This window comes from Typopeltis vanoorti, chromosome 9 (genome assembly GCF_054136105.1).
Source record: "Typopeltis vanoorti isolate ZY-2024b chromosome 9, IOZ_Tvanoo_1.0, whole genome shotgun sequence".
NCBI classification, from domain to species: Eukaryota; Metazoa; Arthropoda; class Arachnida; order Uropygi; family Thelyphonidae; genus Typopeltis; species Typopeltis vanoorti.
In genome coordinates, this window is record NC_143557.1 from 131560424 (window position 1) to 131632512 (window position 72089).

At 34.9% G+C, this 72089-nt stretch overlaps 1 protein-coding gene and 1 long non-coding RNA gene across 3 annotated transcripts; one reads left to right on the forward strand and one right to left on the reverse strand.

Annotated features, from left to right (window-relative positions):
* Positions 1-26334: 26334 nt before the first annotated feature.
* Positions 26335-31049, reverse strand: LOC150103567 (uncharacterized). Its single transcript, XR_016548782.1, has 2 exons — positions 30916-31049; positions 26335-26806 (listed from the first exon to the last, which is right to left on the reverse strand). It is a non-coding gene; the product is annotated as an uncharacterized LOC150103567 (long non-coding RNA).
* A 2-nt stretch (positions 31050-31051) lies between these two features.
* On the forward strand, positions 31052-43353 carry LOC150103568 (uncharacterized). Of its 2 annotated transcripts, none has more exons than XM_090397602.1 (3): positions 31052-31119; positions 41288-41366; positions 42345-43353. In XM_090397602.1, exons 2-3 carry the CDS (start codon positions 41288-41290, stop codon positions 42596-42598), a joined length of 333 nt encoding a protein of 110 aa, XP_090253728.1. In that variant the 5' UTR covers positions 31052-31119; the 3' UTR covers positions 42599-43353. The 2 variants fall into 2 exon arrangements, with proteins under 2 accessions (XP_090253728.1, XP_090253727.1); XM_090397601.1 differs by lacking the exon at positions 31052-31119 and adding an exon at positions 31464-33341.
* The last annotated feature ends 28736 nt before the right edge of the window (positions 43354-72089 follow it).

Below are 72089 nucleotides of genomic sequence, written 5' to 3' on the forward strand. Positions count from 1 at the left end.
TTTTTTTTTGAAAATCCACTCAGTGAAACTGTGTCGACTCTTGGAAGCAAAAGGAAATGGGTATTAAACTAATAGGCAGAATTTTAGTGGAGAATTTTTCACCTGATAAGGTAAAAAAAATAAAAAGTGTGCAGATAAAATCATGTGAATCAACATACATATATCAAATAATACTCGTCATTGGAAGAGAAAATAAAAAAATAAATTAACGAACTTAATAGCCATACCCGTCTTCATTTAAATGATACCAAATGAGGAAAACAATATTTGCATGAATTTCAGAACTTTGAAAAAGCTGATGAATTTCTTGTTTGCTGGGATCATAAATATTAATTTGAGGGTAAACTTTTTTTTCCTTTCTTTTTTCTGAGCTAGTTTTCAATTGAAATAAGAATAAATAATTATTTGTTTGTATTGGAAAGAATATCTAATATAATAATTGTGTAAAAATATATATATAAATATCCCTACTGTGAAATAAATGTCGGGCTGAGAGGACAACAGTCAATTGAGACTAATGGAAATGAGTTTTACATATTTGAACTATGTAAAAACTATAGTTCAACTTGTTTTGAAATGTCAGATGGAGAAAAACCACGTGAATTATACGTGAGAAAAGTGGGAAATCATACACTATGAACATCAGCGCAAATGTGAAATCAGAAGAATAAGAAAAAAAAATACTGTCTTTTTCACTTTATTTAATTTCTGTATGTTAGATTCAGTAAATACAATTTGTTAACAATATTACAGTCAAATAAAATGTAACATAGAAATTAACAAAGTATATATATATATTACAGAGCTAATATTCATTTGAAATAAATTCCAGTTTCCTAGCTACACAAAATGTAAACAAACAAACAAGACATCTACTTGAAAACAATAAGTGTGTAAAATCCTTAATCAGGAATGAATAATTTTAGGATATGTGTCGTATGAATTTTACACTAGAAAAACAGTCATACTTCCCCGAACTGATAATGCTGCTCAAAACATCAAAGGGAGAATATGAGTCATGAAAAAGGTGATGTTCGGATTCTCATGTGGGAAGTATTATCAAACCCTCAAGTAAGACCAGGAGAATTCCAATATCCCCAGTCAGAAACGTTTACAAGTAGAGACAACAATTACCGATCGCTGGCGGATATATTAGTCAGGGAGAGACAGTTTGAGGTTACACTCGCCACCTTGGGAATAACAACATACTATGACCCAATGCATAGGAATTAACAGTGTACCAAACGGACAGAAAATCTAAGGAAAAAAAGTCAAATTGCTTTTCAGGTTATTAAAGAAATTTCATTCTTTCAAGATTGTGTTTTTGTGTGTTGTGGTGTGGATAAAAATTCAGCTATTTTGGAATATCTATTTGCATTAAGAAGAATCATTCTGGAAAGACAGTAAGTAAATTTAAATTATCACTAGAATTTCTAGACTACATACAAAAAATTTATTGTAAGCTTTTAAGTCACCGTTTATTTTTTATTTATTTTTTAAATACCATGTTTTTCTCTTCATGTAAACTAAAAAAAACACCATTACACAAACATTAGTAAACAAGATGACGTTAATTCAAAAATAGGATCGTGTTTTGAAATATTTGTACGGAACCCAAGAGGAGACTAGCAAACCAAAATTTCAAGTAGGTGATGGTGTGGTTTTAAGTGATGATACCCACAAATTTAGAAAAGGATATTGCAGTAACTGGACACGAGAATTGTTCACTATTGCTCAGGTTATTAATAGAAACCCTGTTGTATGTAGAGTTCGCGATCGGGACGGAGATAGTGGAGGGAACTTTCTATGAACGTGAACTGCAAAAGGCTGATATACCCAATGAATTTCCACAAAACGTGTATCTAATCGAACAGCTACTTAAACATTTGCCAATAATCTTTTAGTGATGTCACCTCCAACTGGTAGTGATAACATCAGAGCAAAAAAAACAAAGTGTATGTTTGAGGGACACAGCATATAATTAAATTATTCAGAAAATCCTAAACATAGCCACCATCACGTATCTACTCTAAGAATTCTCACCCTTTAACAAAAAAGAAATACCCCAAAATGTATTGGAAATTTTTTTACACTTAAACATAACAATTGATAATTGTAATTTGAATAATCACTATTTTGGTAAGCGTAATTCTAATACTGAATAGTTTTTTACATAAGAATAATCATAGGGTACATATTAGAGTATCAACATGGATACATTAGTGACTTTTCATGTCCAATGTGTGTGTGTGTGTGTGTGTGTGTGTGTGTGTGTGTGTGTGTGTGTGTGTGTGTGTGTGTGTGTGTGTGTGTGTGTGTGTGTGTGTGTGTGTGTGTGTGTGTGAGAGTGTGTGTGCATCTGTGTGTGTGTGTGTGTGTGTGTGTGTGTGTGTGTGTGTGTGTGTGTGTGTGTGTGTGTGTGTGTGTGTGTGTGTGTGTGTGTGTGTGTGTGTGTGTGTGTGTGTGTGTGTGTGTGTGTGTGTGTGTGTGTGTGTGGTGTGTGTGTGTGTGTGTGTGTGTGTGTGTGTGAGGGACACCAGCATATAATTAAATTATTCAGAAAATCATAAGCACTGCCGCCATCACGACTTACTCTAAGAATTCCCACACTTTAACAGGAAAGAAATACCCCAAAATGTCTTGGAAAATTAGTACACCTATCTATAGACAACTAAAGACAAAACATAGTGACAATGACGGATGTGTCTCATCCTGGGAAAATTCCGAGATCTCTTATCTCAAAAACATCGCTCACAATTCCATAGGTAAACCAAAACACCATGTGATATCACAGAGAAAGACATATGTTCACCAGAAATTTCCAAACACATAACGTCACGATTCTTATCTCTAAATAAACCCACAATCCGTAAGCGAACCAAACACACTACATGACGTCCCTGACAGACGAGGGTCCCAGCGAAATTCCAAACACTCCAAACTCTATAATAACACACATCCACATCACGATTCCTTATCTTATCTTGATCTCGATCTGGTTAAAAGTGTCCTACTAATCACGACACGATTCCATATCCACTAATATATCTTCCTTTCCATTCAAAACAATAACGTCACTTACTTACAACTAACAAATGACGTCACTTATCTACATCTCATAAAATCACACACACGACACGATTCCTTATCTTATCTTGTTCTTGATCTGGTCAGAAGTGCCCCACCACTCACAACATGAATCCTTATGTCTACCAAAACCCATAATTCCACATAAATGAACCAAAACGCAAGAACTGACGTCACTGACACATGTGCCGCCAGGGAAATTCCAAACATTACAAACTCATGACGTCACACACAATGACGTCATCAAAATAAACAACCAATCACGTCACAATTCCTTATCTTGATCTTGACCTGGTCAGAAGTGCCTACCATACTACTAATCATCAGACGCTGTTGTTAATTCTTTCGAGTCTATTTTTAAATAAGAAGCGCCATATTACATAAACACCGATCAAGGAAAAGAGTTTTGCAACAAGAAAGTTTTTGCATTGTTTAACACCATAATATTCATTTCTACATGACCAGGAGTGAAATGAAAGCACCCATTGCAGAAAGATTTATCAGAATATGGAAAACAAAGATCTACAAATGGATGTCCTATACTACTAAAAGTAAAAGTTATACGAACGTTTTGCCGACCTTTGTACATACTTATAACCTCACACCACACTGCACTATCGGTACGGCTCCTTCGGAACGAGGATCGTGTTTTGAAATATTTGTACAGAACCCAAGAGGAGACTACCAAACCAAAATTTCAAGTAGGTGATAGTGTGGTTTTAAGTGATGATACCCACAAATTTAGAAGAGGGTATTGGGGTAACTGGACACGAGAATTGTTCACTATTGCTCAGGTTATTAATAGAAACCCTGTTGTATGTAGAGTTCGCGATCGGGACGGAGATAGTGGAAGGAACTTTCTATGAACGTGAACTGAAAAAGGCTGATATACCCAATGAATTTCCACAAAACGTGTATCTAATCGAACAGCTACTTAAACAGCGCAAGCAGAAAGGAAAGCTTCAGCATTTTGTTAAGTGGCTCGGTTAACCCTCATCGTATAATTCTTGGGTTCATAGCGAAGATGTTTTACTTAACCCTTCCCAGTTATACCAGTATGAAAATGTTTCCTACAAACATTCAAACGAAATTTCAAGTGGAATTACCACACGAGATCAGACTTAAAGGTAAATGGGAAGTTGCTCTTGCCGAAATTCATCTTCCGGGAGAATTTAATGACATCGATTCCGGTTACGATGAGTTTCATATGATACGTGCAGTTGGAGGAGGAGGAGTCAACACTATCGACAACAACAACATCACAGGAAATAAAGTTTTCGAAAAGTCTAAAGAAGGATTTTACGAAGTGTACAAGATTCCCCATTGCAGAGTTACAATTCGCCCTCTGAACTTCTTCAAGCAGGGTTTGATGTGAGTTCTGTGATTACTGGAAAAAAAATCCAAACAGCACCATTTCTCTTACAGTCCCAAAAGATTACAACCTGTTGTTTCCCAAGGAGGCCTCGGGTTTGGGCCTTCTATTGGGTTTTAATCAGATTGGTGTTAAACTGAAAGGTACCATCACTGGGAAATATCCAGTTGACATAAAGAGGGGTGTAGCCGCATATTTTGTTTATTCTGATTTAATCCAAGAACAGATAGTTGGTGATACATGTGCCCCATTGTTGCGAGTTGTTCAGTGTAACACCAAGTGTTCCTTCGTTTTTGCTCAACCTGATTATTATCCGTTAAGAAAATAAAAAATAAACATTTCAGTCAATTAGCATTGAAATTCGTTCTGACAGCGGCGAGATGTTTCACTTTCGTGGCGGTAAGACAATAGTTAAAGTACAATTCCGACAAGTGAAGGATGACTGATTATCTCAGATATTACACAATGCAGACAGGTGGGGCTCAAATGTTTACGGGGCCCCCAATACAGCGTGGTTACGGATTAGGTAACATTTTCAGAAGTGCCTTCTCCTTTTTAAATCCAGCTGACGGTATTCAATATCCCTCAGAACCTTTGACTCTGAACTTCAAAGAAAGGCATTACAGCAGATGTTATATGTCAATGTTCACATCACTAGGCAAATGGAACAGAGACTGTGGTAATGACATTTCTTATGAGGAATACGTAAAGGGAAACGTTCTCTATGGATTTGACTTATCGCCAGATCAAACTGCCATTGCCTCCCCCATGTCAGCCTGTTAAGAAGAGGAAGTGTGCGACTCGAAGTTAAATTTGCTCAACCTCTTCCTGAAAACATCACAGTGGTTCTTTATGCAGAATTTGAGTGTACGTTATCCGTAACAAAGGATCGTTCGGTGTTACTGGACTATGAACACTGAACAATTAGTAAGCATACTAGAGTTAGAACGCACCACAAGAAGAGTAGGTTTAGGAGTTTGTGCTCGGAATGAATTGCCACAACATCCGATCAGACAACAACAGTCGCTGTTCGTCGTGAACACAGATCCGACCTGATTGCCAGGACAACATTGGCAAGCTATCTATATTAAAGACAAACACGGCGATTTGTTCGATAGCTTCGGTCGTCCACCCGAAAACGATATTGTTAACTTTCTGAATATCAACACTCATAAATGGCATTATAATTCTGTAGCCGTACAAGCTAAGGAATCTGTCGCGTGTGGTGTGCATTGTGTATATTTTTTAATATTGAGATGTCGTGGTCTTTCTATACAAAATATTATTAGCAAATGTTATTCTAAGGATTTGTGGTTAAATGATATTGTAGTACCTTATGCTGTTACAGATCATTTACTGAAAATAAAAAATAATTTAAAAAAAAAAGTTTTTTTCACTTACCATTTTTTTCCACACCAGATTCTTATTCCCACACAGCTTTCGGGGAGATAAAAAGACGAACTTGGTATTGGTTCTTCGAGCTCTCCTGAGGGCAGGGAGTGGACTGGAAGCATTTTCCTCACTGGGATTGGCTGACGTCGATGGTTGAAGGGAATGGTTCTGGGTATTCGGTTGGTTTGTTCAGTGTAGGTTCTGGATGTGGCAGTCTGTGTTCCTGTTGCTCTCCTTCTGTGTGAGTCAATTGGTTTTTCAAACCTAAATACTTTTGCAGAACATTTAAATATGTTTTTAATTTTTCATCTGCATGTTTATTTCTTATTTTTAAAATGGCACTCATTTCATCATCTAATGTGTACTGTTCACGCTCCTCTGGTGATTGGAGTAACGTAATTTTTTTTAAAATATTCATTTTCTAATAAGTGAACTCAATGATACTGCCTAATAATGGGAACAGTGCTCCCCCGTGCTGTACAACCAGTTTTCTTCTAGTAATAAAGGGAAGCGATTTGTTACTTAGTGCTCTTATATTTTTTTTTCCTTCGTAGGCGTGACTTCTGGTTATGTTTTAGTGGAATATTTCCAGATAAAACATTTTTGCAGATTTCACAGAGTGTAGTGATTTGGCTGGAAGTGCAGTGTTTTAAAGCATCATTTTCTTGTTTGGGAGAGGAATGAGATACGTACTTGATGAGATATTCTCAGCATTTGAGTCTATCAGCCATTCAGGTATAAACACTGTGTTGGGTTCTTCTCCTGGCAAAATCCGTGACTTTAAGCGTAAAATATCAGGTGTTTCCTGTCAAAAGTCTAAAACTAAATATAAGTGGGGGTTCCTGTGTTGCATCTTTATTAATCTGAACTAATACGTACGTTTTTCCAGGAAATACTTGGGAAGCTAAATGAGAAAACTGTACAGAGTCTCGGGGATTTTTAAATCAATAACATAATGGCTATTGAGAGAAATTGTCCGAAAATATATAACTTTACAGAATAAATTTTGTGTCAGTAGAATGACACCGAGGTTATGGTGATGTGAACCTTTTATGAAAACATCAGCTATTTTCGTGCTGTCCTTAGCCTGGTGAACCAAATTATGAGTGAATTTCTCACATTAAAATCAAATTTAGGTAACTTCAAACCATTCAAGAATTCTATGTTGGTAAATGTTTTAAATTTAACCTGATTTTCACTGTAACAGTCAGAGCCGACGCTAGGGTCTTTGCCGCCCGCAATTTTATCTTTGAAGAAACTGCGATACGTCTATGAAATAATCACTATGAAAGTGATTATTTATTACAAATGTCTAACTAATGTTCCCAAGCTCTGAACGAGATCTGACCGGATATGAGTCACTCAATTATCTACAAACAAGTCTAATGAAAATTAACAGTGTGGAAAAATAATTCACACAAAGTTTATTTATTTATTTTACTCAGTTATACTGGTTATAATATGTAGCTAACTGAATTTTAAAAGTAAAATAGAAAAGAACCAATCATTTGAAAAAAAAGAACCATATAAAAAAAAATATGTATGTGCATTGAGAGATGGGAAATTACAGATCGCTGGCAGATATATTAGTCAGGAAAAGACAGTTTGAGGTTACACTCACCACCTTGGGAATAAAAACATAGTATAACCCAATGGTAAGGAACTAACGGTGTACCAAATGGACAGAAAATCGAAAATGAACAAAAGTCAAATAGCGTTTCGGATTATTACAGAAATTTCGTTCTTTCAAGATTGTGTTTTTCTGTGTTGTGGCATGGATAAAAATTCAACAATTTTGAAATATCTATTTGCACTAAGAAGAATCATTCTGGAAAACTGTAAGTAAATTTAAATTATCATTAGAATTTCTAGACTACATACAAAAAAATTATTGTAAGCTTTTAAGTCTCAGTTTATTTTTAATTTATTTTTTTAAAATGCAGTTTGTTTTTTTCTCTTCATGTAAACTGGAAAAAAACACCATTATACAAACATTAGTAAACAAGATAACGTTAATTCGAAAAGAGGTTGTCATTGGCCAATTATCTTTTAGTGGTGTCACCTCCAACTGATAGTGATAACTTCTGAGCAAAAAAGTGTATGTTTGAGGGACACCAGCATATAATTAAATTATTCAGAAAAGCCTAAACACTGTGCCATCATGACTCTACTCTAAGAATTCTCAGGAAACAGGAAACTAATATCCCAAAATATATTGGAAAATTAGTACACCCATCTATAGACAACCAAAGACAAAACATGATGACCATGATGGACATGTGTCACCCTGGGAAAATTCCAAGATATCTTATCTCAAAAGCATCGCCCACAATTCCATAGGCAAACCAAAACACCATGTGATATCACAGAGAGACATATGTTCTCCAGAAATTTCCAAACACATAACGTCATGATTGCGTACCTCTAAATTTCATCCACAATGCCTTACGTGAACCCAACATACCACGTCATGTCCCTGACAGAAGGGAGGTCCAGCAAAATTCTAAACATTCCAAAATTTATCTTATCACTATCCATCACCCATAATGCCATATGCAAACCATTGACTTATCTACAACTCATAACACACATTCAGGACACTGGTGTTGCTTCCCCTTTCACCCTACCCCTATTTGGTTCATAGTGTCCCACTAATCATGACTCGAATGCTTATCCACTAATATATCTCCCTTTTCCATTCAAAATAATAATGTCACTTATTTAGAACTAATAATTATGTCAATTATTTACAACTAACAAATTACGTCACTTATTTACATCTGATAATAACAAACATTCATGTCATGATTCCTTATCTTATCTTGATCTTGATGTGGTCAGTAGTGTCCCACCAATCATAACACGATTCCTTATCCACTAATATATCTTCCATTCCATTCAAAACAATAATGTCACTTATTTACAACTGAAAAATTACGTCACTTATTGACAACTAACAAATTACATCACTTATCTACATCTCATAACAACACACCCACATCACGATTCCTTATATTACCTTGATCTTGATCTTGTCAGAAGTGCACCACCAATCATGACACGAATCCTTATCTCTAATCATTACCCATAATTCCATATGCGAACAAAACAAATAACGTGACATCACACACACAGATGCTCCCCAGAAAAATTCCTAACATTCCAAGTTCATGGCGTCACACATACAATGACGTCATCATCTCAACAACCAATCACGTCGCGATTCCTTATCTTATCTTGATCTTGATCTTATCAGAAGTGACTACAATACTACTAACGAGTAAGTGTGTTATGTTGCAGATATTACAACTTTATAAAGAATTGAGAAAACAGTTATAAAATCTTTAGAAAGGCTGGTTGAAATTTTTGCAAATTTTTAATATTATTTCATTTCTAAGTTTTTCAGTCGAATAAATTAAACAACCAACATTCATACTTCTCCTTCTACATGAAATTCTAACTAGCGTGATATTTGATAATGTTTTCATTTAGTACTTGATGAATTTGCCAGACCTGTGTGAGAATACTGCACTATCCTTTGAATTCTAGAGTAGAATTTATGTCAGAATAGCTACCATGTTTGCATGCTATAGTACTAATAATAGAAAACAACAACATCCTACAGTATTAAATTGCTATATTAATTTAGTAATTAATAAATGATTAAAGTGATCATATAATTTATATGCAAAAATTTGGCTTTTATTTAAATAAATTACTGATACAAAAAGAAGGGTGTGTCTGTGTTATTTTGGAGCCTCCGTAACTTAACGACTATAGACGAAGCCTTTGGTTTTAAATCCTGTTTATAACGTGTGGAACTTATCACGTCAAATAGTGATTTATCCAGTCTCATAAAGTTGAGGTTTTCAACCTTCAAAATACACAAATCAGCTTCTTGAACACACAGATCTATAGCCATAAATATTTGCCTTTAGGGAATGCAGCAGATGAATGGCAGAATTATTCACCCTGATCCTAAATATTTTCGTAGTAGGTCTGCGGCAACCATTTTGCTTAATGAAAGAATGTACAGGTGGCCATGAAATGACTTTCTCTCTTTGGAGGCATCTGTAGCTGAAACCAATGAACGGAATGAGACCAAATTTTACATTGAGACTTTTGAAGGCATGGAGAGATGATTTCCGTTAAAAAAAAAGATTTAGTACAAAAGTCGCCGATAGGGGAAATTTTGTCGCTGGCGGAGCCGAAAACAAGCGGATAATTACATTAAAGGCAGATAAAATGATATGGTAACATTTTATTCCAGCACTTTTATTCCGTTCTTTCCGACGGCATGGCCGTCTTGATCCCCGGACATCACTCCATGACTTTTGGCTGTGGGAGTATTTGAAATCCCTTTTGTATGTTGATGGCGTTCACAACTTGCATGTCTTGAAAGAGAACATAAAACGGGCTGTTATGAACATCCAATCCGACTCCTTACGCTCAGCTGTGGAGCATGTCGTACACCGGGTGCAATTTGTTGTACACTAGAAATGTGTCAGCACATTGAAAATCGTGTATGTGGTGCAGGGGACTCTGATTCTGATGAATAAAACATTATTTCCTGTGAATTCAATCGCTACATTAATTTCTGTGTCTCCTGCAAGTTGTTATTTTAGTTTAATTATTATTATTATTATTATCATTGTAAAGCGCCATATATCCAGCTGGAATGAGTGACGCGGCTGTCGCTTACACCGTGGAAATGTTATTATTCCATTTTATCTGCCTTTAATATAATTATCCGCTTGTTTTCGGCTCCACAAGCGCCAAAATTTCTCCTATCGGCGACTTTTAGTACTAAATCTTTTTTTTCGCGGAAATCATCTTCCCATGCCTTCAAAAGTATCAATATAAAATTTGGTCTCATTCCGTTGATGATGCCTCCAAAGAAGGAAAGTTATTTTATGACCACCCTGTATTATCTTGAAAATGTGGTCTCTAGAGCAGGGTTATCGGATCACCTAAACTATAGCTCACCCCACCTTCGGTATTACGACTGAATTAAGATAATGGAGCAACCTTTCGTCATTAGGATTCATAAAAAAATAGAGAGCAATGATATTTAATCATAATATCACTGTTCATCGGTATAGTGCAAAGCACGTTGGTAGAAATTATAGATCTTTAAAGGTTGTTATCAAAGCATATAATCCAAAATCAACTAAAGACAACACCGTTAACAGTCAATAACCGTACATTGCAAGCAAATAATTTTAAGAGTTAGAAATCTGAACTTATCTCAAATTATCTTATCCTTACTTTGATGGCTGATGGCATTTCAATAGTATGGAACTCTTTTTCCTAGTATAATCTCGAATCTTTGGATGTAATGTCAAGAATGGAAGGCTATCGATATTTATACAACAATTCTATGTCATGGCAGTTTTACTGAAAAGAACCATGTAACCTCAACAGTAATACACGACGAAATCCTGCATGCACTTCCGAGTGAATCACTGTTTGAGGCAAATGAAACAACTGAGAAATATTTCTAGATAACAGAGAGTTATCATCCCAAATACAGCACAATAAATTGCGAACTAACTGCTCCAGTACCATGATCATTGGACTTGTTGTTGAAGGAACAATTATATTAAATAATTGAGTGATGGTAGAATATTTAAGGGGATGATCCTAATGCTTTCCCCTTAAATATACTCCAAAGGAGAAACGAATTGTATTGTATGTAGTTTTGGTATCACTAAAATGCAGTGTTGTCCCAATAGCTACTTGGATGTAAGTATATCGAAAAGGAATAATTACCATCAAACCTTTGTTTGAAACGCTGTTGAAAAGTTTCAAGTCTTCCTTTCAGACTTCGAATTCGGCATTACAATATGAGTTGGAACAGTAGGATCCTCTGGTTCTGGATGATGATAAATGTCCTGAACCTTCTTCTTCAATGCAACCTTCTGAAAATTTTAGTGAACTCAGAGGAGATTGCCGTGAAGAAGATCATCCGGATCATTTGTAGGATTGCAGCGGATGAATCACACTGCAGAAAATTATTACCTTCTCAGGTTTTGTTCCTCAAAAATTCTATGGAAATAAGATCACTACTGTTGTGAAGAGACTTTGATAGGTACACTGTCAAATAGTACCTACCATGGATTTGTCACGATACTTGGGCATGAGTCCATTTAATCCCTTTAATGTTCTTTGCTGCAAAGTTTATGCGACGGTATTCTGAATAAAGTGATGTGTGTTTGCAATTAGTGGCAGATATTCTTACACGTTTATGATATTAAGGGCATATTTGATTTAGGCAGTAATGAAAATGCGTTTAGTTGGATAATTGGGATGAATTGAAGAATATTTATATAGACTTTTATAAGATTTTTATAAATAATTTTATAAGACTTATTTAACTGAAGTTGAGCTTAAGTCTCATATGAATATATCAGTAATTCTCACCTACAAACTCTGTTTTTAGTTTTTACTCAAAATGAATGAGTTCACTCGCATGATTGAAAATTAAGCAATTTAGGTGGCACTGAAAATAGTACCCATTCCCCATTCATATTTAAGCCTGCTGTATATTGATAAAAACATTCAATTTCCTTTCAAAGAAAACAATCAGTTAAATTCTTTGAAACACTTCCTAAATGTTTTTTTTTTCAGCCAGTATTTATCTTTACATTTCCAGTTCCTTGTTGTTACAGTTGGCTGCAACTGTAAGATCCTTTGCTTCGTAATGGTATGTTGACAAACATCCGGCACATTCTCCTTCAATATAGTCCTCTGAAAATTCTAATTCATTCAGAGTAAACTGTAGAGAAGAAGAATGTTCGGGATCAGATCGAGTCTGGTTCGAAACCTTTCTTATTATACCGAATTTTTTTTTTTTTTTGAGATTTCAGCTTTTCAAAATTGAAATTTCATGGAAATAAAGATCACTCGGTCGATTTTATTTTCTCAATCTGATAGGTAATCTGATATATAAAGTGCGATGTTTACACTTGCTGTAATTGGAGAGTCACATGCTCAGAATTTGAGTCTTCGTTTGAAGTGTTTTAATAACTACCATAATAAGGAGCTTATGCATCTGCAATAGGAATGTAATGTGGCGTTTAAATCGGTGTAAATGGCGTCCATTTTGTGATATTAAGAAAAAAGGATATTCCATCCAGTAGCATGGTTTCCATAAACCACGTTGAAAACGGTCATAATAATTCTAATAATAAAGATATTTATAATACTGTACCATAATTTTTAATTCAGATCTCATCTGAAAGATGGAAAAACAAAGACACCATAGTTAATATTATTCTGAGTACAATTTATATTGAGCATAAAACTGATTTTAAAAAATTTATTTTAAATTTATTACCAAAACAGTAAATCCACATTCAAATCAAACTAAACACATCATGAACAACAGGATTAAATTATGATAAACAAAAAATGTTGAAATAAATATTGCGATACCCAGCAAAGGAATGAAGCATGTCGAGGTATATTCATCTAGTCACATATGGGCTATAAAATTGAAGGATCCATAGAGATGTGCTCCAAAATTGACTATTCTTCGGTTTACTGTCCATGGCACAGAAGAATATGTGGACTTCTAAATAGGTAATGGCTTAAGATTCCATAATTCTCGTTTCATGGAGAATGCATTCTTTCACCAAAATCTGATATTTAACGTTCCAGCATTAAATATAGGACTAATATTTAACGTTCTAGCAGTTTTACTGAAGAGATTCAAGTTCTTCATTGAGTTCTGAATTAACATACAAGCGAATACATTTTGGGGTTGGGCTGCAGCGGTGAGTCCAACTCTATGAGAACTTCTGTTATGTTAAAAGAACAAGAATGTACAAATTATCTAGTTCGTATTATCATAAGCTGCAATTGGGGCAATCATATGCTGTTCACCTTAGTTGTTTTACGGTTCTGTATTAAGACTGAAATAACTAAGCTATTATGCTAGTATATTATGTTTGTTAATTGCCTGTGTTTTCAGGCAGTTTTGTTGGTCAAAACCTACGTTTTTGTGAAGAAAACCCTACCGCCTTCATATAACACCATTCAACTCAACAGCTAGAAAAGTCCTTACATATTGCCGCATGAGCATGCACAGTCTTAAAATTTCCACATATTCTTGGCATCTACAAAGCTATCAAACATATCTTCAGGTATTCTAACTACCAAAATCGTTTTTAACAACTAGTAATAAACTACAAATATTGCTAAACAATAAAACTATAACGTCATCTAACATGTTTTTGTTGTGAAAACATTCATTACATGTTTAGCCAACTCAAAGGAAATACCAGCTACATCGGATACACTATTTCATTCCTTGAAATTACGTGTAATTGAACATTACCGTGATGATGCAATAACCCCATACCCTAATACTTACACAAACACTTAAGAAAAATACAAACAGAAGAACTCCAGCAACTACAGGAATCCCATCACTGAAGTATCATTAGATGCCATACAATTAAAACAGGCCTCTGAACTCAAAAAAAGGTCACCATTATCTATTTTCAAGAAAACAAAATCAAGTATTTCAAAAGTTTTATAGCTTTGGTAAGTTGAAAAAAAAATACAATAATAATATAAAAATCAATGAAGTAACTAAATTTCTGAATTCTATAAATATATTGATTATTTTCCTTCAAGATTACTCAGGAATTAATTTTAATTAGTAATTTCAAACTTTAATTATTTGTCGTAAGGCTTAGTTACACGGAGACAGCTCCATATGCAAAGTTTTGCTGACATGACAGAATCGAAAATAATTTTAAAAATGCATCGCCCACTGACAGAGCTTGTGACATCAGTATTCATTCCGAACAAGTTTACTAATAATTTTATATAGAGAATTCTTAAATTAAAAGTTTGGACATATAAATAAACAAATAATCGAGCTACAGTATATGATCAGGTCTTGATACTTCCTTTATGTCTATTCTGTGCTAACCATACTTAGCAATGAACATATTGAGATTAACAACACTGAAATCGGAAGTTTCACCTCCTCCGTGGTAGATGGCAGCACAAGCTTAATAAAAAGGAATGTTAGCGATAATTTCTAAAATGAATGTTAATCTTTACTATTGTAATGAACTAGATCTATGCTCTAAAACCACAGTTTTTAAATGCGAAACACCTGTTAACCATATCATATGTCGCCTTATAGTTCCTGATAAATTACATGCATCATAATTTACTTAATTTCTCGCATACGCACGTTATTAATCTACGAGCAGTTATCTAACTTCCGGTTAACAATCAGGTTATGACGTTAGCGGAAACATGTTCTGCTAGCATAGTTTCCTACAAGTTTTCGGGCTTGATAGTTTAATTGTTATTTTACTAATTCGAATATGAGCACAATAGGATAACTATTTCTCTCTACACGCACATTCCTCATAAACTCATAAAATATCCGACAGTTTGTTATACAGTATATTCCAATAAAACCGTAGCAAAATATTTTATTTTTGTTCACGGGATAAGAATATTCTAAATGAGCTTAGCGAGACGTAAAACGATGAGTGGCAAGAAGATTACTAGGATATCATTATTTGAACCTAATGTCTGTGTTTTATTTTGTGGGTTTACTTTTCAGTGACACATTGTCATCGATCAAGATTCTGTGTAAAGTGCAGACACTTTTTAATATATTTGTGAAATGTTATTAGCAGAAATGTTATTTGGCAAAAAAAAAAGTATTTTTTTTTATTAATAGATTTTTCTATTTCATTAATTTTTTTTATTAAGTGTTTATTAATAAAAATAAAACACTATGTATAGTTGTATATGCTTTATGTGATCAAAAATTGATATTTTTTTTTATATCAACGTAGCTAACTAGTACTTAAAAGGCAAAAATTTGCAAATACGGATGACCATGGAACTATGTGATATCATACTATTTATCCCAAGAAAGAGAAATGGAAATTTCATTTTATATAGATATATCATAACCAAAACAGCAATATGACAAGGGATCAGCAATCAGCCTGTCCCAAACAAGTCAATCCTGCCTTCTTGAGTTGAGGAATGTCCTGTTTCCATCAAACGGACGCTGGTGACTCCAGCAAGCATTCTCGCTATACAAGGATATCTTCCTAATAGGAAGAAATGCCAACTAACCCTACCCTGTGGTAGATGTCCCTCGCCTTGCTCACTGGAAACCGTAACTGGCTGTTGACATGTTGGGTTCCCAAAGTTTTAGTCCCCCATTTTTGGCCATGTAGTGTGAGTGGGTATGCCAAACATGCCGTGGAGACAGAGCACCTCTTAGTAGAGGTACTCTGTCTAAGAACCAGGGTAGAGTGGTTCTACGAGCTGGCCGCCAGATAGTATGCATGACCGAACCAGATGGCTTCTAGATCATTCGGGCATAATCTTGATACCATCTATGCTGCTGGATCGTATATGGAAGGAGGCTGTCATGGTATGCGAGGGACATTGTAGAGTCCACGTTATGGAATGGTGAGGAATGCTATCATTCCTCACAGCAATGCGCCACTTATAACGCTGTTTCATGATGTTTATAATGGTGTCTCTTCAGAAGGTCAGTTGGTAATAGCAAACATTATTCCTGCAAGCTCTCCCCAAGTCCTTCAAGGTTTGGGAGGAAGGGATTTGAGAGCAGCCACGTCTAAGTAGAGCATTCCAGACATACTCAGTGAGATTTATTTGGGAGCGACCTGGCTGTCCAGAAAATGCAGTACGATGGTCTCTTCGTGAAGATATTGATCGGTTTACAAGCTAAGCTCGATGAGGACAAGCATTATCGTCTTGTAGAATAAATATTTACACTATCGCACCCGCATACGGAAGAATGTTCGTATGCTGGTCCATGACCTTGTCACCCTACCACCACTATAAATGTCAAGGATATTAAAGGGAAGGTAAAGTGTGCCTAATTCTCTCCAGATGAACGCATGCCTGGTATCGCTTTGTAGACTAAATCCAGACTCGTCTGTAAATAATACCGATTCCTCATTAATCTCGAGTCCAGTTGAGGTGGATCCTGGGCCAATTCAAACCTTCTCTTCTGTGGCATGAGAATAAGAATCACGCAGACTACCAGTCGCATACAACTCACCTTCCTGAAACCATCTGCGCACAGTGAAGGCAGAAACCGTAGCTGAAGTGGCTACAACTCCTGTTTCGGCGACAAAGAGATATCGTCCACCCATTGTAGTTGTATCCTGTTGCCTTCCTTCAGTGCATCTCCGGGATGCTCTTGTAATTGAATCCACAGCCTGTGAACCACTAAACAGCTCACATGCAATCATCTGGCCTACGCCGCAGTTTGACCTACCTCTAGTCTTATGACGGTTCGCAACCTGAACTCATCGGTTACACGATGCCTTCAAGATACATCCAAGAATTCTGTCAGGAAATGTCTTGTTCTCACTCTAGACGCGAAATGAAAAACCACTCGAAAACCATGCCATGGCTCATTTACATATACAGCTAACAGCTCCACTCATTTATAACCAGTCTCAGCAACACATGTGACATGAGGTACCTGACATTGATATGTTTTCTCTATTGTTCCTTAATTTAGGAAACCAGTGTATAAATTTATGGAAACCATTTGGACTCTTTCAGCAAGAAAACACCCGGCGTTGCATGGCTCGCATTGTGTAAGCAATGGGTTGCATGTATTTATTGGACTTTAGTTTGAGAAGAAATGAAAACTTGTGGTACGATTAGGATTGAAGTATTAGCTTCGGTATGATCATAATCTTCATCTGTACTCGATCATGAACTTGTGTTATCTTAATATTAAATTGTTCGAACTAATATCTCGGTTGTAGAGATCGTAGTAATGTTATGTTAACTGTCAATTTTCCTTTTGGATTAACTAAATATAAATTCCAAATGCGAGGGGAAAAATATGCGCATAGATATTAACCTTATAGAAAGAAGAGGAGGATGTAGAAGAATTGGAAATAATAAGAAACAACGGATAAGGAAATGACTCTAAATCTGCTACCTGCAAAAAAATGTTCTCACGCCGGATATATTTTTCACTGTTGACTTAATCACGTGATCCCTGTCTTTGAAGATTATTTTTTTAAATATCACTATTACAAAGAATTTTCATTATGGAAATACTTCGAACACTATAGGTATAAATAAATCCATGAATCCATGAGCCAATCAATGAAATTCATAAATCCATGTTATTATGAGCTGTGGAAAGTTCTTAAAGTTCTTAAAAGAACTGGGAGATGGACTGAGTCCTTGACTCTTTATCCCGTCATCTGAATGAAGTAAATCTGTATGGATGGAGTGTTGTTGAGCTAAAAAGCTCTAGTCATGGCTAGGTAACGGCGATAGCCAAGCCTCAGTTAAAACTTCATTGGCTTCAGCATCGCCATTTGTTACCTTGGAAGTCCTAAAAAGGACTTTTTTCTGTATTACAATTGCACATCTAATTTAATAATAAAGGTGTTGGAAGATTATAATGTATAAATGTAGAAAAATATTAGTTAAATTAAGTCGTTTTAAGTTTCTTAATTATAATTATTAGTTCCTTTTTTATTTAAAACATATTGAAAGAAAAGTTCCATTATTAATTTTTAATATCTATTGATATATTGCCCATTACGTATTCCATGCGAAATGTATGTATGGTTAATATTGAACTAAATGAATGCATTGATTTGATTAAACATTTATTTATTGAAAATGATAACTGATATTCAATTTAAATGTATTCGTTATATGAATATATTTAAATTCTTTCCTGCGACACTTTAAGTGTGCAGGATTTTTAAGTAAAACACTGAAACTATAATACGAAATGTAGGCTTATTTTCCTCGATTTTACACGAAAACCGGAAGTGCAACGCTTAGTGACGCATGCGTCAAGTGAAAAAGAACACTGACATTGCTGTGAGAGAAATTAGGGGATTTTATTTAGATATTAATTGTTAGTGGACACGAAATGATAACGAATCAGATCATATTTTAGTTATGATGGACAAATAATAATAATATAATTTTTTTGCAAACAAAAGGAAGGCTTTGGGAAATAATAAAGAAACATAAGATAAGAGATTCTTCGTTATTAAATGTCTGAACATAAATAGCATTAATATGAATATTTTCATTACATTTAGCACATGAGACTTTAAAAGCATAGCTTATAAATGATCAAGCTGGGTTCGAGGCTTTATTGAATAAGGACAGCTGGTTAAAACTCCGGTAGGATAGGTGAGTTTTTTAAATCATTAAATGGTTTGTTAGATTTATTAATGTATTTTAATATATTAATCCATTTTTATGTATTTACTAATATATTTTTAGTTAGACTGCTAATTTCAAACTGTGTAAAACCGACACCCAAAATTCCTTCAGAGCACTAGAGCAACATTAAAAGCAGAGGCTAACATACACGTTAATGAAAAGTTATAAAAATTAAAAATCCCAGTTAATGAAAAGATCACAAACAGGTAGTGCATTAATAGATGGTGCATGAAGTAAGAATGAAATATTCCAGAAATCGTGCTCTATGCACCAAACGTGTTACTTCCGCTTTCCAATAAGCAATGAAAACCAGCATGCCATTGAAAGATATGCACAGACAAACCCGTAGTTTGTTGGTTGGAGAATGGAGACTCTATCAACTCAGATAAGAAAGCAAGTGTGATCAATTAATTAATGAAAGTTAAAATGAAGGTAGACCTAGATACAATAAATAGGATGCAATAGTCTGGAAGTGGTTAAGACTCCCACAGAAACTCAAAGAATATACTACAACTGAATCTTGTTTCCATTGATCACTGTTCCATCTTCCAATGGAACAGTGATCAATGTACATTCAAAGAACACACACACATCATTCTAAAATTCCTCTAAAATCATTTAATTGGGTTTTTTTTTTCCCTGTAATTAAATAAAGTCTCTTCCTACCATGTTCTGGTAATCTATCAATTTCACGGACATCATTGTTAAAAAAAAAAAAAAAATCAGAACGAACTTACGATGTTGGTGTTAGCAGTCTTTATTCTTTACTTCTATCGACCCCAATGATCATGGAATAGTTCTACGTAATTGCTGTATACTTATTTTTATATGGGCTTCTTGGAATCATCTAATGTCTTTTGGATGCAAGCACTTTATTAATCGTACAAAGTCTGCGCTCAACTACCGACTCGCTGTTTGATGGGCTCTGCATCAGTCTTAATTATAGTCGATTTTGTTTATCATGTTAGCGGTGCGGTCAATATAAGGAGTGAAGATTCTGAAAACGCGCGTGTGCGCAATAAATATGCGCCCGGGTTAGCTTGGATTGGTAAGCATGATGAAGAGATAGGTTCACATGTAAGTAATTGCATACGGTTATTTAAAATTATAATGATGGTGTCATTATAATTTTAAGAAGAATTAATTTACCCATTAATGCAATTAATGGATAATAATGATAAGAGGGATTACAAATATAATATCATTGAATATATCATAAATGTTACCTATATTAATGTTATTATGCAAATTAATAATTATCATATAATATATGATAATTATTAATTCGTTCGAACGATTCAATCACAACTGAATCATCCAAAATCAACTGTGGCCGATGTTCAGACTAAAAGGTGATAAAAAAAAAAAAAAACGAGTTAATTCAAATAAAATAACTGAAAGAGTGGTAGAATGATGACAAGTTTGCACTTTTCATCCAAACGTGCATCTACGACCATCAACACTAAGGGAATTGCGAACATTCGGAAAAAAGGTAAGCTAGGTCCAATGAAAAAATAAATAAATAAAATTAAATTAAATTTAATTTAATTTTTAAAAAAAAAAAATATATATATATATATATATATAATACAGTTCAGTGAAAGGCAGTTTATCGGGAAGTTTGTCGAATAATAATTTGCCCCAAAGTAATTCAATGAATATCAATTCCAGCGAATGGTATTTCATAGAAAAATAATTAACTGAATAACATTTAGTTAATCAACCGTTTACCAAATATGATTTAGTCAGATATCGTTTAGTCCAACAACAATTAGTCGAATGTCATATATTATAGACCGGTAAGTGTTTTCCCCAGGTCCACCCTTAGCTGTCCAGCGAAGAGAGATGAACCTTATTCATTTATATATATGCTGACATGAATAGGCGATAGCACATTTTGAGCAGCTTGTAGAGTTCGTATATCTTTGCTATAGTCTGTGTTCGTTTGGTTAACCCCTTGAATACTAGTTTTCGTAACAGTCAGTCACGTGCAGTTTCCTTTGGTGCTACTGGAGGGGGGGGGTACACTTCATTTAGACCAGAATCGTATCAACGTGACAAATTGGTTTACATCGAGGGCTTTGTTTATGGTATCAGCAAATAATCTTCTTTTTTTTTTGTTTTTGTTTTTTTAAATCAGCTGTCCTTTAAGATGTTAATGTGAATTTCTCCAAGTAATTTTGTAATCTAATTTGGTGATTTTCTTTTACCGCCCTAGATTTTTATGATTTAACCAACAGTGGTTAATTCGGTGGTTTTGTTTAGGATACCATTTCTAATACTCCGTTTGGAGAAATGCGTACGTGTTGAAGTGTTTAGTTAGCATGTGGGATAACTGTATCCAATATTGCATTGTTAAGTTTTTTCTGTTTTTCAAAATGTGGGCAAAGATCTGTTAGTCTGAGTTGTGAGAATTAAGTGGGATAGGATTTTTTATTTTATTTGTTTATTTTTTATTTTTATTTATTTATTTATTTTTGTTGTTGTTTTAAGAAATCGAGTTTGAAAACATGAAAGTATATAGTAAGTAATGGATTGGTCTCTTATTGTCTAATTGGAAGATAAATTTCTTTAACTAGGCTGACATCATTAATAAAAATGTTTAAAACATTCTTAGTCGGCTCACGGTATAAATGTACTATAACTTTGCAAAAATCTTCGGTGAATGGAAGACAAAAAAAAAAAAAAATCAAGAACTTATAGTAACGTTGTTTAAATCCTTGACGTTCTTCTTCTTCTTCTTTTCTCATCTCATCTATCCCTTAGGACGGGTAGAATCCCCTAATGAAAGATCGACGACGAATTAATGCAGTCGGCTCATCAATCTTCTGCTGCATCCCCTGACTGTAATCCGTGTGTGTGTTCACAGGGCCGATTTGCCTGTTCTGGGGGCGAAAAACCCGAGTTTCCGGTTGAAAAAACCCTTATCCCTCCGTATGAGACTGGCGAACTCACCTTTCATCATAAGAAACCAGATAAAAAACCAGAGTTGCTCACGTCACTGACAGAAATTGAACCCAGGTCTTTCCCACCAAAGGGCTTCGTCTATACCGTTTTTCACGTTATACATGTAATTTCCTTAAAAATTATAAAGATATCAGGAAAAAAATAATACTATTTTTAAGTGCCTGTGCGAGTTTATGGAAACTTCAGTTAGACTAATTCTGTATAAAAAGTCGTACAAGAGGTAGTCTAGAAAATAACCAAATATGCTTTTTCTGGAGCTTAATTGGACTGCGGCAATGATGCGAATGGTGGAGACACGATGTCTCTAGATTTCCAAGCAAGTTTGAAACATTAGATGGATTAATTTCTTTATTATTATTATTATTATTATTATTATTATTATTATTATTATTATTGATTTAATTTAATAATTTTAAATAAAATTGTAATAAAATTTAATAAAACTTAATTTAATAGAAAATTTAACATTATTAAAATATTAAAATGAACCCTAACAAAGGACCAGGAATAGATAGAATCAGACAAAATACATCAAAAAACACTCAACCAACCTATGACCAGTTATACTAAAACTGTTAAATTAAATCTTCGAAAGAGGGCACGTACCTGAAACACTAAGGACTTATTATATATATATATATATATATATATATATATATATATATATATATATATATATATATATATATATATATATATTAGGATAACCAAGCAATTTTATATGCTTGGTTATTTTAGCTCCTAATATATATATATATATATATATATATATTCAAGATACCAAGTAATTTTATATAAATTTGGTTCTAATCCTATTCACTAAGTAAGCAAACAGACAAGAAAGTCAAGTTTGCGCCTACAAGTAGTGCAAGTTCAAAGCAACTCTTGGTAGTGCAGTCGAGGCAACTCGTGGTAAAGGTGGATAAAGCTCTGATCACTTTCCTTAGTATTTTTCCTCTAATGTGAAGCACATCCCCTTGCGGAGATGTATAATGCTAAACATTAAAGGCAATGTTTAGGGAAACCAGTATGGTCACTACCCATACTGGTTTCCCTTTGTTTAAGTGCGGGGATACCATTCCAAAAACTCGTAAAATCCCCCGGTTCACCCAATAATGAGAGACCCACAGGATCAGAAACTCAGAAACGCTCATTTGCTTATCTGGAAGGGTAACAGCAACAGCCTTGCCTCAATTAACTTCACAGGCTAGAGTTTCGACCTTTATTGAGGTCTCTTCAGTGGGAGCCAGACCTAAAAATGCTAAGGATGAAGTAATGCAGAACTCATTATGTATTTTTACCAAAACAAGGTGCTTTGACCTTATAAATATAAAATCTTAGGATGAGAGATAGATGTAGAAAGTTTATTAACTTGGGTATATTATGTGTTCAAGATACCAAGTAATTTTATATAAACTTGGTTTTAATCCTATTTCCCAAGTAAGCAAACAGACAAGAAAATCAAGTTTGCGCCTACAAGTAGTGCAAGTCCAAGGGCAACTCTTGGTAGTGCCAGTCGAGTAGTCCCTTGGGAAATAGGATTAAAACCAAGTTTATATAAAATTACTTGGTATCTTGAATACAAAATATACCCAAGTTAAAAACTTTCTATATATATTTATATATTATTTATATATATTATGTTGTATTATGCATGTAATCTATGTTCATGTATATACTTGTATACACATATGTGCACATGTATTCATTGTGAATAATATGTAAATATGAGTAATAAAAATTTTGATTGATGAAAAAAAAATATATTATTGCAGAAGGCAGGTATAAGATTGCATATGAAACACGTATCCAGCGTTTTTAAGCGACCTTCAATGGTATGCGATTGATTTAAAAAAAAAAAAAATTTGCTGGAGGTGAAGTAAAGAACGTAACAGCGCAAGCGCGAAATACCTTCCAGCTGTGATGCAACAATAGCAACCAGTGCAGGAGAGACAGCATGGAAGTAAAAGAAGCCGATTAATCATGCATCTTATTTCAATTAAATTAGCATAGAATCGTACAAATCTGAAAACAACTTTTTTTATCTTTTCTCTTGATCTACGTACATTATTCTGGTTAATAAACATTTATTAGAAAAATTAGATGAGCTTCAACGTGTTTCGTTGTCAATTGACAGTGTTAAATACATGAATGAAAGCACTTGATAACATAATAGATAATGAAAGTCTAAATTTCAAAATTTCACCATCTTTTCTTCCTTTAATGAAGGCATATAATTAACCCATCTTTTGTTTTCCCTACACGGTGTGCTCCTGGTAAATTATAAGGTGATTTTTTCTTTCACGATATAATTTATCATATACTTCTCAATATGAATCCCATCAAATCATTATATCAATATTAGTCAGCATGGCTTTGTGAAGGGTTAGTCATGCCTTATAATACACTATATAATACACTTATCACCCTATAATACACTAGTACCGTCGTTGGGCAATAAGTATCTTTTTTAACATTCGATTTGTAAAGTTGTGGATTATATTCCTTAGAAAACACATGTGGTGGAAGACTGTTCATTCCAGAGGGCAGCACTGGAGGTGATAAACGAAGAAGAGAAATTTGTTCTGTGGGTTTAGAGTTGAACTGTGAGAGTGTGTTGATTAGCTGATGCACGCATTTGGACGGATTTCCAAGAGAATGGGGTAATTATTGATGCCAATTATGATCAACAGTACCTTTGAAGTATTTATAGAAGATGCAGGCTATGTAGACTGAGCGCCTGTGCAAAAGTGAGAAGGAAAGTCGTTCAATCTAACTGCTCTTTTCTGTATAGAATCCATTATTTTCATGGAGCTCTGGGACACCAATGCAGATATGAGAGCAGTAGTTAATATTCGCGCAGATTTTTTATTTGTATAGTGTAAAGAGCTTTTTGGAGTTAAAGTAACACCTCGAGCAAAAGAGAAAGCCTAATTATTTGGATGCAGAGGAGACGGTAGTTGTGATGTGTTTGTACCAAAAGATTTGAAATTAGTTATTCCGGGAAGGTTAATCCCATCTTGAGTAGATATTTGAGCATTGTCAAGAGTAAGATTGGAAGAAAGGGGTTCATTTTTATGGGAAATAATGCAGAATTGTGTTTTGATAGGATTGAAATCGATCCAAATCCCATTTATAAATTAAATTGAAGATTGCAATTTAAGTTAGTAGAGATTAGAGTCCTGGAGGTTGCGGTGATTTGTGCTTTGAGGGTTTGTCAAAAGAAAAGGAGGACTGTACTGTCATCTGCAAAACTGTTTACTGGTTTGGTACTCAGCTAAAGTAGATCGTTTATGTAGAAGGAAGAAAGGGGGCAAGAGAACAAAGCCTTGTGGGATCCCAGCATTATTTATATGGATAGAAGATAAGGAATCATCCACCATCACTAGGAGTACGCGTCTGTCAGAAAGTTGGTTATTTAGTTGGAAAAGTCAGAGGGCAACCCGAATGACAGGAATTTTCTTAATACACCTTTGTGCTAAACTCGGACTTTGAGTTATCAAGGGCAACCACTTGACATTCGCTATACCATTCCATGGTGTTTGTCCATTGACGGATAATGTAGGTTAGTTGATCCGCTCTTGATCTACAGTGACGGAATCCATACTATCGGTCATTCATTAGAACAGTGTCTTTTATCTAGTGGGGAGTTAGCCAGTGATGGTTCTTTCCATTACTTTAAAGAGAATTGAGGCGAGAGAAATTGGACTGTAGATCGAAGGTAAAGATTTGTCACTCTTCTTAGGAACAGGTTATATATGGGCAAGTTTCCAGAATAAAATAGATACCAGCGAAATAAAGAAGTGCAAATACGCGGCATAAAATGAGAGTCAACTCTTTGGCACAGATCCTTAGAATAATTGGAGGGATGCCATCAGGGCCAGGGGATTTGTCTTGTTTTTTTTTTTTTTTTTTTTTTGGTTTGAGCAAACCTTTTTTATCTCTTTCTGGCAAAAGCTCAAACGCGGAACTGAATGTTTGGAATGGTTGGGGAACATTTACCATGAGCACGTATCCAAGAATTGAATACGTATGAAGCGAGGAAGTTGACTTTTACTGTGGGGGAATGATGCTACGGTCCCTAGTACACAGACCGCAGAGATACGTCTAGATCTTTTTCTTATTTCTATTCTAATGTTTTCCTTCTTTCATTTAACCTATCAGTCTTTACAAATGTCGAGTCAACTATTTAAATTATAAATGGTTATGTTCAGTGGTGTTTGTTTATGTGTTTTTAAAATTTTATAACAATATCAATAACGAGACCAATATGATAAAATCAGTAAAATAGTTTACTGATTAGGAACACAAACAAAAATACATAATGAATAATATGTGAGAAATAAAATACAATAAAATGCACAAACAAAATATTGTGAAGATTTTGCTGATTCGTTACATTCGAATGTTTTTTGATTGGCCTTATTGTAAATACTGATTCTTTTTTGCAAGACGATGGAGATGGCTCAGCCTATTTGAATCTGGAGTTTGCTAATACGTAACGTAGTTCACATTCTGTGTAGGCCAGACATATGAAGTTGGGAGCTCGCCTAACTCGGTAGTGCTTGGAGCACTTGGATGAATCATGGTCACTTCTGCTCTACTCACAACATATCCTGTTGTTCGCAGTGAGCCAGACCTCGACTTATAGAGATAAACGCACAGGCCAGCAAGAAGACAAAGGACACATACACCACCAATTACTCCAAGTAGGATGTAATAAAGCTGCACAGCATTCATGTTTTCCTAAATAAAAGAATAAAAGAAAAATGGGAAAATTAATGCAATAACTGATTGACTTCAAATCTCTATTAAGTTCACTTTCAATACCATGCGAGAGAAATATTAATTTTGTATAGTGATTTTCATATGATTTTGAACGATACCTTTCAGCATTTTTCTCCAATCCATTTGAGTAATTGCTTGAATATACTTGAGCTAATCCTTTACAAGAACTAGAATTTAATGGTATAAATAAAGTCTGTTTATCGCCCTACAACTTGATTAAATTTGTACGTGTCAATGTATCCAAACTTGTATTATTATATTCTTATAAACCAAAATAAAACCAATCAAATTTAAACTCTTCACTGTTTTGGTTAATGTGATATTGTTAGGTTCTTCTGTTGTTTTTCACACGTGCTACACAGAGCCAAATCTAGGCTTAGGCAGAAAAGGCACTGGCCTAGGAGCACAATGGCTTTGAGACGCCAACATCGTAAAAAAAAAAGTAATAGTATTAAAGAGGGCCAGAGAGTCGAAACTTTGGTGGGACGAGTAGCCTCCCCCCCCAAAAAAAAAGCCGTATTTACTTTTCGCACCAAACTCCGTTTTTTCACGCTACAGCTGTAAACCAGTCTGGGGCATTCAATAAACTAGAAAAATTAAAAAAACCGGTTAATCAATTAATTATTAGTTAACTAAGCAGTTAACTGGATTAATGGGTCTTTGAAAACTAATTTATACATAGCTATTAAAACTGCACAAAGAATTCTTACTTTTTGATATGCTGAATGCTCCATATGCACTTTTTTGGCAATAAACTGTCTTTTAACAATAAGGAATTTTATGATGCCTATCTTGTTTTACAATGCGTTGATAAAACTGGCCTAGGGGTGCCACATACCCTCGAGTCGGCACTGATGATACATATAAACATTATTACAATACTCTTCTTGTTTTTTTTGTTGTTGTTTTGATTGTTTGTTTTTTGGGAGATGGACCGAGTCCTTGACTCTTTATCCCTTCATCTGATTGAAGAAAATGTGTGGATGGGGTGTTATTTAGCTATAAGCTCTGGTCATTGCTGGGTAATGGCAAGAGCCGAGCCTCAGTTAAAACTTCATTGGCTACAGCATTGGCATCCGTTACCCTGGAATCTATCCTTCAAAACTCTTGTTTTTTCACATGATTTTGATATCTTATAGTCCTTATTAGGACTGGTTTAAAGGAAAGACGCAAGAATGCTTTTCATCTTACCCGTTATCTGTAGAGGACAGTGTAGGGATAAGGTGTTATTGATCTATTAAAGCTCTGATCGTGGCAAGAGGGTAACAGCAATAGCTGAGCCTCAGTTAGAAATTTATTGACTACAGCATTGCCATCCATTACCCTCCAAGGGTATTAATCACAGCATCTCACGGTCTCATGATATTAAAGCTCTGATCATGGCAAGAGGGTAACAGCAATAGCCGCGCCTCAGTTAGAACTTCGTTGGCTACAGCACTGCCATCCATTACCCTCCAAGGGTAATAATCACCGTCGATATCACCGTAAACATCTCACGGTCGATTTCTCACCACCAACCCTTCCTCATATATTGCTATTGAGCTATTAAAGCTCTGATCATGGCAGGAGGGTAACAGCAATAGCCGAGCCTCAGTTAGAACTTCATTAGCTACAGCATTGCCATCCATTACCCTCCAAGGGTACTGGATTGAATGAAACCATCACCGCATCTCACCTCCTATATATATATATATATATATATACAGTATATATATATATTAGGATAACCAAGCAATTTCATATGCTTGGTTATTTTAACTCCTAATTCCAAGTATGCAAACAATTAAGTTTGCGCCTGAAACAAAGTTCAAGTCTAAAGATGGTACAACACCAGGGCAACTCATTGTAAAGGTGGGTAAAGCTCTGATCACTATTCTTAGTATTTTCCCATAATGTAAAGCACATCTCTCTAGAAGATGTATACCGCAATGCATTATTCCCATCAATATCTCCTCCAGAGATTTTTATTAAAACTTAATACACCTTTTTGCAACTTATATAGGTAAAGTTGATAAGGCTCTGTATTACTAAAACCTTGGTAATTCCCCGTGTGGTTGCCGGGATAAGAATAGCACCAATGTAGCTAATGCATGTCGTACGAGGCGACTAAAATTACCCTTGGAGGGTAATGGATGGCAATGCTGTAGCCAATGAAGTTCTAACTGAGGTTCTGCTATTGCTGTTACTCTCTTGCCATGATGATCAGAGCTTTATATATAGCTCAATAACACCTTCTCCTTACACTGTCCTCTACAGATAACGGGGAATATGAAAAGCATTCTTGCTTCCCCTTTAAGCCAGTCCTTATATAAGGACTAACCTTGGTATTCAGGGTCTAGCTACTCACTGAGGAGACCTCAAAAAAGGTTGAAACCGGTCTGGGTAGTGACCCCACCCATAATGCATTGCGGTATACATCTTCTAGAGAGATGTGCTTTACATTATGGGAAAATACTGAGAATAATGATCAGAGCTTTACCCACCTTTACAATGAGTTGCCCTGGTGTTGTACCATCTTTAGACTTGAACTTTGTTTCATATATATATTCCATTCGATTTATCTGCTTTTTCTCAGAAGATTTCCTTTTTTTTCAATATTTTTTTTCATGTCGAATTTTGAGTTCAATAAAATAATAGTAATAATAATAATAATAATAACTGCTAGTTTGGTATGACACCGGCTACATTTTAATATTAATTCGAGTATATGCCTGAGTGGTTAGTTCATAAAAGGAATTGTTGGTTTAGTAGTCATTTTTTTTTTATTTATTTATTCGTATGGAAACTTCCTTGGTTTTCTCCCCCGGTCCCTATTGGGGCGGGTTTAGCCCCCTCATAGGGGAATAAGTATTTATGACTGTAGATCCGTGTGCGTGTGTGTGTGTGTGTGTTCACGGGACCGGTTTGCCTGTTCTGGGCGAGGAAAAAAAAAATATATGTAGAAAGGTTTTTACCTTGGGTATAATATATGTTAAAGATACCAAGTTATTTTAAATATAAACGTGGTTTTTTTTTTTACTCCATTTCCCAAGTAAGCAAACAGTTTGCGCCTGCTTTTGCAAATACCAGTTAAAAGGTGTGGTTTCTGCTGATACGATAACGTCACATTGACTGACAGATGGTTACTTTCAAGCGCTATCTTATCACTTTCCATAGATAAAGCGAAATGAGTTACTTCACCACTTGCATTGCCGTCTCTGTTTGTATTTTATTCGGAATTTATTTATGACAAATTAAAAAAAAAAAATATCGTCTCTCATATCAAGGAAACCATCTTTAAAAATTGCTCATAAATGTTTCATCACCGTTCTGTTAAGATATTCATTATTTACAATGTAGTCATTAACAGCAACACACTGTATTAAGTATCCCTCTAGGATTCTTTTACTCGCTGGCAGAGTATTCATATGCTTAATGTAAATGTAGAATGCGGCTGATATCCTGTTACAGTTTGAAGTCTAAAGAGCAGAGAAAAGAAAGCAGCTCGACGAGTAAGAAATATTCTTCAATTTCGATATGTCTGCTATTACTGTACGTAAGAGATTAAATCGAAAGAACTTTTCAACATTTAATTCGATATGTACAAAGACAGCTAAGTCATATTCTGCTAGTCATACTAGTGGCGTGAATTGGCTTCAATAGTTCCACGTTTTGTCTCTAGAGGGGAGGGTGTATCAGATGATTACTTATACCTTGATTCGCAAACAGTACAAAATTCTCTAAGGTTACAATCTTTAGTAGTTGGGATTAACAAAAAAATTACGAAACATATTTTAGGAACTCGTAAAATGATTGGAGAAATGCCTCAGGAGGGTATGTTGGAAAAATATTTTTTTTATGATTCTTTTTTCGTCTATATATTTCGATACGCTCGTAGCAATAGCATATACTATTTTTTTTTTAAATAATGGCAATAACTTTTCAATTCTATGTGCAATATCTTTCGGATCAAACTAACCAAAAACAAACATCAACTTAATCTTAATCTAACAAAGTGAAGTATTTCTTTAAGAAATTTCAAAATCTAAACACAGAGAATTACATAATCAACTTAACTCTAAACTTACCTTATTTTTATTTGTTTGGTTTTTCTAGAAAACTAGTGATACATGAAGAAAATACGAACACCTTGAAATGAAAAGAGAAAGAAAGGCAGCTGAAGACGGTGCATATATAATCACGTGATAATATTCCCTCAGTGTTATCACACGAAGAGTGAACTCGCTGTAAAGCGTCCGGCTGACGGAGGCATCTCCAGTCTCACAGATAACGTTAAGATACGATTTAGAATTGACAATTACTCTAAATGTGATGTTATTCTTGTTTCAGGCTTCCATAAGGAAAAAAAAATTCTTATATATATATATATATATATACATACACTCTCTTCTTAGGCTGCTAGCAACTCTGGTGCTCTGTCTCAAATACGCGCTTACTAGCTATCAACTTTTATCATGTTGAATTTGTTTCAAATAATGAATGATAACAACCCTTCATCCCAACAAAAAATCAACTTAAGAAACATTTTTTTCTTAGTTTTTTCTTCAAACTTTGTACGTGGTTCAAATTTCCACTTACAAACTTTGAGGGGAGGTAGAGAACATCAAAATCAACCATATTCACATAAGAAAGCATGACCGGAAACTCCACCCGAAAGTGATAGGTGGCGCTGGTCGCCAGCGCCCCAGGTGAGCAATTAGGGCTTCCTTATTCAAGTTTTCGACGTCGTATGAAGAACATGCGTTGTTTAACGAACGCTAAGATGGCAGACATGCACCTCGTTTACCATATTATGTATCCAACTACTATTGAAGTGTTCAGTTACGCCTAATAAAGTTTTTTTACACTACTTACTGCCTTGTGTTATTTCTGTATCTTCGTATTCCTTTTAGTACCTTCCGGTGGCGTTTCCGGTCATGCTTTCCTATGTGAATATGGTTGATTTTGGTGTTCTCTATGTCCCTCAAAGATTGTACGTGGAATTTTGAACTACCTATATATAAAGGCTCCTCTATACATTCTATTTATTGTATTAGTGCGTGCATCGTATTGCAAGGGACTGACTTGAAATATTATCAATTTCGGTACAGAATATTTGGCTTTGAGTTAATCTTCATATTTTATTATTATTTTTTTTAAAGGTCTGTACAAGAAAGAGATACTTCCTGTACAGATCTTTTTTCCTTCTTGGTATTCCCCAAAAGACGATGTCCACATAATTTTTATGTCAAGAACTGGTCATGGTATTTTCCGTGGATATACACAAATACTAGATACGATCTATAATAACAATGGTTGATAATGTTGCTAACGTTCGAATTTTAACACTGTATATATTTCTTCAGAATTCGTTTCAATATAACTGATTCAACTGCTTCCCGATCAAAATTACAATCACTGCACAGTCTTTAATGATAAAAAATAATACGACAAAAAAGTAATGTGGCTTAGCAGGAAATTTATGAGTGCCAAGTACACAGGAATTTTTTTTAAAAAAATCCGTTGATAACAAAAAATACACTGCTTAGAAAGAAGTCAACGGACACCGCCACCAATAGTCAAGATGCATTGTGCCATGTAACGAGTTACGTGCTTGTAACCGCTATAAATTGGAGGAATATGATATTTCCAAGTCAATGCAACTGTATCCGAATGCAATGGCTCCAAGAAGGGAATTGACAGAATTTTAAAGAAGCATTGTGATAGGATGCTATATTGCAGGCCTATCTGTTAGGCAAATTGCGTACCATGATATTCTGGTTAATTAAGTGCTGTCCACACTGTGGAGTTTTTATGGAACGGACCCGTGTGACAATGCTCAATGCAAACAAAACTGCTGCTGTTATGGAATGTTATGAAGAGATGGGCGTTAAATGACTGCCCTTTCCTGGGTAAAGTCCTGACCTCAGCCACATCGAACACCTGTTGAACAAATTGGAGAGGCGATTGGAGTCCAGAGTAGCACGTCGCCGAACTCAATGCTGCCTTGATGGAGGAATGGAGACAAATTCCACCTGAGGTCTGCAGCACATTGGTGGAAAGCCTCCCTCAAAGGTGTACATATCCGATATTAATTCGCCTGCTGGTATCAGTTGTAAATTGCTAAAGTGTCCGGACAATTATTGGTAGATAGTGTAATTAATCTCCTAACAGATAATCTTTATGCAACCAAAACGCTTTGTTTCCTTGTGTGATTCTTCTACTTACTTCTTCATCTTATTTTTCCTTAAAACTATCTAACTGACTACGGTTAATTACTTTAATAGGATTATCTATTAATTTTAGTTCGATCTAATCTGAATTGACTTTTTCATATTTGAAAAAGTCAATTCAGATCATATTTTAACTTTTTTTTTCTGATTTCTCTATGAAAGCCATTTAGCATTTCCAGAGATCCTTCTTCAATTTTTCTAAAAGAACAATGTTAGATGCAGTGGCGGCTCGTGGCTGGAAATCGTGGGATGCTGCAATTTTCGAAATATACATACACACTGTAAGTACAGTGTATACGTGTTTGGATAAAATATTAAAATTACGGTAAAAATTAAAAAAAAAAAATTAAGCACGAAAAAATATTGTTTATTATCGATAAAATTATACAGTTTAGTATAATTCAAAATTACTTAAAAATAAAATCTATTATCATAACCCCAATAATGTTCTAAAATAAAAACTCTAACAAATGTTATGTCTTTAATTGTAATGCCCAAATATTTAAAAAAATGTGGAATAAACACGATAAACACTACGAACACTCTACTACTGGCGCAAATTGCATGTAAACAACAATGGAACTGCACGAGGGACAGTGCCGCATTACGCTAATAGCTCGCATCTCACTATGTCGTGCATATGCTTGCGCGAGTAGCAATATGGCACTGTGGAAAACACAGTGCCGCTAGCGTCCTTCGCCCTCCTAAGTACTATAAGAGGGATTTTTATTATTATTTATACAAAATGAGAGAATTGTATAGGATTGTTGACGATAAAATTAAATATTACAAGCAAATATAAATATATTTATATATCGAGAAAAATTGGAGGTGCTGCAGTTCCATAGTGCCTATGCACGAGCCGCCCCTGGTTATATGCAAAACGTAAGCGATTGAGATTTTTTCCATTGATGCTAATTTCATAAAATTGTTTTTATGTAGCAGAAAATAGTTTGGTCTCAATGTCAAATTCCCTTTTCCTGATGTTCTAACTTTATGCTGGTTATTGAGTTTTGATATTTATATAGAAACTACAGGCCATCCCAGGAAGGTATAGGCCTGTAGTTTCTATATCAATTATTATTAAATGTATAATATTTCTATTGTTATAAATTACAATAAGAAGTATTATAATTTATATATTAGTATAATATATAAATTAAATTAAATAAGTAATTATATTATTATTATGAAGATATAAATAGCCAGCAAAGGTTGGTCGATTGGTAGAGCCTCTGCTAGTAATGGTTCGCAAAAAGGTAAGCAAGTTTGAGCGCGGTTAGTAGTTGGAAGTGTTTCAATCTTTCGATGCTGTTGGCACACTCTCCCTCGATGAGTCTTTGGACTCCCTGGAGGTGTCACATAATAATAATAATAATAATAATAATAATAATTAATAAATAAATGAGAGGTAGGGGATTTTTCATCCCTCAGAACAGGCAAATCGACCCCCTGAACCCACGTAACTACCGACATAGGACACATCAGGAGGCACAGGGCCAACCACCTTATCCTCGAGGCGGGCGCGGTTTCAAATCGTAAGAGGCCGTGACTAATACGAACGTAACAGGCCACTAGGCCTAATATACATATCAGGAGGAGGTGAAAAAACTATTACACTCATCTAAAACTGAAATAAAATTTCAACAATTTTATATCAGCTCCAGACTAATCACCTTCTATCTGTCTGACGAATTTGCAACGTTTCAGAAACAGGAGTCAAAACAGGTTGTTCATTCGTTTTTTCACTAACTCGTAAAGAGGAATGTCATTTGTAAAATCAGAACGTCGCGAAAAAACGGTGCTGAGCAAAAACAACCATATCAAATGGCGGTATACACCAAATAATTAGTTAATTAAAACTATTATTACAAATAACGGACTGTTTTTGACAAGCGAACATCCTCAGCATGCGTCTACAATTCCAAACGAATTTTGAGAAATTTTAATAAGCAAATTCTTTCAGTAATAAAAGAGGTAATTAATAGTGGAATGAAATATCAAATGGCAAAGGAGATATACAGAAAACTCTGTGTTGACAAAGTATAAAATTACACGTAAAAATGTTAAACAAGAAAGTTAATTCTGTCGTAGAAAACAGCAAAGAATACACCGATATTTACCGAAATTGCGCACTTTAGTTGAAATTGTTTACTTCATAGGAGGCAAACCTTGACAGGAAGCAGAGTGAAATGCGAACTGTAGGTTTGTCATGCAATAACCTGCGATAATGAGGCCATCATTAATTCTTGTGCGATTCCAAAACACGAAAACATGTTTGTTTCATAGACGGAAACATTAGAAATAATATGATGATAAGAATAACAACCACAGTTCCGAATTTACAAAGATTGATAACAGACGTAAAGGCAAAAGCCAATATGAAGCTAAAAGATCAATAGAACACGAGGCAATATAAAAGAGAAACGTGAAAATGGCCCAAATACAATAGCAAAAAATCAAAACCCCTTTATCTTTATAAGGAAACGAGGGGTGGGGGGTTGAGAGCACTACGCTCACCCTTTGATGGCTGTGGAGTTAACTGTGTTCAGCTGGGAGTAGGATGGTCTTGGGTCTTTTGTGTTTGCAGTGGTCGGATTCATTGTAGTTGGCAGCTTGTCTGATTAGTGGGTTTGGGTGCGTGCTTGCCTTTCAGAACTTTTCAGGTAGGTCATGAAGGAGAAGAAAGATGATTCTAGTTTCTCTATGGCTCTGGGTGTTTTTAATAAACCATGGGAGTCCAGTATCATCCGCAGGTACTTATTCCCTATTCGCTGCAATTTTGGAATGTTTGATTTCGAGGTTGGATCCATGCTGGGGAGACGTATGTGATTATAGGGCATATTACCATCAAATATATTAGTTGCTTGCTTCGTGCATTTAGTTGGCTGCGGCAATTGATCATAGGGGGTAGAGTTGAGCTATGGCTTTGGATGTTTTTGTACCTAGGAGTTCGATGTGGCTGTCGGAGTTTTTTTGTCGAGTTGTAGTCCGAGATATTTGGTTTCTGTCTACCATGGAAACTTTTCTCCGAAGAGCTTGATGTCATCTTGGATGGAGGTTTTCCCTTCTTGAGAATAGTATGACTGTGCTTTTTTTGAGAGGTTTACTTGGATTCTCCAGTCAGAGAACCATTTCTCCAGTGTAGTGATACTGTCCAGGATTGCTACGTAGGGGAAGAATGATCTTGCTAGTATTGCCGTGTCATCTGCGTATAGAGCTGTGATAGTTGTCGTCGGTTTTTGTGCGATGCCTGTGAAGTATACTGCTAATAATAGGGGGGCCAGCAGGGAGCCGCGTGGAACTCCTGCTAGGATTTTGCGCCTAGCTGAGATCGTTCCGTTGATTTTTACCTGTATGGTTCTTTCGCAGATGTATGCTTTTACTAATTTATTGGCATATTTGCTTTTATGAGTTTATAAAGAAGGCCTCGTGTGCCGATCTTGTCAAAGGCCTTTGCGACGTCTAGGAATATCGCAAGGTGTGCAGATTCCAATTATATCCTGTTGTGATGTATTCTACTAGCCGGTAGATATGCTGAGCTGTGCTGTGCTCTCTTCGAAGCCGAATAGTTCATTTGGTATGATTCCTAGTTTATCTGTTGTTTCTTGTAATCTTGAGGGGATGACTTTTTCTGTGACTTTTCCTGGGTTGGATAGTAGACTGATGGGTCTGTAACTTTGAGAGTTGGGTGTTATTATCTGGCTTCTTTATGGGTATGATGTCGGCGGTGTTTCGTGTGGGAAAGTGCTGCAATACTTAATGTTGCATTTGTTATGTTGACTAAGTACACTGTGGCCTTTCGTGAAAGCAGCTTTATAATTTTGTTGGTGATGCCATCTGGACCTGGAGATTTTTTTGTTCTTGATATTTTTTATGATGTTGATTATTTCTGCTGGAGTAGTGGGGATGATGCGTTCTGAGTTGTCCTTGGACAGCGTTAAGGTGCGTTTAACCTGTTGATGAACTTTGTCGATGAGGTTGATATTTATGTTAGCGTATGATAATTGCATTGTTTTTCCAGGTTTGCTTCCCCCCATGCAAGCAATTTCAAGTTTGGCTTATATGGGGGAGCGACTTACGTTTGGTACGAGGGTTCGCAAAAATTTCCAGATTGTATGATATCCTCTGAGTCGAGTGCTGTTAGCTTGTTTTCCCATTCCTGATTTCTGTGGTTTTGAAGTGCCTCTCTGACTTGACTATTCATGTTGTTTAGGATTTTTATTTGTCTTGTGAGGCTATTATTTTGTGGTATCTCTTTCTGGCTTTGATTTTTGTTCTGATTACGTCCATGATATCCTCTGGGAGCCGATTGGTCATGTGAGTGATTATGGTTTCGGTGACTGCTACTAGCGCGTTGTAGATTTGATTTATTAAGTTATTCACAGCTTCATCTATCTCTTCTTTTTTGTGGATGATGGGTGCTGGTCCGACGTAATCTGAGAGAATTTTGGATAGCTTGTCCCATGTTATGAAAGACTGCCAGGAGAGAGTTGATCTTGGATGCTTAGTTTAAGCAGGATAGGGTTGTGATCTGAGGATAGCTCGTTGATAGTCTCTAGTTGATGCTGATATCTGATATTTCTGAAGATAACAATGTCTAGCATATCTGATCTGCCATGAGGGCTGTGATGAGTGGGTTCGGTGGGTCCTACTACTACTAAAACTGAGTTGTATAGTTATTTAGTGTGTGGCTGTTTTTGTTGATTGTGGAGCTGAACCATGTGTGCTTGGTGTTTAAGACTCCTGCTATGATGGTGGTGTCAGTGGAGCCGAGGATGGCGTCCAAATCTGATATCAGTAGGGGTTGTTTGGTGAGTTGTAGGCTGCGTATATCTTGAATCTGCCAGCATTGTTAGTGTGCTCCTCTATGCCGGTTATCTCCAGGCTGGTAGTTTTGGCTGCCTAATACTGTGGAAGCAAATGCCATTTCCAAATGGCTATACGAGTACATGAAAACAAAAGCAAATCAAATATGTAAGCAACATTTATTTATTTATATTATTATTTATTTATTTATTTATTTTTGGCTAGATGGGTGAAGCAAGAATGCTTTTCATATTCCCCTTTATCTGTAGAAGAAAATGCTATAAGCTATGGTCATGGCGGGGTAACGGCAATAGCCAAGCCTCAGTTAAAACTTCCTTGGATACAGCATTGCCATCCGTTACTCTCTGTTCCTGAAAGCAACAAACCACTCTTGATATATTATATATACTTAAGTATTCTATTTGCAAAATGGTAAAATACGTTATTGTTTTATGCCTGTCTTAATAATTTTAATACAATATTAATATTTCCTGTTTTCACCTCCCTTTGAGAACAACATTTGTTTCATGTGGTAAAAATAATAGCAATACAATTACATTATTTATTTATATTGTTCAACAAAATATTTCGAAATTTTAGGAACTTTCAAATTTCTTGCTTTAAATCCCTATAGAGCCAGTCAGTCAAATTAACATAAAGCCGTCCCTAACTATCATCATAGATTATTGATATCAAATGCTGAAATGCATTCGGAAACTAAACTAGAACAATATCTCCGAACCTGTTTAACCTTTGTACTGTTTATTCGCGTGGTTTAGAGGCGTGTTTATCTGTAAGAAGCACTTCACCTGCGAAATCAAAAAGTATATTCCGCTAGTAGGTAATGACAAAATAGAATCGTTCAGTATCAGCGAAAGAATCATTTTTATGCCTTCCTAACGGTGAGAATTAATTTTACAAGTAACGTTGAGTCTTAATTTTTGTTTAAGAAACAGTTATACTTTTTTTCTCAAACTGGGTTATTAGATTATAAATTTTAATTTATAACTGTTAGTATTTTGTATAAAAAGTTGAACTTTGAACTTAATTGGTTGATGGACTGAGTCCTCGACTCTTTATCCCTTCATCTGGATTTTAGATTGTGGGTGATGAGATTATTGTGGATAATTTACCCGCTCATTGTGAGCATTGAGGCTGTATCAGCTTTCTCTTGCGATGGAGGATTTCGGTTTTTTATGTTCGAAACGATCTGAGGGCTTGTAGTCCGCTGCCTGACAAACTAGCTGATTTGGGTGATTATCCGTGATTATGAAGAATTTCTCCGCAATGCCTTTCATGTAGGTCTTAATATCTGGAATATTAGCTTCTTGATGTAACTGGATGTTTCTGATGAACCACGGGGCATTAAATGCCGTTCTTAGGCATTTATTCTGTATTATCTGAAGTCTGTTGAAGTTGCTTTTAGTCGTGTGACCCCAGGTTGGAGAGGCGTAAGTTAGTTGCGGTCTGATTACCGATTTGAAAAGGAGGATTTTGTTGCTTATGCTTAGGAAGCTGTTCCTGTTCAAAAGTGGATATAGCTGTGCTATGGTCTGACTTGCCTTAGTGGCGACACTATCCATATATGACTTGAAGATTAGACGTCTATCAAGATGAACTCCCAGATATTTGGTAGAATTGCGCCAAAGGATGATTTTACCAAACATTTGTATGCTTGTATTCGGTTCTGCTTTACGTCTGGTGAAAAGTGCTGCAGAGCTTTTGTTTGGATGTGCTACATTTTTTCTCAGTAACAAGTGTTCTTTAGTGGTGAAGCTTTTGGAATTTAGTTGTTGTTTATGTTATTTTGGGGTTACCGAGAAGGCGAAGTCAGAGTCGGACGCATAAAAAAAAGTAGTTACATAACATAACATAACATCACTGGCCAGAAGGGTGAAGCAAGATGCTTTTATTCCCCGTTGTCTGATAGGGAGGATGAATTGAAGGAAAGATTTATGAGTTGTGAGCTCGCCCTAGGGGGCACGGAGATTAGTCATTGTTGCAAGAGTTCAGGATGCCTTTTGGCCTCTTGTATTTGAAGAGGTCAGTCTCTTCATAGTTTGCTGCCTGTTTAACTAGATCGTTGGGGTGTGTAGAGATCTTTGAGAAGAATTTTTCCGCTGTAGTTAATGGGAAGGAGTAGATGTAAGGGATATTTGTATCTCTATGCAGTTGGACGTTCCTCACAAACCACGGTGCATCCAAGATCATGCACAAACACTTATTTTGCACTCTCTGCAGCCCGAGGATATTGGTGTTGGATGTGTGGCTCCAGGCTGGACATGCATATGTCACTATGGGGCGTATCGTCAGCAGGTAGAGGAGTACTTTGATTCTGGTATTTAACTTGCTTCTTCTGTTTATTAGAGAGTAAAGTTGTGCGATGGTTTTAGATGCTTTCGCGCATAAGGCGTTGATGTGTGGGTTGAACGTTAATTTTTGTCTAGAATTATCCCAAGATATTTTGTTTCTGTTTGCCAGGGGATTTTGGTGTTGAATTGATAAAGGTCCCCTTGGGAATTGCCAATCTTCTGGTGAAAAGTAACTCTCTTATGGAGATTCACTTGTAATCCCCATTTGGAGAACCATCGTTCTAGTTGTAGTAGGTTTTCTTGCAGTTGTTTAGTGACAAGATGTGGTCATAGAGATCTGGCAAGTAAAAAAAAAGTTTAAATTACCTTTATTTATTTAAAGAATAATATCTAAGAAATTAAATGGTGTTCTATAAATTTAGAAAATAAAATGAGTTCATCCATATAATTGCTAAAATTATTAGTTATATTTGTTTTAAAATTTAAATTATAAAATTAATAATACTTTAAGAGGAATTTTTAGCAGTTATTAAGAAAAAACTCCGTTGAAACTCGATTTTAAAATAATTCGTGAGCTAAATCTATGAGCTAAACACTGATCAGAAAGGCATAAACTTATTATGGCATAAATTCAACTCAAATTTGACTAATCATGGAGTTAAATTATTTCATTATTTGCTATTTAATTTTATGAATTGGAAAACATGCGGCATTTCTTTTGTATTACATTGCACGAAAAATGTTTTTATACATTATATTGTTATTATAACGTTTTCTGAACATTTCATATATTTTCACCATTTTTATTCCTAGATATTCTAGTTATGTAAAATATATTAAATACTACTTGCAGTTCTGATTGTCTGTAATGTGATATTGCAGAACTCGTTTTCTGTAAAATGGGATTTGCCAATGATTATTTACGGCTGCATGTATATGTATATAATGTGATATGTATTAAATACTGTTGCAGAACTCATTGTCTGTAATGTGATTTGGCGACGCTTATATATTTATATATATATATATATATATATATTATTTTTATTTTTCGTGAACGTCTCCATTATTATACAAAATTTAAAAAAATACTGTTTTATTCCCAGATGATATCTGTCGGTCCTTGGACATGTGCGTTTGTCTTGATCTATTTTACAAAGCCTTGCGTTTGTTATAATCCAAGCGGTAAGTAACTGTTTTTTCTTAGTAATGCATATTAAATTGATGGGAAAAAAAACTTTAAAGGAATTAAAGAAAACATTTAAAAAACCATTGTAATAATATAATGGAGGAAAAAAAACAGGACTTTGTTCATTGGCCTTATTTCGCTGAGGGGTTCTTCGTAACTATAAACACTATACTATAAATAACCAGAATAACAATTAATGAGAATATTCAAAATTAAACATCTTTTTATAGCCAAATAAAAAGTTAGAATTTTTACAATACAGTTTATCATAATATGACAATCGCTATAGGAGTTGACTTGGTTTGTACAACTTAAAAATATTGATTTTGAAAAATAAAACTCTGTGATGTGGAACTTCCATTAAGCTGAACAGAGAGTTTTTGCTATCTTAGATTTCTGGCTGCTTGCTGATGAGAACTAACAATTCTAAGGTTACATTCTCATAAACTCCCTTGTAAAAATGTAAAACTTTTTTGAAAGTTTTATTTTATTGTCTATAATGAAATTTAACTGTAGTTCTGTTTGCTATTCTGGTTATTTTTTCTCCTCTTTAGTTGGTAGTTATCGTTTGTTTCTAAAACCTATCACCTACCTTACGCTCCGCCCCATAGATATCTTCACATGTAACACTTATCAATACTGGAAAGTGTGTGAACAGTGCTCATTAATCCATGTCGCCTAGGTAACCTAGATATTTGTTGGTAAGCTACCAAAATACGTTAATAGCCTAAATCTCTCTCTCTCTCTCTCTCTCTCTCAATTTATGTTTTGAAAAGTAAGTGAAAAAGTTCTAAATAAACATTCGTCTGATGGGATTTTTACTCTCAAAAATTTAAGCTTTCTTTGTTTTGTTTTGTTGTTTTTTTTTTTGTCGTAAAAATAAAGATTATTCTCTATATTATTTTGTACATTCTCTAAATATTTTCTAAAAATGTTATATAATATATCCTTAAGATTTTATTGTTCATGTTTAGGAGAAAATCCACATGAGGAACCTAAAAAATTCATCGCCTTGTGGTTGTTCGGTGGAATCTGTTTGTATTTCCTTTCTCTGGGAGCGTTTTGTTGGCTATGTAAATATGTATCGACCACCACTGCACAACAGATCGGATATGTTGTGCGAACACCAAATAGAAGAGATGAGGTCAGTGTCCATCCTCTAAACAACGTAGAAGAAACTGTGTTTGATACAATTCTTACTCGGGATACTCTTCATCAAGTGGTATAAAATCTGAATTATATGCTGTTCGTTAACAAGAAGTGTGATAATAACAAAATGGCTGTGAATTTCCATAATGTTCACATCTCCGGATCTATACGAGGAAAGAACGGATCACAAACATGACTCTGCTTCAAGAACGTAATATTGTTGCTCAAGAACATGATCCTGCTGCTCAAGAATATGATGTAGAGTTTCTTCTTGATGCTGCTGTGTTCGAACACATCATTAAATCTTCTCTATTTCTGTTATGCCATCAAATTCTATCCTTTTATTCTCTCTAACTACATACTGGAATATTCGTCAACGCATTTTTATGAACACCCACGAAGCAATCTTCTCCACAACCATTTAACATACTCCGAATTGACAAAATTATCTCAATATCCCACATGATAGGTAAGAAAATATCATTCATTATGAGAAAGGTTCTGACATAACCTCATTCAGACGCATTTTTCGTAAAGCAATTCGACAATATTCATTGCAGAGCATCAGAAAACAACAATGTGAAGTATATTCTTTATTATGTGAACACCCTAAAATTCATTTAAATCGAAATGTGATTTAAAATTAAGAAATACGTTTCTTGTAAAGTATTATGACATTCTTTGTCATAATATCCAAATCTTTCACCATCAAGCGAAAGATTTGGATGTTTACGCACAATGATTTTTATTACTTATTCCTGTTGCTAATACTCAAAATGCATCGTAGATGAGTTGAGCTCTAGATCAATATTGAAATAAAATAATTTAACTGTGTTTCTATTTTCAATTATCGTGTTTTATTCCTGCATATGCTTAAACCCTTCATTTTTACTTCATCAATTAGTCCGTTTATAAACAAATGATTAACTACTACAACAGAGTATGGCCAGAGTAAGGGTAAGCAGTACTATAAGAAAAAACCATATAGTCAAGTGACTTTGGAGTTAGGGTAATCGTTCATCCACTGCAGCTGCTGTATTGTGTTGTGGTGTTTCGTGTTCGGTAATGTAAAAATAATGGGTGAGCCACAAAATTCTTTGAAAGCTTCTTTGTGAAAAGTTCTAATTGTTCAGAATTTTGTAACAGAAAGTTAACATAAAATATAAAATCAGAGCTAATAATCAGTGAAATAATAATAATTATTATTATAATAAATAACTATTTATTTTTGGTGCCAAATGAAGTAATGTAAGAAGAAGAATGAAGGAAAACGAATATGCAAAATCCACAGTGGGTGAAAAATACGAATTCTTGATTATCATTGCTATAATTGATGTACAAATTTCTATTGAATAAGGCTTCAAATTTATTTCCTAAAGAAATTTGTATTTCTGATGGAATTAATGTAAGATATGGATTGACAAAATCACCTTGTAGTTGGATAGAATTACCTGAAAGAGTTAAAAAACAAAATTCTTGGTTAATAAAATATAACCATCAGCTGAAGTGGGAAATTGGTTCACTAGCTTTGGACAAACTAAGAGATTGGATGATAGAATCAACATGCAAATATCATATATTACTTGCCAAAGGAAGAGAAAAATCAAAAACATTAGCGATGTTAATAGGGTGGTCTGTTCTTGATTTAAATGAAATTGGATGCCCAAAACGTGAAAACATAACGTGTACTTTTAAATGCTTTTGGAAATATAACGAAAGATTCTGTGCTTTTAATAATGCTCAGAAATATATGCATTTGTTTTAAAATAATAAATATACAACCCTTAATTTTACTACGGTAATAAATTCCCAATGATCACCAAATGAAAATTAACTTTCAGATGAGAGTCACATTGTCAAAAACCACATGACAGCAATTCCACAAGCATGGGAAATAAATTTGAACAACAGTGCAGATTTAACAATAAGAAGATTAAGGAACAAAACAAATAGATTGTATTTTTCACTTTATTTATTTTCTGTATGTTAGATTCAGTAAATACAATTTGTAAATAATATTTCACTCAAATAAAACGTGTAAATTTAAATGAACAAATTGGGTGTCTTTGATGTGTTATACAAATTTAAGTAAGATAATAAAATTTTTTCCTTGTGAAATTTCATGCCACAAACTAACCAGAGACTTTTTTTGAAACTCTACACAGTGAAACTGTGTCAACTCTTGGAAGCAAAAGGAAATGGGTATTAAATTAATAGGCAGAATTTTAGTGGAGAATTTTTCACATTAAAAGTGACAGAAAAATAAAAAGATAACAAGTGAATCAACATGCATATATCAAAAAATACTCGCCATTGGAAGAGAAAAATCAAAAAACATTAACGAAGTTAATAGACATACCCATTCTTCATTTAAATGATACCAAACGATGAAAACAACATGTGCATGAATTTCAAAACTTTGAAAAAGCTGATGAATTTCTTGTTTTCTGTGATCATAAATATTTATTTGAGGGTAAACATTTTTTTTTCTTTACAATTTTTCTTTATTTCTTTCCTTCTTTCTGAGCTAATTTTCATTTGAAATAAGAATAAATGATTATTTATTCGTATTCGAAAGAATATCTAATATAATAATTGTGTTAAAATATATATATAAATATCCCTACTTTGAAATAAATGTCAGGCTGAGAGGACAACAGTCAATTGGGACTAACAGAAATGATTTTTACATAATTGAACTATGTAAAATCCATAGTTGAACATGTTTTGAAATGTTACATGGAGAAAAATCACGGGAATTATACATAAGCACCAGTAGGAAATCATACACTATGAACATCAGCGCAAATGTGAAATCAGAAGAATAAGAAAAAAAAATACCGTCTTTTTCACTTTTATGTTAGATTCAGTAAATACAATTTGTTAATAATATTACAGGCAAATAAAAGATAACATAGAAATTAACAAAGTATATATTACAGAGCTAATATTCATTTGAAATAATAAGAAATAACTATTTATTTGTTGTGCTGGCAAAAGAAGTTTCTGAAAGAAAAGGCCACAACGAGTTCAAAACCTTGTTTGTCTCATATCCGTTACTTAAAATTACTAATGCTAAATAAAAAAATAAATAAAACAATAAATTTCACTTACATAAATAGGTTAAGAGCACAAGGAATCGAAGGTAAAATTAATAGTCATATTGATTTTAAAAAAAATAAATGTCAGCATTAATTTACTATAGCAATAATATCCCACGGGAATGAAGTATTCCAGTAACACACGATTTCTCACCTACGTACAACAACTTGGCGACCGGATAAGAGAGATATCTTTAAGATAAGACTTAATGAGAAATCTACAGTGTTGGAAAATAAATTCATATACATTTTATTTATTTATTAATTTTGCTCAGTTATTCTGTTAGAATATGTAGTTAAACTGAATTTTAAAAGTAAAATAGAAAAAATAACCAATCAATTAAAAAAAAATCATTTCACTTGTCAGAATCCCATACTCTAACAGCAGTCTGAATTCGAAAAAACCGGAAATAACACTTACCCTAAACAAAACGGTGCATAGACTTTCCCACGAAGCTTGGGAAAACATAGCATGAGCAACTGTAGGAAAGAATTAATATGGAGAACCAATCGGATAGTAATCTAAATTAAGTAGTCAACTAGCCTTTCTGGTTATTTACAGAAATATCTTTCAACACCTACGTTTTGCATGTTTTTGTGCTGTGAATATATGTTAGCCCCAGTAACATATAATGAAAAAGTCAACTGAATTTTTAGACCTGTGTTTGTTTTCTGTGCTGTGAATATATGTCAAAAATCAACAATTTGGAATATTCAGTAAACCTACATAGTACCAAGATGTTCCCATTCTGGAAAGACATGTAAGTTAATTTTTTTAACTTAAACATAACAACTGATAATTGTCATTTCAATAATCACTGCTCATATGTTTTGGTAAGTGTAATTCTAATACTGAATAGTTTTTTTTTTCATAATAATTATCATAGGGTACATATGAGAGTATCAACCTGGATATATTAGTGACTTTTCATGTCTAATGTGTGTGTGTGTTTGAGGGACACCAACATAAAATTAAATTATTCAGAAAAGCCTAAACACTGCCTCCATCACGACTCTACTCTAAGAATTCCCACCCTTTAACAGGAAATAAATACCCCAAAATGTACAGGAAAATTAGTACAGTCATCAATAGACAACCAAACATAAAACTTGACGACAATGATGGATGTTTGTCACCCTGAAAAAATTCCAAGATATCTTATCTCAAAAACATCACCCACAATTCCGTAGGCAAACCAAAACACCATGTGATATCACAGAGAGAAATATGTTCCTCAGAAATTTCCAAACACAAAACGTCATGATTCCTTATCTGTAAACACAACCCACAATGCTAACCATGAACCAAACACACCACGTGATGTCTCTGACAGAAGGGGGGGCCCCAGCGAAATTCCAAACATTCAAAACTCTGTCTTCATCTGAAAACAACACACATCCACGTCATGATTCCTTATCTTATCTTACCTTGATCTTGGTCTGGTTAAAAGTGTCCCACCAATCAAGATACGAAGCTTATCCACTAATATATCTGCCTTTCCATTCAAAACAATAACATCACTTATTTACAACTAACAAATGACGTCACTTATTTACAACTAACAAATGATGTCACTTATTCACAACTAACAAATGATGTCACTTATTTACAACTATCAAATGATGTCACTTATCTACATCTAATAATAACACACACCCATGACATGATTCCTTATTTTATCTTGATCTTGACAGAAGTGTCTCACCAATCACGACATGAATCCTTATCTAATAATCATCACCCATTCCATAAGAGAACAAAACACAAGAACTGAAGCCATTGACACATATGCCCCCAGAGAATTTCCAAACATTCCAAACTCATGACGTCATGCACGCAATGACGTCATCATCTTATCAACCAGTCACATCACGATTCCTTATCTTATCTTGAACTTGTTAGAAGTGACCCCCATACTACTAACAATGATAACGAAGTATGTTGAACAGGTACAGGAGTAAAATTAACATTACAGAAGTCACCACATATACTCGAAAATATAGTTCACAATAACATCAGCACGATGTATGAGTCCCTCTAACGGCTAAAGAGGTCTGACAGAGGTGGATCATGTTCGATATCATGGTGTCTATAACACTGTGTGACAACAAACCCTATTCTTCCACCAGAGGACTTCAGTTCAACAAGTATCCGACGTGGGGGCGGGTTGTCAGCGTGTAATGCGATTCCCAGGGACATTCCACAGATGTCTGATCGGATTTAACAGTAATCGTTGGATATCTTCAGTTTCAGGATACTCTGACACCATTTCAGCTGAATGGGAAATGGCACTATCATGTACGAAAATAAAATCTTGGCCAACTATATCCCAAAAGTCACACATATAGTCAGAGGGTTTGTTCTCATTACCTGTGTGCAGTTATGGTATCCCTATCAAAAATTTGAAGTGGGTTGCGACTGTTCATCATTCCACTCACACGATAACACTACCGCCACCGTAATTGTCCTTTTCTCTGATGTTGAAGAGATGGTACCGTATTCTTCATTCTCCTCGGATCGAACAAGACCTAGAACTTTTGAAGACAAAAACGGAGTTCATTAGAGAAACAGAAGTGCGACCCATTTGTGGGTTGCAAGTTATATGTCACGGCATCCCAAAGAGATTCGATCAGGTTTAAATCCGGGGACCTTTGGACCACTGGATGGTCCCAAATTCACTGAATGGCCTGGTGAGTTAGTGCATTATCCTACTGAAACAGGCTATCCACTGTAGAATGAGAAAATGCCATGAAAGTATGCAGGTGATCATCCAGCACATTCCGGTAGCTCCCAGCGTTTAAAGACCTCTCCAGGCACATTAAGGGACCTAATGTGTCACATGAGAAGGCTCCCCAAACCATTACAGAGCCACATCATTTAAAATGGCTTCGCCTAAAGAGCCATTGATTTGTATTTTTATGTACGTAGTTATCTTTATTCGCTGTTGTTTCAATATTCTACGCAGAAGATTAATGTAGCCGTTCAAGTTCATATCAGCATCGAGATAGACCCCAAGGCAATGCATTGCATTTACCTGCGTGATAGTTGTCATTTTACACAAGGAGGTATCACTGTGTAGAATGGTAAAATGCCATTTGTTAGCTATTTGGGGTTCAGTGTACTCTGCCCGTGGATTTCTGAATATCCTCGAATTTCTTTTATCAGAGTTCAATTGTATATATATATATATATATATATATATATATATATATATATATATATATATATATATATATATATATATATATATATATATATATATATATATTCTCTGATTGTCACTGCATTGCTTTCCAACTTTGGAGTTTCACGTGATCATGAACGAGTGCACGCGCCCACGAGTAAAGTGGTACATGGAACGCCTTCAAATGTCAATACGTTGGCGTTTAATTTTAATTTATAGCTATTCTCTCGCAATGTTTGTTGGTGTTTCTCTTTCGTTCATGTAATGCACTCGATGAAGTCTTCTAAGAAAGACGAAGCTAACTGCGAGATCTCTGAGTAAAATAAAATATATATATATAGTGATTCTATATATTTTTATCAGTCCGCTTTAAGTCATTTAATCTACTTCAAATATGTAATAATTTACTTGTTAATAATAATGGTGTCTTTTTTAATCTCAATAATAGAGAATGAATATAAGAATTTTATGATATCTATTAAATTTTTCATAAACAAATTATAGTTTCAATATTATTATATAAATAATTTTGGTATATTTTCATATACTATCATTTAAATTAAAATTAATGCTCCAACCGGAGTTTGACACTGCACGCTATCATGAATTTATCTGAAAAATCCAATATAATACTTGTTACCATATTTATAATGTTTGTTTATTTTAACCATTAAAATTTTAAACAATAAATCAAATTTTATTTTACGGATATGAACAGTTTGTTGATTGAATGCCAGATTAAAAAAAGCGTAGTTAAAAACCTACTCACATATACTACAATATAATAATTTAATAAGTCTGTTAAATAATTGGTTATAACAGTTAAAACTATCATTTTGTTTTAAATAATTATTTCCAAACAACACATTTTGTGGCAAATATCAGTGATCACTCCTTTTATGGCTGCAATGCAAATGATCAAAAATTCTGTGTGTGTGTGTGTGTGTGTGTGTGTGTGTGTGTGTGTGTGTGTGTGTGTGTGTGTGTGTGTGTGTGTGTGTGTGTGTGTGTGTGTGTGTGTGTGTTTTACTCTGCACCGACAAAAACGTTTGACCTATTGATGAAACAGGCCCATGAAATTTTGTCTTCCGCGATATAAGACACGGAATCGGGAATTATGGGAAATCACATACCGAAAGATTTCATAATTAGCAACCCCTAGGGCCTAAACAATGATGATAAAATATCGCGATACCAAAACCTTTGACACACGAAACAATGTTCTTAAAAGAACTGGGCAATGGACTGAGTCCTTGACTCTTTATCCCGTCATCTGAATGAAGAGAATCTGTGTGGATGGAGTGTTACTGAGCTAAAAAGCTCTAGTCATGGCTGGGTAACGGCAGTTTATCCCGTCATCTGAATGAAGATAATCTGTGTGGATGGAGTGTTATTGAGCTAAAAAGCTCTAGTCATGGCTGGGTAACGGCAATAGCCGAGCCTCAGTTAAAACTTCATTGGCTACAGCATTGCCATTTGTTACCCTGGAAATCCTAAAAAGGAATTTTAGTGTCATCCCATCAAAAGTTTACTAGGAAGATACTAGCCTACGAAACAATGAACAATTGACAAAGGTACTTTTAGCAAGAATATATTTTTTAAAATGTGGTTTCCAGTTTCTTTCTAATATTATTGTTCTCTATTAATTTAATTTTATTTAGATATAGATTTTTTTATGTTTATTTTTATTAATTCGTTTATTGATTATAACTCACATTCTTCAAAAATTGTTTTTGTTTTTTATTCTGTCCAGTTTTGTTTGATTAGTGATTTTTTATCTCATAATATTGCACAATAATACAATTATCAAAACTGCTGTCGATAATTTTGTTTTTGTTTGACGATTGTCTTCTGTATTAGATAATTTTGGACGCGATACTTATTGACTCTGAGTTTTGTGAGCTCTTTATTTTCCCATATCGTTGGATTTAGACCATTCGATATTATATTAGCTTTCAAATACGTATGTTCTTTTAGTTCTGTCTTGGTTAATATGTTCCTAGGTATAAACGAACTATTTTATTTCTTTATTATTGAAAACGCTTTGATTCCCTACATTTAAGAAGACTAAATGTTTTACAATTTGAGCTTAAATTTTTTTTTCGAACAGTTTTAAAAGTACACCCTTTTCTTTTTTCAATATTAAATATATAATAAAGGTATTTCTTTTGCAAGTATGTGGATTGATTAGAGTCCTTTTTAGGACTTCCCGGGTAACAAATGGCAATGCTATAGCCAATGAAGTTTTAACTGAGGCTCGGCTACTGCCGTTACCCAGTCATGACTAGAGCTTTTTAGCTCAGTAACACCCCACCCACACAGATTTTCTTCATTCAGATGGCGGGATAAAGAGTCAAGGACTCAGTCCATCGCCCAGTTCTTATAAGAACTATAAGAAGTATGCAGTGAAAGATCAACCGAGTGTGAGATGCGGAGATTGATTCATTCAGTCCAATACCCTTGGAGGGTAATAGATAGCAATGCTGTAGCCAATGAAGTTCTAACTGAGGCTCGGCTATTGCTGTTACCCTCCTGCCATGATCTGAGCTTTACTTTATACTTTATAAATCTATATATATATATATATATATATATATATATATATATATATATATATATATATATATATATATATATATATATAAAGCTCAATAACACCTTATCCCTACACTATCCTCTACAGATAACGGGGAAGATGAAAAGCATTCTTGCTTAGCCCCTTTAAACCAGTCCTTATAAGGATAAGTGTGCAGTGGCGGAAGGAGAAATCAATCGACCGTGAGATGCGGTGATTGATTCGTTCAATCCAGTACCCTTGAAGGGTAATGGATGGCAATGCTGTAGCTAATGAAGTTCTAACTGAGGCTCGGCTATTGCTGTTACCCTCCTGCCATGATCAGAGCTTTCATAGCTCAATAACACCTTATCCCTACACAGTCCTCTACAGATAACGGGGAAGATGAAAAGCATTCTTGCTTCGCCCCTTTAAGCCAGTCCTTATAAGGACTATAAGTATGCAGTAAATTTTACAAGACAAAGGGGAACATGAAAAGCAATTTTGCTTTACCCATCTAGCCAGAAATGTTAATGACAGAAGTATGCAGTAGGGTGGGAAATAGAATCAATCGACCGTGAGATGCGGTGATTGATTCATTCAATCCAATACCCTTGGAGGGTAATGGATGGCAGTGCTGTAGCCAATGAAGTTCTAACTGAGGCTCGGCTATTGCTGTTACCCTCCTGCCATGATCAGAGCTTTCATAGCTCAATAACACCTTATCCCTACACAGTCCTCTACAGATAACGGGGAAGATGAAAAGCATTCTTGCTTCGCCCCTTTAAGCCAGTCCTTATAAGGACTATAAGTATGCTGTAGCCAATGAAGTTCTAACTGAGGCTTGGATATTGCTGTTACCTTCCTGCCATGATCAAAGCTTTAATAGCTCAATATTACCTTATCCCTACAGTGCCCTCTACAGATAACGGGGAAGATGAAAAGCATTCTTGCTTTTCCGTTTAAGCCAGTCCTTATAAGGACTATAAGTATGCAGTGGTTGAAACCTTAAAAATTTTAACCTTAACTTTAAAAAACTAAGGAACGTTCTCTAAAGTCAAATATGCTCCATATTAATGCTTGTTTGTATTCCACCTTACTAACAACGAATGTTCTGAGTACTTCTAAGAGTTCTAAGCTGGAAACCAACTTAATTTACCTGCTTTGTTTCCAATTTTTATTAATCCCATCTTAATCCAAATGAAACACGTTTTATCCTTCAAAGGATACACATTTTATTATCCAAATGATACACGTTCAATCCTAATAAACAGTCAAAATCTACTCCAACAGATAAATGAATCCATTTGTGCACATATTACGTCATTATCCAAACTCGGCTGTATTTTTCCAAACACCTCGATTTCTATTCGTTCGTATCCATTGGTTCGGTGATTATTACTTAAAACTAACCACTCGCACAATAATACAAAAAGACCAGGAAACAAGTAAAGCAATTTAAAATCCAAAGACGCACTTCTGTTGATCAAAATATCGCGTCACTGACACCTTTCGCTCGAACATTTCACGGGAAAGGACTGCATTGCGACACCAAACTCACATCACAAATGCGCACCTCTTTCAAACCAACAGCCATGCTCAGTCGCTGACGAAACGTGGTTGGTAAAGGGACATTTATTGATCCACAGGAAGGCATTTTAATCTCATATGTGCTTGCATTATCCGTTAACACCAAACGTACAAGGAACCACTAGTAGCACTCTAGTGTCAAGCTTCGACAAGCTATATCGCATTTTCTCTTGCTTTTTTTTACGTTCTCTCTCTCTCTCTCTCTCTCTCTCTCTCTCTCTCTCTCTCTTTCTCTCTCTCTCTCTCTCTCTCTCTCTCTCTCTCTCTCTCTCTCTCTCCTTTTTAATGGATTATCGCAAGTTTAAGAATATATTACATAAGAGAAAAGGTTTATGTCGTATTTTTCAAAGAAATATTTCCACCATTTGACTTTTCTAACAGAATCTAAACCCATGAATTTGCGCAATAGCAAAACGTCAATCCAGTACTCAATTTCTCTAATAATACCTTATATTATTAGAGGAATATTGCTTTTTTATTCATGGATTAGAATGTAATTTTACACCTTCCTGTATTGAGTAGCATTTAACATATCACTCGGGGAATTTTTTTCCTTTTCAGATATTGGTTGTTTCAGATAATGGCAAAGAGCAAGTTGACGTTCATTGTCCTGGAGCACAGCTTACATCGACACGGAGCAAAACAATCGGAATATTAATTTGATAAAGATACAAAATGTATGCAGGTTAACGACAGAAAAAAAAAAAAAAAACTGGACACATAATTTTACTTTAGCAGTTCAATAAATAGAAAAATATGGCACATCTTTCAGTGCTCAGATACTATTTAAATTATATGTAGTTTTCTAAAATAGATTCATGTGTTAATTCACTAATATCACTGCAAAAAAAAAAAAAAAAGTTCAGTTATTAACCCCTTTCTACTACGTTATAATATATTAAGCGCATTACTGAAACGTTGCTAACTGTTCAACTATAAATCTACATCATCATCAGGTTCTTGATATGTACCCCTAAGGGATGTTCAGGTTTCTATGACAGCACTAGATGATTAACTTACATTCTTATTAATCTCCTATTAACAATTTTCTTCCAAATTAGTCTATTTGGAAAATATAGACGAATTTGTTGTCATATCTAAACAGTTCGTTCTTCTAAGCCACTTTCTAATGTACTGTATCAATCCACCTACATCTTGGTCTTCCTCTGGGTCTCTTTCCTACCATCTTGGCATCAAACACCTGTTTTACTGACCTTTCTTCACCCATTCTATTTAAGTGTCCATACCACCCTAGATTAGCTCTGTGACACATCCTTGAACGATAATAATCTCAAGTTCCTTTCTAATGTCTTCATTTTTAATATGATTCTGCTATTGATGCCATCGGTTCACTCCCCTCATACGATAATAATGTCGTATGAGGGGAGTGAATAGTGTATCATAGTGCATTTGTCCCTATTGACAAATCCTTATCCAGATTATGCAAGAGCTCTTCAACTTCTTTTTCGTGTAGCTATAACTCTTCATCCAACGTAGCAGTAGCACTGTGCAACATGTTACATACACCTGGTTGATATATCTTAGCACTCATTAACTAAACAATCTCTTTAGCTTCAGACACTCGTGTGCCATCTGCATTCAGTAAAGTTATTCTTCCACATTCATTCTTTCTTTTGCTTGCGGCATAACGATAAAATTCTTTTTGATTGCCTTTAGCTGCATGGCCAATTTCTTTTCATACTCCGTTTTAGTTTTTCTCACAATACTCGTTACTTTTCTGACACCTGAACTTTATATATTTCATAACTCCTCTCACTCTTATTCTCACGATATTCTTTCCACGTCATCTTCTTCTTGTGAATCTTTTGCTTAATAAGGCTGCACATCCATTTCATTCCCAACCTATTTATTCTTCGACCACTATGGATACATTGAGATACCGCCTCATTCAAACACTTTTTCAAAGATTCCCCAAACATTGCTGACATTTTTTCCATTCAGTAACTGATACCATGGGATCAAAGATAGCATTCTTCTAAGTTGATCATAATTTCCAGCTTTGTAGTTCAGCATGTAGCCTGTTTTAGTCGGAGCTTCAATACAAGTCGATACTTCCCAAGAAAGAACAGCATGATCACTGTCACCAATTGGTGGTAAAATAGCCATATTCTTGACAGAGATGATCCCTTCTGACGCTATGAGAAATTCCCACACTCTTTGACCTCGAGTTCCTTCTTTCACATGCTGCTTGAGAAAGTTGTCTCGCAACAGTTCAATAAATTCCTCCTCTTTCTTATCACGAGATTCCTCTTCTACCTAATCAATGATTGGGAAATTAAAGTCACCCATAATGATCATTCGCTTGGTACCCATAAGGCTAAATTGGCGATGCATTTCTTCGTCCCCTATAACTGAGCTTCTAGGTCTGTAGCAACACCCACCATATATTTCATTTGTTAACCTTCACTTCACACCAAATAGACTCAAACTCATCGCTACATGGGACATTGTTTTCTTGTATTTCTACCCTAACTGGACTTACGTCATCTGATATCATTAGTAGCACTCCTCCTCCTCTCCTATCTCTTCTGTCATCCCTAAAAATAGTATATCCCTTATACTCGATCCCATTTACCATATCTGATTCTGATAGCCAGCTTTCACTAATGCCAACAATCTTAGGCCACATCGTATTCAATGAAGCAACAAACTGAATCCCTTTGTTTCTAATGCTCCTAGCATTTGTGTATAGACATAATAAATTACGACCTAACCTATTCTTATAATTAGATATGCAATCTATTTGGTCTTATTCTAGAATTTCTCTTTTCCCTCCCCAGGCTTACTTAAAAGGTCCGAACCCAAAGCATATTTTTCCACTCCTTCGCCACATACATAACCATGTTCAGAGGCATTCATATTTTTACACGTTTGTATACCATAGCTGTACTTTCACACACATTTTTTCCATTCCTCCCTCGATGATCGAGTTTCCTTGATTCTCTGCATTGGGTCTCATACCAAGAAGTAATTTCTCCAGGTTTCTGATGTCAAATGAATTCAAGCGCAGGTCATCATTCTTATACTTATTCTTCTGCTATCAAACACATCCCACACATCTAAAAACTTACATCCATATCTTCTACATAGCCTGCGCGTGAAATCATTTGCTATCATCGCCCTCCTGCTTAACTCAGTACTATCATATCTAGAAAGTAATCCTACAATTTTTACTCTTTCACATTTCGTTCTCGCTTCTTCCAACAGACCTTTCATATATTCTCCCATACTATGTTTGTTACCACTTAAATTATTAGTACCAACCAGCACTACCATTTCTTTAACATTTCTTTTTTGGTTTTCAATTATGTTTGTCATATTTTTAATTTTCGCTTCCGGGAAACTAGAAGTGGTGACTCCCACGGGAAGCGCAAATTTTAAAATTGAGTCACCATACCATATTACCTCTTTTTTCTTAGATATTAACTGACTTACCTTGTTATTCATATTTTGGTTTCAATGTTCAGTATTTTCCTTCCTGTCCTTGTTCTCATCGTTTATCTTATCCTGTCGAAGTTTAGACAAACGTTTTTACACCTTTTCCAATTCCCTGGTCGATTTCCTAATAATTTCTTTTAACCAAGCTATTTGTAATGTCAACGTATTCACTGCAGCAGTGCTTTAGACTTTAGCTTTAGTCACTGCCCTGTTATGACGAGTTCTTGCGTCACTTTTAAGAGTAATAAAAACTAATAATATTTCTGAAATTATGTTATAAGATACTTGAGTACAATAACTACACTAAAAACTACAATAATAAATTACATTCAAAGGACTGCGCAACATTGCAGTTGGAGTTCTAAGATAAGATATTCTCCGATTAAATCTAAGAGAACACTTAATAAATCAACAAAAATCACAAATCTTTCAAGAGCTCTCTGAGAGTACGTCTTTTCACCTGCTAGCCTCGTCATCAGCTGTTCAGGAGCTTCTTGGTCTCTTTGCATTATCTGTTCATAAAATCAACACTCCCAAATCGTATACTCAATTACAGTGGTTTGGAGAGCGGATATGCTAACCACTTGGTCGGCTACTTTTGAAATTTAAATTCGAGTGTTCAATATTCCTTCATGTTTTTCTTGTAGTTTTTACATGCTATCCTTTCAGACAAGTCAGTTCTACATTAAAAGAATTTATTTAACCATTAAATTACTTTTTTTTAGTAATTTAGTGTTAAATTTAGCATAAAGTTTTCTATATAAAATATTACAATAATATTATAGATATCTATGCAAATTTAAAACTAAATTGAATTTTTTTAAATTAAAACTACAAAAAAAAGTACGAACAGAAAACACCTTTTTATTACTTTCATAAGTTAATCTTATAAGTCCGACGAGAATTGCATTCAAAGGAGAAAAGTCCTTTTTAGGACTTCCAGGGTAACAAATGGCAATGCTGCAACCAATGAAGGTTTACTGAGGCTCGGCTATTGCCGTTACCCAGCCATGACTCGAGCTTTTTAGCTCAATAACACCCCATCCACACAGATTCTCTTCATTCAGATGACGGGATAAAGAGTCAAGGACTCAGTCCATCGCCCAGTTCTTTTAAGAACTTTAAGAATTCAAAGGATTGATGAGGAAGAGAACAATCGACCGTGAGATGCGGTGATTGATTCATTCAATCCAATACCCTTGGAGGGTAATGGATGGCAATGCTGTAGCCAATGAAGTTCTAACTGAGGCTCGGCTATTGCTGTTACCCTCCTGCCATGATCAGAGCTTTAATAGCTCAATAACACCTTATCCCTACACTGTCCTCTATAGATAACGGGGAATATGAAAAGCATTTTTGCTTCGCCCCTTTAAGCCAGTCCTTATAAGGATTGCTCATATACAAGATGGTGATAATACGCACAGTCATAACTTACGCATCTCCAGCGTGGAGTCATACAAACAAATATTTTGTTTTCGAAGTATGACTCTTCGAGTTTTTGTAGGTATACACTTGCTCAAAGTATTACGATTCTGTAACCACGTCAAACTCATCTGTACAAAAGATTTGATGCAGCAAACTAAATGCAAGAAATAAACTATTACCTGAAAAGCACATGCTTCGCCCTTCATAACAGTAGCAAGTTGTTGCATGGATTCAAATTTCGCTATCCTTGCTCTCCACACCCAAGAACGGCTAACTTGCCTATGGCTGAGGAAGATCCTTAAGCTCCTCACGTCATCGACGGGAATAGAACGTGGGACACTCCTTCCCCAGTCATATGGTTGTGAAGTGCATAGCCGCGAGGATTATTAAAATTTTATAGGTTCATTATTATAATTTTTATATGTGTTTAGTGTTAATATTCTTAGTGCAAGTTCTGTGGCAATTTTTTTAAGTTTTTTTCATCTGTCATTAAAATTTTGCGCCCAAAATTAAGTTTTTTGAGATTTTTTTAAAATCTAAACCTTCGATACCTTTTATTATTATTATTATTATTCAAATTAGAAAGCAATATCCTTGGCCGTTTTCGAGTTTTTTTTCTTCTTCAGTATAGGTCTACTGATCAAATTATCCCAATCTACAGCACACAATTTTACAGCAGATATTATTATTATTATTATTATTATTATTATTATTATTATTATTATTATTATTATTATTGACACTTCCAAAGAGTCCGAAGCCTCATCGCGGGAGGACACCTACTATACAACTGTCTCCACCGAACCTCTACCAATCATCTCCATCAACACCAATTCCAACACCAATTCCAAGAGTTTTTGATTCAAGAGTGTGAAGCGGATCACGGCGATGTGGTTTATTATGGTGATGTGCGTTGGTTGAGCACAAGGGGTTCTTAAAAGAGTCTTTGACTTAAGGAGCGAACCATGCAAACCAAGGGGAATCCGATTGCGGAATTTAACGATCGGAAGTGGATGACAGACTTTACCTTTGTGACCGACATCTGGTTGCATATGAATGACCTAAATACGTAGCTATAATCCAAAGATGGACTGGTGCACTCTCTGTTTGATCACATCCAAGCGTTTGTGGCTAAGCTCAAACTTTGGGAGGAAACACAACTCATTTCCAGCTTCTCGATGAGTCCAACTGTTCTTCTTTTGATGAATACGCTACAAAATTATCCGTGTTGCGAAGTGAGTTCGAAGAGGGATTTTCAATGTTAATGCTGCCGAAATGCCAGGCTCAGTACAAATGGAGCTGCTTGAACTCCAAAACAACTATTCTTTGAGAGAAAAATTATTCAATGTGCCCTTGCTTACATTTTACAAAGACTACATTTCTGCGGACTCATTCCCTAATCTTCGTCCGCATGCTTTGAAGATGTGCGCTTTGTTTGGAAGCACATACTTATGTGAGCAGTTCTTCTCCAGAATGAAGCATGTGAAGTCCAAGACAAGAACTCAGATTACGGACCAACATCTCGAGAATACTCTGCGCATAGCGACTTCCAGTATTGATGCCAACATCGACAGGTCAAGGAAAACCATTGCCAAGGAGCCCATTGACATTCTAAAAAATGATCATTCAATTGTTTTTTTTTTTTTTTTTTTTTTTTTTCAAGTATTGATTGTATTTACTTATCATGAACCCAACTCCTACCTACGCTCTTAAAGCGAGTTTGTTTATTTTTATAGGATTTTATATAAAGTATCAAATGCACAGCCTTTCTTGTGCATGTGGAAAGCATCTTACAATTCTAAATACCGCAGTATAGCTTAGTGGCCCGCGGGCTTCATTGAAATTTTTAATGCTTCCCGGCACTGTCTGAATCAACTGAAGCTGTGATAATATATTTTTTTTTTTTTTTTAAATAATTTTGATAAATAGCCAACATTACGTGGCCAGGGGGGGGGGGTAATATTAGTAGCAAAAATCTCTTCAGACTCACTTAAGAGTTAACAAAATATTTAGCCGTAAATAACATTTTTTTAAAAAAAAAGTCGAGGCGCCAATCCCATCCTTAGTCAATCAGAGATAACTGGCTGAAGACTATCAATGATTTTAATATGCTTCCAGGGAAGAGAGTTCTGCAGCAATTGTCGTTATCTTGTCTTTCTTAAGTCTAACACTACATTGTATGAGTTAAAAAAGTGTGAGTTCTTCAGTCATTTTTTGCGTTATTTTCTTTTAATTTATTTATTTAGCTCATTTATTTAGAAGAGGGCAACAAAAGCTACTCTGAGTAGACGAATTACAAAGAAATCCGAGAAATGTAGAATTTTCAGTACATTTCTCACAGTTTAGTTTTAATTTAAATTTCAAGAAAATATATTTACTTATTTACCCTTTTTGTATATTGCTAATAAGTTTTTTTCCCGTAAAGCAATCAATTTTTGACACGGCGTATAAGTCGACCTAAACAATTTAATATTTTTTTTCAATTGGTTAGAACAAATTTGTAAGAATTGATAAGAACAAAATTGCTCATTACTTTTTTTTTTTTGAGGGCAAGGGACGTTGTTACTTCTGATATCAAGAGAAGTAACCGCGCTAGCTATTCTTTTGTTGCTGTAAAACGTAAAACGTGGGCATTTAATGGTATTTTAAATTTCATTCTTATTTTAAATTTCAATTTTCTAATGAAATGTTATGTTTAATTTAAAAGTGAGTTAATTATTTTTTTTAATATTTTAATTTCGAAATATTTAAAAAAAAATGTTTAAGTAAATAAAACACCTTTTAAAATATTTTATCATTTTTAGTAAATGGAATATTTAATGAATTAATTAATTCCGATTGGATTAGGATGGATTCATTCAATCCAATACCCCTGGAGGGTAATGAATGGCAATGCTGTAGCCAATGAAGTTCTAACTGAGGCTCGGCTATTGCTGTTACCCTCCTGCCATGATCAGAGCTTTAATTGCTCAATAACACCTTATCCCTACACTGTCCTCTACAGATAACGGGGAAGATGAAAAGCTTTCTTGCTTCGCCCCTTTAAGCCAGTCCTTATAAGGACTATAGTTAATTCCATTATTAAATTGAAATTGCTTGCTTTTGGTGTTTCCTAGTTTCTTAATAAGGACAAGAGGGATTTGATTTGAATTAATTTGATATTGAAGAAACGGTGGAAAGAAATATATACACATAATTCGTTTTCCTCTTAGGCACTCGAAAAAAAGCCAATATGGCTTTCTCTAACAGACTTTGAAAGTTTATTAAACCCTCTCTCCATCTATCTGTCTATTATCTATCTAGCTATCCAAAATCACATGATTGGTTACATAAACAGCAATGTTTAATATTTTGACTCTTGACCTTTAGGTTGATAAAATTAAACATAACAGAATTGTCCTTTCTGTAATATTATAAACGCCGATGTGATGTCCATCGAGTTGGTAATAGTTGTTGAAACAATCGACATCAACGACTACTGCCTTTCTTGGGTTTGGAGTGTGATGCTGTACCTGGAGATTCTACTCATACTAAATTGACATTTATTTTCAATATACTAAAGATTAAACTATTCTCTAATTAAACTGCTCATAATTATAAATTAAATGGTCTTTAATGTTTAAAAAAACTACCAAATTTGCAAAACAACGGGAAAAAATTAAAATGTGACACGAAATAGGAACCTTACCTTTCTCTTAAAGCCAAAGTCTCTTCTCTCATTCATTGCTCTTCTACTCTGATAGCTTCTATTCAACAGAGGATAAAGAAATCAATTCATCTATCGAAGCTTAGCGATGAAGTTTAAAAATCACTCATGAATATGCGCGCACTGGAACTCAACATATTCCAAGGAAGAAACAAAATTGATGACTTCACCAACACTCTTAAGACTTTCCAACATCGCAACCGGTGGGTTTGTGATAGCAAGAGCGTTTCCCTGATGCAGAAAGAGAGGCATCCCATGTAATAACTCCAGATGCATTGGTTAATCTTTAAGATGCATCTTTTCTTCACCCGAATATTGATCAGAAGTAAAAAGTTGAAAACCAGCAGTCTTCTTAACGATGAATCTTTCATTTGACAAAGAATGGTCCTGCTATCAATACTTTTTTTTACCTCTAGCCTGTTTTGGTACTCTGTACTTAAATATCACTTATTCCTTACTGATCCTTTATTTAAAATTTTATGGGAAAAAATGATTAAGATTAATGAGAAGAAACCTGATTTTTATTCGGAAACAAAGATTAAAAATTGAATATATAAATTTTATTTTGATTATAAGAAAAATTGCAATTAAATTAATGGCCTTGGATAATGAAATTTTATGAAAGTGAGTATAATAATTTATGTTATTAGCAGAGATTCATAAAAATCTTTTTATTTTCTGTAGCTGTGTATTATTTATTTTTACCAAACTGTTGCACGTGGTTTTCTGTGGGATTAGAAACTTCACAGATTGTCAATTTTTTTTATTTTATAAACATATTTTTAAAATTTATAAACATTTCCGTATTTCTTTCCACTTATCTCTTTTTTTTTTATAAATATAAATATTGAGCCTCCATAGCTCAGTCAGTATAGACGAAGTTCTTTGGTCGGAAGGACCTGGTTCGATTTCCGTCTGTGAGGTGAGGATCCTTTATCTGGTCCCTTTCGACTAAAGGTGAGTTAGCCGGTATCATACGGTGGTAGGAGATTTTTTTCACCCAGAAACTAAGGATTTTTGTCCCTCGGAACAGGCAAACTGGCCTGTGAACACACGCATCTACAGACATAGGACACACCGGGAAGCATAGGCCTAATCACCTTATCTTCGATATGGTAGCGGTTAAGTGAATAGAAAACCTTTGACATAGCAAGGTAAAAAAGGAGGGAAGGAATATGAAAAAGATATATATATATAATATATTCTTCTTATTCTGAACCGATAATCCTAGAATTCAGATTTCATCTCTCTCTCTCTCTCTCTCTCTCTCTCTCTCTCTCACACACACACACACACTGTTCCCTCTTTTCTCCACATTCACATATTAAGTGGAAGAGAAACCGAATAATTTGCTTTTCTCTTGACAACAGTACCGATAACCTTATCCAGATCTCCTTTCCTATAGATCGATATTCTGCCACTCAGTCTCAGCCTCGTACCTTTGGAACTACTGTAGAATCAACTGGGGTTATTTGAGAGATTTTTACGCATCTTTTGCATGATCTGATTACGGTTTCTACTCTCTCGATCCACACACCTGCATTGAGAAAGTATCTTTAATAATGCTTACCTGAATGAGGCCAGTAGTAGGGTAGCGACATCTGACAAGATCAAGATCAAGATAAGATAAGGAATCGTAAAGTGATTGGTTGTTGAGATTATGACGTCATTGCCTGTGTGATGTCATGAGTTTGGAATGTTAGAAATGAAATTTTTTGGGGAGCATCTGTGTGTGTGACGTCACGTTGTTTGTTTTGTTCGCGTATGGAATTATGGGTGATGATTAGAGATAAGATTCCTGTCGTGATTGGTTTGTGCACTTCTGACAAGATCAAGATCAACATAAGGAATCGTGACGTGGGTGTGTGTTGTTATGAGATGTAGATAAGTGACGTAATTCGTTAGTTGTAAAGAAGTGACGTCATTTGTTAGTTGTAAATAAGTGGCGTTATTGTTTTGAATGGAAAGGAAGATATATTAGTGGATAAGGAATTGTGTCGAGATTGGTGGGACACTTCTGACAAGATCAAGATGAAGATAAGATAAGGAATCGTAATGTGGATGTTTTGTTATCAGATAAATACAAGTGACATAATTTGTTAGTTGTAAATAAGTGATGTAATTGTTAATTGTAAATAAGTGATGTTATTGTTTTGAATGGAAAAGGGAGATATATTAGTGGATAAGCATTCGTGTCGTGATTGGTGGGATACTATGAACCAATTAGGGGTAGGGTGAAAGAGGAAGCGATGTCAGTGTCCTGGATGTGTGTCGTTATGCGTTGTAGATAAGTAAATGGTCTGCGTATGGTATTATGAGTGATGGATGGTGATAAGATAATGTTTGGAATTTCGCTGGGGGCCCACATCTATCAGGGACATTACGTAGTGTGTTTGGTTTGCTTATGGCATTGTGTGTGAAGTTTAGAGATAAGGAGTCGTGACGTTTTTGTGTTTGGAAATTTCCGGGGAACATGTGTCTCTCTGTGATATCACATGGTGTTTTGGTTTGCCTATAGAATTATGGGCGATGTTTTTGAGATAAGATATCTTGGAATTTTCCGAGAGTGAAACAAATCCTTAACTGTCATCATGTTTTGTCTTTGGTTATCTATAGATAGCTGTACTAATTTTCCAATACATTTTGGGGTATTTCTTTCCTGTTAAAGGGTGGGAACTCTTAGAGCAGATTCGTGATGGCAGAAGTGTTTAGGCTTTTCTGAATAATTTAAATTTATGCTAGTGTCCCTCAAACATACACTTTTTTTTTGCTCTGATGTTATCACTAACTGTTGGAGTGACATCACTAAATGATGATTGGCAAATGACAACCTCTTTTCGAATTAACGTTATTTTGTTTACTAATGTGTGGGTAATGATCTTTTTTAGTTTACATGAAAGAAAAAATCAAACGATATGTTAAAAATTAAATTAAAAATAAATGGAGACTTAAAAGCTTACAATAACTTTTTTGTATGTAGTAAAGAAATTCCAATGATAAATTAAATTTACTTACAGTCTTTCCAGAATGATTCTTCTAAATGCAAATAGATATTCCAAAATAGTTGAATTTTTATCCACACCACAACACACAAAAACACAATCTTGAAAGAACGAAATTTCTGTAACACCCTGAAAAGCTATTTAACTTTTGTTCCTTAGATTTCCTGTCAGTTTGGTACACCGTTAATTCCTTAACATTGGTTCATGCTATGTTTTTATTCCCACGGTGGTAAATGTAACCTCAAACTGTCTTTTCCTGACTAATATATCTCCCAGCGATCGGTAAACGCTCACACAGCACAATATTTCTGTAAATAACCAGAAAATATAGTTGACTACATCATTTAGATTTTCACCCATTTGGTTCCGTTCATTTTCTTGGAGATGGCTCATTAATTTCAGCTTTTAGTTTTCGATCTCTATCACACTATGGAACTGTTTGTATTAATCACATCCTGTAATATATGAGTTACGGTATTCTTCAAAAGGTATCATTTTCCAATGGTTGGATGTTTCCTAAACACCTATATATGACTAAGTGATTAGCATTCACTTAGTCATATATAAGGAAGAAAAAAAATTGTCATGGTCATACTAAAATTTGTATAACACATCAACAACACCCAATTTGTTCATTTAAATTTACACATTTTATTTGAATGAAATATTATTTATAAATTGTATTTACTGAATCTAACATACAGAAAATAAATAAAGTGAAAAATACAATCTATTTTATTTTGCTGAAATACTATTTACAAGTATATTCACTGAGAAAAATTCGAAAAAATGTAATTATCAAAAAATATTTCACAATATTTAGTTTACACTCTTCACATTTTCCAAAGAGTTCAATGAATAAAAGTTTTGTTACTCACTATTTCTTGGTTGCATTACATCAAAATAGCTGGTCATGCAAAAGAGTTTTTTAATCAGGTACCATGGTAACCACAGATCCATACATTTGATAACATGTCAGTCTGGAATGACACCATGCCTCCCTAAACATTCTGTGTATTCTTTTGTCAGCAAATATACACAAACTGTTTTCGTAATGTGTTCGTAAATGTCCCAAAATAAAAAATCTTTATCAAATTGGATAAAATCTTGAAAGTCTAATTTTACCATTGATGAATTTAAATGATTAGCGATAATTTTCCCCATGATACGAATTTGTGGTAATTCAGTTTCCAAAAATAGTAAATGATCATCAATGTCATACATTTTTGGTGAAAATCTCTCAGCTTCTTCACAACTAATAGAAAAAACTTTACTTCCATCAGCTCCTGTATCATCGAGTATTAGTGCCCCATCTTTGCATTTCAGAATATAACACTTTATAATATTACAAATAATATTATAAATATCTATGGAAACATTTAAACTTTATCACAAGCAGATTTTAAATGAAACTTCAATGGAAATTCAGGTTTGTGTTTAAAACCCATACTTGACATCTTAAGAACAGGGGTTATTTAATTATGGCATTTAGTCCTTTATATTAATTAGTACTTTGTATTAAATTTGAAGTCTGAAAAACCGATCTTTATTATACAATTAACAAATGAAAAGAAAACAGTTACTTTAGGAAGAATTTAACTTAAATGTAAACAGTAAAAGATGCGAACTTATAAAAAACTGCCTAGTGAAATACTCAAAAGCTTACATTTTATACAAAATAAAGCAAAAGACAATAAAATACACTACATCAGTAGTGTATTTTATTCGGCCATTTCTCGTGCGTTTCCGAATAAAATATATTCCTATTGTCACCTATAGCCTACTTATCGTTTAATAATAAAATATCTTTTTAAAGTAAGTGGAACGGTGGATGCAGAAAAGGCAAGTACCTAATACAGTCCTCACTGGAACTTCTTGGGTAGTGGCGACATTTGTCTGGATAGAAAGATTCCAAAATACATCTTTAATTTATTCCCTTCTTCAATTCCAGGACTTCTTACTTACTTAATCCTCTTCACTCCACCTGGGAGCATTGGTCTTCCACCACCATTTTCCACTGGACTCTGTTTTTGCTTCTGCTTTTATTTGGTTCCAGTTTTTATTAATATTTCTTATTTCTTTCAGTATTATTCTTTTCCACGTTTCTCTTGGTCTTCCTCATCTTCGTTTACCCTGTGGCTTCCAATCTAGATTTTTCAAGGTATTACGGGAATATGAAAGTAAATGCAAATTAAAAGGAACATAAAAAACGTTGTAAATCAAACTAGTATCTATGGTTACACGTTTCGCGTGACAAAGATGGCTTATTGTTCTTATTCATTATCACGCATGCGTGTTTGTTGTAGACTTGTAATGTGATTAATGGCTAGCTGTAGTTCAGATTGATTGAGAGAGAGAGGATCAAGTTTTTTCTTCTGTTGTGTAAACCACAACAGAAGCATTTCTTCCGGCTTAGCACATCATTTCTGCACGTCTAACCACACGATAGATTGGCAAAACAGCTCCATGCCATATCTCGATGACGACTACAGGCATCGTGTATTTAAGGAAGCCACGATAGTACTAATAACCGGCGGAAACCTCAACAGAAATCAGGGTGTAATTCTAAACAGTTCGTGGAAAAACTTGATCCTCTCTCTCAATCAATCTGAACTACAGCTAGCCAGTAATCACATTACAAGTCTACAACAAACACGCATGCGTGATAATGAATAAGAACAATAAGCCATCTTTGTCACGCGAAACGTGTAACCATAGATACTAGTTTGGTTTACAACGTTTTTTATGTTCCTTTTAATTTGCATTTACTTTCATATCTCCGTAATACCTTGAAAAAGCCAGACAGTTTGCTGGCGAAACTGGTAGGTTTTAATAAATGTTTATTTGTAAAATACTGGTCTGTATTAATAATAGTATATTTCTAATAGTTTTCCTTCTTTATTGTACATAGAAACCATCCATTTGTTTCTTTTTCCACTTAATATCCTTGTAATATCATACAACTTTCTAGTATGATTTATATATGCAGCATCCCTCTTGTGCTGGATTCTCTATGTATTTTCTTTTATCATTTCTTGCACTTCTTTTTATTCTTTGTTAATTGCTCTATATCTTTCTGCTTGTTTTTGTTCAACATTTTCGCCAATCTGTAACAGTTTCTCTTTTATTCTATCTCTCTCCTCTATTTTTAATTTGGTGTTTTCTGATATCCATTCTTTATCTGTATAAGTTCGAAATCCCAATATGTTTTTTGATGTGCTTATTAGTATGTCTTTAATCTTAGTCCATTTTCCCTCTATGTCATCTCCTCTTTTTTCGAGTTTATCCCATTTATCCTGTAGAGTTGTTATCAATTTATTTCTAATCTCTTTGTTTTTGAGTTGTTCAATTCTGAACCTCTTCCTATTGTGCACTGTTTGTTTATTTTTAACTATTTTTACTTTCAGGATAGCTGTTAGGAGAAAGTCATCTGAATATGCCTCGGCTCCTCTTATAACTCTGACATCCAGGAGTGATTTCCTCCAATTCCTTGATATAAGTACATGGTCTATTTGGTTCTTTGTCTTTCTATCTGGTGCTATCCATGTCCACTTGTGTATTTTTTTTATGTTGGAAGAGACTCTCTCCTATTACAAGCTGATTGAACATACAAAAGTCTGTAAGTAACTCTCCATTTTCATTTATTTCTCCTTCTGCATACTTTCCCATAACAGTTTCTTTATTAGTATTATCATTTCCAACCTTAGATTAAAGTCACCAATAAGTTGCATATATCTTTTTTTATTTGTTGTTTCTATACTTCTCTGTAGCATGTTATAAAAATTATCCTTTTCTTCCTAGATCGCGTCATTTGTTGGTGATTATATAACAGTTATTGTGATGTCTTCTTGCCGGCTTTAAATCTAACGTTTAGTATTCTTTCAGATATTGGGTTCCACTCCATTAGTGCACAATAAGCTTTCTTTATCATTATTAGTGCACCTCCCTTTGTGTGGTCATTCGTATTTTGGTTCCCAGAGTAGATTAAGTAGTGACCAGAGTTTAATTTGATTTTTCCAGTTCCTGTCCATCTCGTTTTGCCTAATCCCATTATTTCTAATCTGTATTTTCCTAGAACTCTTGAAACTTGATATGTCTTCCCAGTTTCAAACATGGGTCTAGCATTCCAGTCTAAGCTTGTCTTTTGGTAAGGTGTCTGTCACTTTCTTTCGCACCTGTGCTTCCCCAGAAGAGCTTTCACAGAGGTGCCTCATGTTCGTGGCAGTACGTGTTCTATTTCCTCCATCCGGTACCAGATTTTGGAAGGTGTCAGTTTGCATAGCAATTTTTTTTCTGAGACTGGGTTGCTAGCCCTGCGCTCAACCCTCCCCATTCATTCAGGCTTGGGACCGGCATGCCAAGTTTTCACTAAGCATGGCTGGGTTTCAATTCCAGGATCTTCTACATGATTATTCGTGTTTTTACACTGAAAACTCTTTCTTTTCATTCTGTAAAACATCCTTAGTTTCTTCAGTCGTATTTATAATATTTAACATAATTGGCTATTATCCGATTGATAAAATAACGTTGAAGCACGCTGGAACGTTAGTGCAAGACGCAAGACGTTGCTGACTATAATGGTGAAGCAAAATGCTTTTATAATCCCTGCTATCTTATAAGGTTGCTGTGTAGGGAAACGTTTATGAGCTAAGTACTCTGCCTGAGTGGGTGAGATTTAAAGATCTTCATTTGAAAGTAGGATGGCCTTGGGTCTCCTATATTTGGAGAAGTCTGTTTCATCATAATTTGCTGCTTGTTGCACTAATTCATTTGGATGTGAAGAGGATGCTGAGAAGAACTTTACTGCTGAAGACTGCAGGAAAGAGTAGATGTAGGGGATATTTGTATCCAGGTGGAATTGGACATTTCTGATATACCATGGTGCGTTTAAGATCATGCGGAGACATTTGTTTTGCACTCTCTGTAGTTTGAAGATATTTGTACTTGAGGTGTGGCTCCATGCTAGGGATGCATAAGTAATAATGGGTCGAATCATCAACTGATAATGGAGTAGTTTTATTTTGGTGTCCAGCTTGCTATTCCTATTGATAAGAGGGTAAAGCTGTGCAATGATCTTTTATGCTCTTGTACATGAGGCTTTTATATGTGGATTGAAGGTTAGTTTTCTGTCCAGCAGTACACCCAGATATTTGGCTTCTGCTCTCCAGGGAATCTTGGTATTAAATAGGAAGATGTCATCTTTAGGAGATATTGAGTTTTTATGCAGAGGATTTACTTGCAATCTTCATTCCGAGAACCAGTGCTCTAATCTCTGCAGGTTTTCTTGCAGTTTCTTGGTGACAAGGTGCGGTTCAATAGATCTATTTAGTATATCTGTGTCGTCTGCGTATAGGGCAATGATACATGACATCGTATTGTGCGGAATGTCCGCCATGTAAATCGTGAAACGTACCGGTGCCAGTAGGGACCCTTGAGACACTCCTGCCAAGATTCGTCACTGGGTAGATAATATATCATTTAGTTTGACTTGCATTCGTCTGTCACTAAGAAATGAATTTATAATTTAGACTAGATCTAATGGAATGCCAGCTAAAATCAACTTGTATAGTAGTCCAAAGTGCCATAATTTGTCGAACGCCTTTTCTAAGTCAAGAAAAACTGCTCCGGTGTATTGGTGCCAATTGTAACTTGTGGTAATGAATTCGATTAGTCTATGAATTTGTTGGGTGGTACTGTGAAACTGGCGAAAACCCAACTGTTCTGAAGGAAGGATGTTTAATTTTTTTACTGAATGTTGAATTCTGGAAAGGCTAGCTCTTTCTGCTATTTTGCCCAAATTAGAAATCAGACTTTGGGGACGATAACTTTGAAGCTGGTGAGGATCCTTGCCAGGCTTGTATATAGGAACTATGTCTGCCAACTTCCATGCAGAGGGGAAGTACTTAAACCTGAACATAGCATTTATTATTGTTGTAAGATGTACGACGGCGCCTTCCAGGGTAGCAGTTTAATAACTTTGTTGGGTATGCCGTCAGGCCCTGGAGCTTTTTTATTCTTTAAGTTCTTTATAATATCATAAATTTCAGCTGGAGAAGTAGGTATGAGTTGGCTGGTACAGGTATCAGGCCGTTTTAACATGTGTCTGACTTGGCAGTGGACTTTGTAAATATGATTGAAATTTAGATTATCATAAGAAGGGCTACACTGTTTTTCTAAATTTTTAACTATAGTTTCGGCTTTTTCTGCATCTGTGTAAACAATGTTCAGGTCAGATTTGAGAGGAGGAAGAGATTTGTTTTTGTTTTTGATGTTTCTCATGAACTTCCAGACGGTTTGATCATCAGGTGATATGGAAGCTAATTTGTCTTCCCATTGTTTGTTTCTGTGGGCTTTAAGTGCACTGTTCAATTTGTTGAGATAATGTTTTTGTCTTGGGGTGCTCTGGTGTTGTGGTATCTTTTTCTTGCTTTATTGTTTTCCCCTGATTAAGTTCATTATGTCATCTGACAGTCGTTTAGGTTTAAAAGCAATTGAATTTGAGGTGATAGATGCTATCGCTGTGTTGATTTGATCAGTAAGTTTATTGACGGCAGAATCAATTTCTTCCTTGGAATTAATATGAGGGACTGGATCAATGCAGTTTGGAAGCATTTTGGATATTTTTCCCAGGGAATGAAGATGTGAGGCGAAGGGGCAGTCCCCTCTGATAACCCAGTTGGAGCTGAATAGGATTGTGGTCTGATGATATTTCATTCAATGATTCCAGGGTGTACTGCAGGTTGACATTCTGAAGGATAGCTATATCCAAGACGTCAGATGAGCCAGTCGGACTGTGTTGAGTTGGCACTAAAAGGCCAGCCACAGCTGCGCAATTTGAGCTTTTGTAGTTAAAGAGGATGCGGCCATTCCTATTTATAGACCTACTGCTCCAGGCGTGATGTTTTGCGTTAAAATCTCCGGCAATAATAACCGGCAGTTTAACGCCGAGGATAGCATCCAGATCTGTGGTCAGCAATGTTTTAGATGGTGGGTTATAAGCAGCATAGATTTTTATGTTTCCAACAGAGTTTGTGATGACATTGATACCTGTGATTTCGAGATTAGTGTTTGTAGGAATGGCTACAGTGATGGTTGATGTGATGTTTGATGAGGATGGCTGTACCAGCACCTCTATAATCCAGTCTATCTTTCCTGTAAAGTTGATATCCTTTGAATTTAGGATTGTCAGCAGGTCTCAGGTGAGTTTCATTAATTAATAATATATCTGGATTATATCTATCATTGAATTCCTGCACTTCTAGTATTTTATTTTTAAGGCCGTTGGCATTCCATGCAATAATCATTAGAGAATCCGGGGTAAATTTTTTCCTATGCATTGGAGAGTGCAGATAAAATGGACTGCGTTTGCTGCAAGAAACTTTTTGTAGTAGTGCTTAGCGATTGATTTGCGTTACTGAAATCTATTTGCAAGAGAAGAGGTGATGATGGCTGTTATACAGGGTGTTCGGGATAAATTTGACAGTTTCGTAAGGAAAAAGAAAATCTTCTTTGTATCTATTAAATTTAATGAATTGACAAAAAACATTA

Coding starts and splice junctions, on each gene's coding strand:
- LOC150103568 (XM_090397601.1), top strand. CDS start 33,270: ATGTTAGATGCAGTGGCGGCTCGTGGCTGGAAATCGTGGGATGCTGCA. Junction 33,342..41,287: donor TCGAAATATACATACACACT/GTAAGTACAGTG, acceptor TTTTATTCCCAG/ATGATATCTGTCGGTCCTTG. Junction 41,367..42,344: donor CGTTTGTTATAATCCAAGCG/GTAAGTAACTGT, acceptor GTTCATGTTTAG/GAGAAAATCCACATGAGGAA.